Source organism: Gracilinanus agilis, chromosome 1 (genome assembly GCF_016433145.1).
Source record: "Gracilinanus agilis isolate LMUSP501 chromosome 1, AgileGrace, whole genome shotgun sequence".
NCBI classification, from domain to species: Eukaryota; Metazoa; Chordata; class Mammalia; order Didelphimorphia; family Didelphidae; genus Gracilinanus; species Gracilinanus agilis.
Genome location: NC_058130.1, coordinates 511,113,251 through 511,179,817, shown reverse-complemented (window position 1 = coordinate 511,179,817; position 66,567 = coordinate 511,113,251). Strand labels below are relative to the sequence as shown.

At 37.9% G+C, this 66,567-nt stretch overlaps 2 protein-coding genes across 4 annotated transcripts in view; one reads left to right on the top strand and one right to left on the bottom strand.

Annotated features, from left to right (window-relative positions):
• Window positions 1–7,338: 7,338 nt before the first annotated feature.
• LOC123238947 (syndecan binding protein) lies at window positions 7,339–40,835 on the top strand. 3 transcript variants are annotated; one of them, XM_044666214.1, is made up of 9 exons: window positions 7,339–7,422; window positions 15,106–15,171; window positions 16,487–16,565; window positions 22,203–22,309; window positions 24,246–24,404; window positions 27,028–27,203; window positions 32,171–32,342; window positions 33,503–33,594; window positions 39,509–40,835. In XM_044666214.1, exons 2-9 carry the CDS (start codon window positions 15,121–15,123, stop codon window positions 39,528–39,530), a joined length of 858 nt encoding a protein of 285 aa, XP_044522149.1. In that variant the 5' UTR covers window positions 7,339–7,422; window positions 15,106–15,120; the 3' UTR covers window positions 39,531–40,835. The 3 variants fall into 3 exon arrangements, with proteins under 3 accessions (XP_044522149.1, XP_044522141.1, XP_044522157.1); XM_044666206.1 differs by lacking the exon at window positions 39,509–40,835 and adding an exon at window positions 35,055–35,760; XM_044666222.1 differs by lacking the exons at window positions 7,339–7,422; window positions 39,509–40,835 and adding an exon at window positions 35,055–35,760 and having other exon boundaries at window positions 15,121–15,153.
• Window positions 40,836–42,057: 1,222 nt separating this feature from the next.
• NSMAF (neutral sphingomyelinase activation associated factor) overlaps window positions 42,058–66,567 on the bottom strand; it is a 90,689-nt gene continuing 66,179 nt past the window's right edge. Inside the window, exons 14-31 of the mRNA XM_044666196.1 lie at window positions 66,460–66,539; window positions 65,424–65,514; window positions 65,268–65,331; window positions 64,574–64,625; window positions 64,348–64,468; window positions 63,806–63,937; window positions 62,213–62,255; window positions 61,601–61,764; window positions 57,722–57,821; window positions 55,713–55,771; window positions 52,332–52,399; window positions 51,200–51,267; window positions 50,581–50,704; window positions 50,062–50,145; window positions 48,280–48,430; window positions 45,311–45,413; window positions 45,104–45,213; window positions 42,058–42,838 (exon numbers count right to left, since the gene is read on the bottom strand). Coding sequence (XP_044522131.1) covers window positions 42,744–42,838; window positions 45,104–45,213; window positions 45,311–45,413; window positions 48,280–48,430; window positions 50,062–50,145; window positions 50,581–50,704; window positions 51,200–51,267; window positions 52,332–52,399; window positions 55,713–55,771; window positions 57,722–57,821; window positions 61,601–61,764; window positions 62,213–62,255; window positions 63,806–63,937; window positions 64,348–64,468; window positions 64,574–64,625; window positions 65,268–65,331; window positions 65,424–65,514; window positions 66,460–66,539 — 1,709 coding nt within the window. The 3' untranslated portion in view covers window positions 42,058–42,743. The remainder of the gene's footprint in view (window positions 42,839–45,103; window positions 45,214–45,310; window positions 45,414–48,279; window positions 48,431–50,061; window positions 50,146–50,580; window positions 50,705–51,199; window positions 51,268–52,331; window positions 52,400–55,712; window positions 55,772–57,721; window positions 57,822–61,600; window positions 61,765–62,212; window positions 62,256–63,805; window positions 63,938–64,347; window positions 64,469–64,573; window positions 64,626–65,267; window positions 65,332–65,423; window positions 65,515–66,459; window positions 66,540–66,567) is intronic.

The following is a 66,567-nucleotide window of genomic DNA, read 5'->3' as shown; positions in this document are numbered from 1 at the left end:
TGGGGGAGGATTTGAAAATGTCAGCAAATGCACAACTGATGATTATAACTCTGAATGTGAATGGGATGAACTCGCTCATAAAACGGAAGCAAATAGCAGAGTGGATTAGAAACCAAAATCCCACCATATGTTGTCTACAAGAAACACATATGAGGCGGGTGGACATACACAAGTTTAAGGTTCAGGGTTTGAGCAAAATCTTTTGGGCGTCAAATAAAGTAGAAGCTGCTAAACCTTATGTTATACTGACTGTGGATCCACATTATTTGAATTGTTTCTTTTCGGCAGTTGCAACATTTTTTCTTTGATCTAGGAGTTCTGGAATTGGTTATAATATTCCTGGGTATTATTTGGGATATCTTTCAGGAGGTGATCAGTGAATTCTTTCAATTTCTATTTTACCCATGTGTTCTAGAATATCAGGGAAGTTTTCCTTGATAATTTCTTTAAAAATAGTATTTAAGCTCTCTTTTTGATTCTGACTTTCATGTAGTCCAATAATTCTTAGATTACCTCTCCTGGATTTATTTTCCAGGTCACTTGTTTTTCCAATGAGTTTACACATTCTCCCTTTTCCCCATTCTTATTTCATGGTGCAGCTTCTCGGTTTGGCTGGAGAGATTTCCTACCACCCTATCCACCTACCAATCACTCAATACTGAGTCCCTTGGCTTAGGGTTGCTCTCCTATTTATAGGAGTTGCTGCAACGGTCTTTTCCAGTCTCATGCCAGCTCATGCCAGCTCATGGAATTCCAAAATCTGAACTATCAACTGGCAACTGTTTGCCCAAGATGGCTTCCTGCCAAAACTATTTACATCTGTCAACACTGTCCCCCTTTCTTATCTCCTTCTTTTTTCATTCTTTTAACTTTGTATAATTATTTTTTGATGTCCCATGGAGTCATCAGCATCTACTTGCCCATTTCTAATTTTTAAGACATGATTTTCTTGAGCGAGCTTTTGTACGTTCTTTTCCATTTGACCAAATCTACTTTTTAAAGAGTTCTTTTCCTCAGTGTATTTTTATACATTTTTTCTCCACATGGCCAATTCTGCTTCCTAAGAAGTTTTCTTCAGTAGTTTTTTTGTTGCCTCTTTTACCAATTGGTCTATCCTGGTTTTAAGATATTAATTCCTTCAGCATTTGTTGTGTCTCCTTTACCATACTATGAACTCTTTTTTCACAATTTTCCTATATTACTCTCATTTCTTTTCTAATTTTCTCATTTTCTTCTACCTCTTTGATTTTTAAAATCCTTTTTGAACTCCCCCATTAATTCTTTTTGGGCTCAAGAACAATTCATATTTTTTCTTGGAGGCTTTGTCAGCAGTACTGACTTTGTTGTTTCCTTCTGCGTTTGTGTTTTGGCCTTCCTTCTCACCAAAATAACTTTCTTTGTTGAGTTTCTTTCTTTGCTGTTTGCTTATTTTCTAGCCTTTTTTCCTTTTAATGTAAAAAAGCCCTTAAAATTTGGCTCTATAACTGTGAAGGGGGTTCTTTGTGCAGCTGTTTTTGGAGTTAGTTGTGGGGATCTATACATTTTCAGTTCTTCCAAGGTGGTATGATCTAAGGACAAGTGTGTTTTGTACTCTTCCTGCCTATGCTCTGGTCTGTGAGTAACCACAGGCCTTGGAACCATGATCAAGTATTTCCTGCTCTCCTGTGGCCACAAGATCTGGTGTGTACTAATGTTCCTCTTCACCCTTAAACTGCAACCTAGGACTGTAATCTGGATCAGCACATGGGCAATTATTTAAGAGTTTTGCATCCAGAGTCAACAAAGGGACATTGGTAATTTTCTTCTGAGCAGATGTCCACTTACTGTGTCTGAGAGCTCTAGAAGCCTTTGCTGCTGATTCAGCTGCCCCCAAGGTCTGTTGCCATGGTGGGGTCTTCCTTGGCATGGTGCTTTGCACTCTACTTGTACCCTGGTACACAGTGCACTAGATCCTTCATGCCAATCTTCTAAGTTGTTTTGGACTGAAAAATTATATCATCCTGCCTTTTTGTGGCTTATGCTGCTGTCAAATTCATTTTAAGGTGTTATATCATAGTTTGTTGGAAGGTGATTTGGTAGATTAGATGGACCTATGTACCTTTTCTGACTTCTTGGTTTCACTCCCTTTGCAATTTATTTTTATAATGAATTTAACAAACATTAAATAAAATGGACATTTTCAGAGGTCTAACAGAAAAAGAAAATTATATAACTGCAGATTTCTGTAAGTCCAACTTGATTTTCTTCTTAAATATGATATAATGTTGGCTGCATGGTAGGAAGGAATATCTACTTCAAAGGGAGTACAGCCTAATATATTATTAAAATATAAATATATAATCTAGTATTTTACATTGTAATATGTATAAACACATAGGAATACATAATTGTGAGAGTATCTTCAGTAGGGATAATAATGTCACTTCAAAGGTAGCCAAACAATGGAAGGTAAAAGGATCATAAAAGTTACTTCTTTTTTTTTTTTTTAAACCCTTAACTTTTGTGTATTCCTTGGTGGAAGAGTGGTAAGGGTGGGCAATGGGGGTCAAGTGACTTGCCCAGGGTCACACAGCTGGGAAGTGTCTGAGTCTGGATTTGAATGAACCTAGGACCTAGGCCTGACTCTCAATCCACTGAGCTACCCAGCTGCCCCCTAATTCCTTTACTTTGGAATCAATATCTAAACAGAAAGTAAGGGTTTTAAAAAACGCTTTGTATACAACTTTTCAGGAAACTATTCATCATCTAAAGTGAGAAACAACTTGTATTCATGTAAGCAAATTTGTTGCATGCAAGTCAGCTGAGGAACAGCAGTTTCACTGTCCTACAGGAAATTGCTCACATCTCTTTAGCAATAAAATTGTACATGGAAAATAATAATCTTTTTAAGACGGATTGTCATCAAATGGAAAAACGGTGGTTTGTTGTCATATGACTGGGAGTAAAAGAAGAAAGCAGTTATAAAATCTAACAGATCAAGTGACCTGCAAATAATTACTTTTCTAGTAGTTGTCAGAAACCTATAGAATAATAACAATAATTGTGTTACAGTGTTATTGTTTCAGGTACTTTGCCAAAAAAAGATGGAAATCTTAATTCTCAAATCTTTGAATAAATGTGTATCTCACTGAAGCTTTTACAAGGAGGAATATTGACTTCATTAATATACATATTCCTTACTCCCTCCAATATCTGGGATGCATAATCTGCTCTGCACCACCTGCTCTGTACCACCTCAGTCTGGAAAGGGGAATGGGATTAGGTTTATAATTTAGATTGGATCTTTTAGAGTTCCAGGTCTGAGACCAAATGCTCCCTTTGGGTGGGTTCCATCCAGTTCCAGGTACTCTGCCTTACTAAGGGTTTCTCCTTGCTGGGTCGGGGGCAGGGGGTCTGGTTGCACAATCTCCCCTGGTATCCTGCCTCCTAGATTGTCATAGCTTGAACTCTTGGTCCTATAGAATCAATTCCAGAAACTGAAACTGAAGATAACAACACATAATGTAAACAAACACGCAGGCAGGCCTATTTGGGGGCCAGAGTAAAAGAGGAAGAACAGGGGCTGGAAGTAGCAGCTAGGAACATGATCAAAAGAAGGCAGAGAGTTAAGAGCTTGGTTTCAACAATTTTTAAGACTCAAGCAGTCAGTCAGAGGAGGCTATCCCATTCCTGTGGTAGGCAACTGTGTGAGCTCCATATTGGACAACTTAGACATGTTCAAAGGCTAGGTAGCAAATGTTAATGATAATTATTCATGAAATGAGTATGGATTCAATGGGGACATGACTGGGGATGTAGACTCTAAATGATCACTCTTTTGCAAATATTAATAATATGGAAATAGGTCTTGATCAATGATACATGTAAAACCCAGTGGAATTGTTCATTGGCTATAGGAGGTGGGGAGGGAGGAGGCGAGGTGAGAGAAAAATATGAATCATGTAACCATGGCAAAAAATTATTAATTTAAAAAATAAAAAAGAAATAAGTTTGGAGAGAAACCCTCTTATCTGTTAGACCAGACCAGGGTAACTCCTATGGAGCTAGGCAGACACTCTGGTTCCTTTCTGCAGAATATATGCTCTAATCTATTTCTGAAAGATATATGCTTTATTGAGATATTGTAGCCACAATGATGGAGATTGAGTCAAAGTTGATTAGTCAGAGTCATGAGGGGTTTTATACTTGGTAGACTTTAAGAGAAGCTGAGGAGAAATAATTTACCATCTTTTTTAGGACTCTTCCAGGGCTTGTTCTTTGTACTGCCAGCAAGGGGAAGGAGAGGAAGATATTTCTTTCTTCCTCCTCCCTAGTGGCAATGGTGACTACCATCATATGGCAACAAGAACATGGTGTTTGCCTAAGTGAGTCTGAGTCCTTGATCACCCTTCTGCTTTTTGTTTTCACCACTGAGTATGTAGAAATGGACATTTCTAGCCCTAGCTATAATCTCAAGGAATAAAAATGCTGAGTCATTGGGTTGAGTGATAGCTGCCCAGTGGGAGGTGTTTCCTGCAGCATCAATAAGTTTTAAAAGAGAAATAAAAGCAGCCCTTCTGAGAATATGCTGCTTCTGAAAGGACTAAGACTGCCTAAGTCATGCCTTGGTTTGCTGGGAGATTTGTTGTAAGCTGCTCAGGCAGTGCAAGTCTGGGATGCAAACAGAATATGTGTTTCAGCTATTCTATGAAGTTTTCTTTACCTTGGGAGAAAGAGTAATATGAGCTTTCGGTATAATTCTTTTTTATGTTTTATGCATTTTTAGTAATGATTGAAATAAAAAAGAATCTTCTCAATGGATTTCTGCAAATTCATAAGATAGCCAAAAAAGACCCTGGCTGAACCCCCATATTGTAACATTCCTTCTGGTCTATTCCCTCAAAAAGTACTCATAGACTGAGTTCACTGAGGAATAACTCTCTCAAGTTCAAAATATTCAATGGGTCCATGCTCCTAACTTTATACCTTGAGAGCCTCTTCTGATATTTGCTTCCCAGTAGCCAGCCAAAGGGATACAATTAGAACAGAAAGTGATTACCTCGAATAGTAGAGTTAAACAAGTAGCAACAAAATATATCCCCCATAAACCCATAAACCTGGGGGCACATTCCTGCACAAATATGTCAGTGTGTAAATTTTTCAGTAGAATGGAACACAAATAGGTACCCCAAATGGCCACAGCAGCCAGTATTTATGGCTTTACAGATTTCCCATGTCTTTATAGAATTTCCACGAGTTGTCTCTCAAGGAACACAGTATCAGATTTTGAATAAGTTGCTCTTCCAGGCCCCTTAAGCCTGGAGTGATACTCCATGTTTCTGATGTTTTGCAGTAGTCTTCACTATTTTTGCCTTTAGACTCAGCTTAAATCCTCCTACAGGTATGCAGTTTTGGATAGAATTGGAATCTATACTGGAGGATCCACAGAAGGCTTGGTTTTGGGGTCTACTATCTCCTGAGCAAGAACCTATCTCCAGATGCCAGAAAATTCCTCTTGTTTACACAGACAGACCCCATACCACCTGACATTGCTATGAGTTTTGGAAGCAAAAAGCCATTAGAATCCCATGGGGTAGAGTGGGCATGGAGGGGGTGGGATCCTTTCCTTTGCTGTGCTCTCTGAGATATACAAGGGAAAATTTGAAGAGTAAAGCTGAGTCCTTTCTCCATAACTGGCTCTCTTTAGGACATGACTCAAATGATTTTTAGCAGGGTTGGGTCTTTCACTTTAATCTCTCAGCCCTTCCTATAAATCAATCAGTAGTCTATGTGATCTTGAGCAAATTTTATCAGCCTGTCTCAGTCTCACTTTTCTCATCTGAAAAATGAGAATAATAATAGCACTTACCTCCATAGAGTTGTGAAAATTGAAGAGAGAACTTGTAAACTGCTTTGTAAATCTTAGAGTACATAAATGCTAACTCATTATTATTGTTGTTAAGTATAGAAAAGTGCACCATTGTCTTTTCCAAATTTTAACCTAGTTTTCTGACCTTTTCATATCTAAATAGGCTATTCAAAGCCTGAAGAGAGGGAACACCATTACAACCTGCAACTGGGACTGTCCATTGTCTGAAGAGGCTACAGTTTTTCATTGCTTCAAATCCATCACTTCTAAAATTGCATCCAGTAGATGGGGAGCAGGTAGGTGATCAATTGACCAAGGGGTTCATAAATCACCTCAGCTCAGTTCATATTTGATTTATAATTACAAAGGAATTATATAGATAGAAAATTCATTGATTAATCTGTAAGAACAATTTACATTTAACAACTGATTAATGATTAGTATTTGATAGGGAGGTACTTGCCCAGAAAGTCTTTTTTTTTTTTCAGATGGAGCTTTGAGGATCCCCGTGTTAAGTAGGTAGGAATGAATGGAGAAGGGGAGGGGGGAAATATGAGGATTTGATTAAATTAAAATTAGTAAACATTTATTAAGGCCTGCTATGTGGTCAGGCACCTCTGTGCTGAGGATACAAAAAGAGGCAAAAGAGTCTCCACCATCAAACAGCTTACAATCTAATAAGGGTAGACAATATGCAAATGATTGAATAAACATTTATTAAAGCCTAGGCACAGTGCTAAGCTTTAAAGGTACAAAAAGAGGCAAAAAGCAGCATCTGGGTAGCTCATCGGATTGAGAGCCAGGCCTAGAGACTGGAGATCCTGGTTCAAAAGTGGCCTTGGGCACTTCTTAGTATAGATTCCAAGACCGAAGGTAATGGTATAAAAAAGGCAAAATAGCTCTTGCCTTTAAGTAGCTTACAGTCTAATGGGGAGATAACACTGAAAGTTTATACAGGATAAATAGTAAATAATTAAAAGAGAGGGAAAGCTCTGAAATTAAACGGGTTAGGGAAGGCTTCCAGGGGAAGGTGAGATTTTAGCTGGGACTCCAAGGAAAACAGGATGGTCAAAAGCATGAAGCTGAGGAGAGCCCAGAGCCTGTAAGCACTTACTATGTGCCAAGCATTGTGCTAACCCAAGGATGGAGAGAGGTACGTGGGCATGACTGCAAGTGAAATCTGTGCCCTGTGCTCATTGTGGGTTGCCCATGGTTTCCTCTGTCCTGTGTGGGTGGAAGGATAAGAGCAGAAGGGTTGAACAGAAGGAGCTCCGGCTGAATCTCAAACCACATCCCCTTCTTCCTCTCTCTGTCTCTGAGCGCTGGGTAGCCCAGCCCCGCCGTTGTCTTGGCAACCTCTAGGGCGGGGGATGGGGGGAGCGAGAGCGGAGAGCGTCACCTGACCCGAATATGAATATCGGAGGGTCGTCTGCGCAGGCGGGGGGGCGGGACTTGGCGTGGGTGACGTAACTGATTGCTCCATTCCCTGACTTCTCCCTTCCCGGAGGATCGGAGAACCGTTGCTGGGAGGAAACCGTCGAGGCCCGTTGGAAGAAACCGCCAGCGAAACTCAGGTGAGCAGTGGCTTTTTGTGGGGTGGAAGGGTTGTACGTTCCCCCACCTCAGGCGTAGTGGGGAGAATGAGAACTTGAGGGACGCAGTTGGGCTCAGTGCGTGAACCACCAGAGCGGGGTAGGGAAGGCGGGGGCTACTCGTGGGCTCTCCCCTCTACTTCCAGGTGCCGCCAACAGCTGGTCGGAATGGGCCCCAGCACCTCGGAGCGCGCCCTAGGTTCGAGAAGCCCTACCGGGCTCGGGCCTTGGGAAACTGGACGCTGGGAGCCCCAGCGACCCCAGTCCGGTCAAAGTCGGGAAAGGAAGGTTTGGGGGCGCGTTCTCGCCTGCCTGGACGCTGGGGTTGCACTGACCGCATTCCCGGGATGGGGAGACCTTGGGGCGCCTTCTTCCGGATTCCCCGTTATGTGCAGGAGGCCTAGAGGGAATTCACATTCAAGAAAGACGAAAACTAAAAAAACCCCGAAAGGTTCGCGAGTTGTCGCGACTTGGCGTTTGCTCCTCCTGCTCTTAGGGGCGTCGCTGCGTTTGAGTTATCTGGGTGTCTCGAGTCTGGGGTGGGGGGAGTTGTTTGCTTACTCGGCTAAGCTTAGCTGGGGAGGCTTCCTCCTTGGAATGGAGATTGCACAAGCGTTCCGTCTCTGCGAAAACCTTTATTTCTGGAGGAGGATCCTATGGAAAACACTGTTGGGTGCGGGTAAAAAAAGCCAGGAACTCGAGGAGACCTGGTGGTGACTCAGAGCTTTCGTCTCATTTCCTTTCTAATAAAAGGGGAAAGTGACGACATTTTACTTATATGGGTAAAAATTGTTGTTTTCACTGGATAGTATAACACAATGCCAGTCCCATAGTAGGCGCTTAATAAATGTTTATTGTATTAAATTTATATAGGGGGCTTATTATAACGCGAACTTTTCACTTAAACTTAAGTTTTGACAGTAATTTACAGCATTATTTCAAAATTCTAAGTTTTGAGGGCATATTTTGTACCAAATTCTAATGTGTATTAATTTCTTCTGCTCGGCTCTACCTGAGGGAAAAGAATACTAGTGACTAAGAGAAAAAAAAAAATTTAAATGAATGGCCACCCATGACAGTTATTAGCGCAGTTCCTGGTGCATAGTTTAAGTTGACTTTTTAGAAGTTGCAGTTCTGCTTCAAGTGCACTTCAACTATTAGTTCAACTCAGTGATTTAGGGTTCCCTTTCACCCTATGTCCAGTTAGTTTTGACTAGTTATTTCACTTTTTCTTTGGAGCCTAGGAATATAAATGTAAAAATAGTGGCTTCATAATTCATGGGCTATTACCAGAACTTGGTAGTTATGCAAGATATTTGAGTTGAATATTACAAAGAAGGTAGTATAAAAATAAGAAAATTCATCAAACATTTCAAAAAGATTATTTAATAACCACAACATTGTAATCTAAACTAAATGTTGGCAGTTACTTTCTGGTCTTTTAGATATTGCTAGAAGAAATACAAAACTGGTGACCAGAATGGTAAGAACCTAATAATAATAGGTGGTTGCTTGTACTGTGTTAATAAACTTGTTAGCTTACCCATTAAGATTTTTGACTAAATTAGGTAGGTGAAATCTATATTCTTATGTGTGCTTCGTACTTTGTAACTATAAGGAAACCATTTAATTTTTCTGGGCCTCAGTTTCCTTATCTGTAAACATACCTGGCATTTCTCTTGTCCTCTAGGATTTACAAAGCTCTTGAACTTTCTCATTTGAGCTTCCCAACAATCCTTTGAAGCAGGTACAGGTATTGCCATTTTATAGATGAGCAAATTGAGGCTCACAAAGATTTAGGGTTTTGTCCATAATAAATGTTGACATTTATCTATGTAAGAAAAACACCAATAACTGTGCTAGGTTGAAGTGCCTGAAGGCATTAAGTTCTTAAAACAAGAGTCTGAAATGAATAGGATCAGATATCTTGAGCTTGAAAAGAAAATCATCCTAGTATAACCTCCTCATTTTGCCAATGAGACAGATACCGAGAGGTTAAGTATCTTGACTTAGACAAGATCACTAATGACCTGGAAGGGAATAAAGATAAGGAAATGGAGTTCCAAAGAGTTATGAAGTGTTTTGCCCTGATCATTCATATAATAAGTGCTTAGAGCTAGAATTTGAAGTTGGGACTTTTAATTCTAGCACTGTTTTTTTATGATACCATGCTGTCTTTCCACAATTTGGTTCAGATACATGGGACTTGCTGGTTTTAAGAAAAATTACTTTTGTGGATCATTAATTCAATTATGTACGTATGTTCATCGGTATGTAGTAGCTTTCTATTGCCCTTAAGGCAGTATTCATTTTTTCAGAGTAATAGACAAGTGAATAGGAAAATGTTTTTTGGTTACCGTCTGAGAACTCTTGGCTTTGTGGTCAGAAGACATGTTTTTTGATACTTCAAATACTTAGTACCTGTGTGACCAGGAACAAACTAATTAGCCTCCCTATACTTCACTTTCCTCAATTATAAAAGGGAAGGATTGATCTACAATAACGGAGGTTATTGTCAGCAACATGATCCTTTTCTTTTTAGGCTTTTGTTCTAAGAAGGAAGGTCATTCCTTCCCATCTTCCTTAATAGCTTGCTTTACTATTTTTCTTCCTGGTTCATATGCAGCTATCTTAACGATGTTTTTATTATGTGAACAAATGTTAACATTGAAGATTTGTTGGACATTTCTAGAAATATTTTTCCTGATGGCCACCTTTAATCATATGGATCACATGCTAGTTGTAGTTAAGTAGGAGAAGAACCCAAGAAAAGTGTTAGGTCCCTCTTCTGTGGTTAGCAATTTTGTAACAAGGTAAAATTTTGTAGAATGAGTGTCAAAGGAATCAAAACCTAGAACACAAATATTAAGAGTAGCAGTGGTTTGGGGTATTTAGGTGGCTCGGTGGAGAGAGAGCCAGGCTTGGAGACAAGGGATCCTGGGTTCAAATTTGGCCTCAGATTTCCTAGTTGTGTGACCCTGGACAATCCAGTTAAACCCAATTGCCTAGCCCTTACCACTTTTCTGCCTTGGAACTAATACTTAGTGTTGATTTAAGATTGTAAGGTAAGAGTTTTTTGTGGGGTAGGGTGAGGTATGGAATAGCATTTGTTCAGTTAAACATATTACAAAAGGAATGTTTCTGGGATTGGTAGGGAAATTAATTTAATTACTCTTAAAATGTTTTGAATTTTTAAAAATTGATTGTTTTTGCCCATTTTACCACATCTGCTTCCTGTCAGTTCTTCCATATAGATCCCTGTCTGGACATAACAAAAGAAAGTTAAGTGTAAAACAAAACAATACAGTGACTGGTAGCTTATGTAGCAATACTCAACATAGTCTATTACCTTTTTACCAAGAGGAGCGAATGCTTCATCATCAGTTTTTCAGAATTAAGACTAGACTTTGGTTTTCAGTTAATTTATTTCTTTCCTTTAAAAACAACAACAAGGGGCTGCTGGGTGGCTCAGTGGATTGAGAGCCAGGCCTAGAGATGGGAAGTCCTAGGTTCATTGACCTCAGACACTTCCCAGCTGTGTGACCCTGGGCAAGTCACTTCATCCCCATTGCCTATCCCTTACCACTCTTCTGCCTTTGAACCAATACATAGTATTGATTCCAAGACAGCAAGTAAGGGTTTAAAAAAAGAAAAACAACAAGCCCTTTTGCCTCAGAATTGACTCCAGACCTGGCTTTCCATCCACTGAGCCACCTAGTTGCCCTTTGTTTTCATTTAATTTCAAATTTCATTGTCTATTATATGAAAGACATTCAGATGAAGGAAAAAATATACATAAATATGAGAAAGGTCCTTCATAATATAATGGATATGTAGGGAAGAGAAAACTATGTAAAAAACATTCAAGGAAAATACATGGGAAAAGGCACAAAAGAAAAGGTTCAGGCAAAGTACTGAGAAATTTCTACAAGGGAGAATTGGAGAGTGAGGGGAATGGGGAACAGAGAAATCTTTATGGAGAAGACATCATCATGTTGAACCTTGAAGGAGAAGGAAGAAAGACAGATGAATAGACAAATGGAGGAGAGAAACCAAGATGTGGAAGGGTATCATGTTAAAAAAAAAATAAAACTAAAACCTAATACAGATTAAGGTTTTAGATTTGTACCATTTGCTGAAATAGAGAACACAAGAACAGATTGATTTAAGTTTTTATTTTGAATATTTTCCCATAGTTACATGTTTCATGTTCTTTCCCTCTCCCCCAAATCCCCTAACCCCCCTTAGCTGACACACAATTCCACTGGGTTTTACATGTATCATTGATTAAGACCTAATTCTATATTATTGATAGTTGGACTAGAGTTATCATTTAGTGTCTACATCCCCAATAATATCCCCATCAGTCCATGTTTTCAAGCAGTTGTTTTTCTTCTGTATTTCTCCTCCCACAGTTCTTCCTCTGAATGTGGCTAGTTTTCTTTCTCATAAGTCCCTCAGCCTTGCTCTGGATCCTTGCATTGCTGCTAGTAGAGAAGTCTGTTATGTTTGATTGTACCACAGTGTATCAGTCTCTGTACAATGTTCTCCTGGTTCTGCTCCTTTCACTCTGCATCAATTCCTGGAGGTCATTCCAGTTCACATGGAATTCCTCCAGTTCTTTTTTCCTTTGAGCACAATAGTATTCCATCACCAACAGATAGATACCACAATTTGTTCAGCCATTCACCAATCATTTTACAATTTTTTGCCACCACAAAGAGCACGGTTATAAATATTTTTGTACAAGTCTTTTTCCTTATCTCTTTCGGGTATAAACCAAGCAGTGCTATGGCTGGATCAAAAGGCGAACAGATTGAGATGTGAAGTAAGGCTGGAAAGGTTAGAACAAGAATCTGGAGGGCTTTGAATGCCAAAATCAATGGTTTATATTTTGTAGGCTCTATCGAGCCATTAAAGAGTTGAGTCACATGATGAGAGGGGTGTTTAAAAGATTACTTTGGCAGCATGAATGAAGTGAAAAAAAGGTAGAATAGAGGCAGGGAGGCTAGTTTAATACAAATATACTGATACGATAACATGGGCCTGAACTAGGGTGATTGCAGGGATAAATAGAAAGAAGAGGGTCCATGTGAGGTATTGTATAGGTGAATACATAAGTAGCATAGAAAATTGCAATTTTACTGAAAGCAATAGGGAAAAATAAGGGAATTCATCTGGAAACAAATAACAGAAGGGAGTGGGAAACAAGGGCACATGGCTTCTTTCCCAGCTTTGATTCTGCAGATGTTGTGATCTTCTAGTTTCCAGGAACAATGACAGGAAGTTCAGAATAGAGATTTGAGGAAAGTGCCCTCTTATAGTAGAAGCAAGAAATCTGAGCCTGTGTCTTTTCCATTACAGTTTTACTTACATAATGTCAGTAAGAAGCCCGAGCAAGAAATTTTCTTTTCACATTTGAATATTATAATTTTTATTTGCTTTGTATGATTTTTTGGGCTGCCTATTTTGTCCTTAAGGGCAGGTTCAGTTCAGTTCAGTTTTATAAACATTAAGCATATACTGTGTTCTAGGCACTGTGCTAAGCCCTGAGGATATAAATAAGAAAAAGACAGTTCCTGCCCTCAAGGAAGTTACAGTCTAATTGGAGGAGACAATAAAGAGGACCTGAAAAAGGGGATAGGGGTGTTCCCATTTTTTGGATCAAACCTAGCAGAGCTACTGGGAACATTTAATGTGACTCTGATCCTGTCCTTTAACCTCTCTGACCCTTGGGCAACTCTTAAGAGTAGTTGAAGCCCATGTGTTGATCTGCCTTGGTAGTAGAAGTGTCTCACCTGGGCTCCTTAAATCAATGAAATCAAAAGTTTGGGGTGTGGGGAAAAAAAGGAAAATCCTACATAGCAGGCACATAATTCATAAAGTTCATTGGTTGAGTGACAATAAATGGAAGGATTAGAGACAACAAATTATAACAGACTTTAATTCATAAAGCACTTGATGGTTCACAAATGCTTTCCTTAGAAGAACCAGATGTTATAGGTAGTATAAGTAACTATCTTCATTTTTATCTTTTTACAAATGAGAAAATTGAGACCTAAAGATATAGAGTATGACCAGTTTGGAGTTAGCACCCTTTTGAACTACCATGCTGCTTTTCATCTGAGCTGTATAAATCAGCCAATAAACATGAAGTGTTCTCTAGAGCAGGGGTTCTTTGCTGGAGACCATAGACTTAAAATTTTTTAAGCAGTTTTATTTCTATGTATAATTGGTTTCTTTTCTAAGTTTATGTATTTTATGCATTTAAAAACATCTTAAGAAAGAGTCCATGGGTTTCATCAGACTAACAAAAGGATCCATGTTACAAAAATGGTTAAGAACCCTTTACCTAGCGATAAATCACTTTGTGTTACATTCAGCAAAATAAGTTCAAAAGCAGATTGTCATATGTTAGTTATCTTTTTTATGGAGTTCAGATAGAAACAACCTTGGAACAAACTGCTACCCTGCTATTATTCTTTCCTTTTTAATGTTCTACATATTATTGGATAGGTTGGCAAATTAATGTTTTTCAGTTAAATAAAAGTGTTTGGATGTGACCTCATCTTATTTTCCCATTTCATATTGTATAGCCCTCATTCACCAGACTTTTTCTTTCCTTCATTTAATTCCCCTATAGTTAGTTCTAGTCTACATAAATGTAATGAGAACTCTTGAGTTACTTTTCAAATAGTTACCTGTCTTCATTGTATCCATATCAAATTTCAACCAAAAAAAAAAAAAAAAAGAGAGAAAAATATTGAGTTCTTTACTAGTTCCTAGATTAATATATGTTTACACAGGCATTTTGTGGCATGTTTACAATTTTATTTTGGATTAGAACATTAGTGATGACAGAAACATCATAGGCCACATACTCTAACCCTTTTACTTTACAGATGAGGAAACTAAGGCCCAGAGAGCTAAATAGACTTGCCCAAGGTCACAGATATGTTGGTGATGGTAAGCTAGAGACACCTTAGAGTATTCTCTTAATCTTTATGGGCTTTAGTTTCCTCACTTGGAAAATGAAGTAGTAAAACTATGAGCTTTTATGGCCAGTGGTAACAGTCTGTCATTCATTCTAAATCCAAAATGCTATGACAGAATTGTGTGATTTTAGGAGGGAACAGAAAAGTTGTTCCTGACCTTTGATTCCATTGGTATAGGAAATTCCCCTCCTCCCATGCAAATTAACAAACATAATGCAGTTTATTTTAGAGACTTCCTTAAGAAGATTTAGAAATTAATTGACTTTCCCAAGGTCAAATAGTCAGGATGTGATAAAGCAAGACTTGAATCCAGGTCTTTCTGATATTAGTGCTGTCTACTCATTTTACTGTACTGCCTTTTCCATATAAAAGGCCTAAAATAGTAATACAATATTAAAATATTTCATGCACTTAGTTATAGATAGCAACAGCAACCTGGGTTGTGTGTTGTATGTTCATATTCTTTCATCATTTGATCTACTTTTAAATGTAACTTAAATTATTAAATGTAACTATTAAATATTTTATTATGACCATGTTAGAAATATGTGGCTTCACTATTTCTATTTTTACAAGCAAGACTTAAAAAATAACCACAAATACAGCTTTTAAATTATTTTCCAAGTATTTGAATTGGAGGTGTTTAACATTTTTTTCCTTCTCTTTTTAGTAAAATCCTGCAAAAATGTCTCTGTATCCATCACTCGAAGACCTGAAAGTAGATAAAGTAATTCAGGTATATTTAAGTATATTATTCTTTTGCTTTCATATTTTTGTTGGAAGCATGGGGTATGGAGGATGAAGGGGATTACTATAAACTCTTTATAAATGGAGAATAAGAATATTAGATGAAAAATACTAAAGTAGTATTTTTACTCCCTCATCCTCCCTTACTCACCACTGGGCCAGTGCTGCAAAGCTGTTTATCTGATGCCTTGAGATACAAATTAAAATGTGCTTCTGTGAAACTGATTCTTCTCATACAGCTTTTGAAAGTTTGAATCCTCTATATAGAACATTAATTGTGGAATTGCCTGCATCTATTTATTCTGTTTTTAAAAGTCATTTACATTTACTCTGATTCAGTGAAGCTTTTTTTTTACTTTTGCTGGGTAGGGTAAGTAGAGGGTTCTTAATGATCCTCTTGTTCAACTCTTGGATCCCCAAATAATTCTCCGGATAACACACCTGACAAGTGGTTGTTTGCTTGTAGACCGTCATTGAGAAACAATGCTTTTCACTTTGGAATAGTTCTAATTGTTAGAAAGACTTTGTCCTTTGTAGCAGGGAAGTGCGAGCCAGGTCTCAGTTACATGTACAGAAGGAGGAGAAATATTTTTCCCATGGGCATGTCACAGAACTAATAGTAGTCATAAGAGTCAGATCTGGTGAGGTCTCTGAAATCTACTTTATTGCTCTGAGATATCTAAAATGGAGTTTTAAGGATCATTTCACTAGGTGTTTAATTTATAATGAAATAAATGGATGAGAAAATATAGAGTATATATACTTTTGATTGTGTCCTTAATCTTTTTTACATTAGACTATTCCCTTTACTCTTATTTAGTTTAAGATGTGAAAACTTGTTTTAGCTTCATTAAAATTTATAAGACTATTAGTTGAATACTTAATTTTTTCATGAACTTAGCCCCAAGGAAATTTTCTTTGAAAGATAATAGTAAGAAAGCAGCTGGGTGTAGCTCAATGGATTGAGAGCCAGGCCTAGAGACGGGAGGCCCTAGGTTCAAATCTGACCTCGGACACTTCCCAGCTGTGTGACCACCCTCATTGCCTAGCCCTTACCACTCTTCTGCCTTGGAGCCAATATACAGTATTGACTCCCAAGACGGAAGGTAAGGGTTTAAAAAAAGAAAGAAAGATAATAGTGAGTTTTGTGATAATTACTGCTTTTATGTGCTTAAAAGAAGCTATCCTGAAGCAGTTGTAAGGCTTTCAGTTTACTTTGAGGTAATGATTACTATGTAATAAGAACTGATATTCTTAATGTACAACAATTTATAATTTTGTGTATTTCTGTTTTTCCCTTTCAGGCTCAGGCAGCTTTTTCTGCAAACCCTACCAGTTCAGCAATTTTGCCAGATTCCTCTGCTCCCATTTCTCAAGATGGAAGTAAGTAGATATAGTTTTAAGATTTTTTTAGAAGTAGCATTGTAAAGTAGGAATTCAAGTTGGACTTTGAAAACTTGGGTTTATATCCTAGCTCTGAGACCCTAGAAAAATCACTTAATCTTTGAGCCTCTGTTTCTTCATTAGTAAAAAAGGTGATTTTATCATTTGAATTTTATACTTTCTAGAGCTGTTGAATGTTAATTGCTTTGTATGCATTCTGTAGTTTGCAGAACTATTGAAAAATAGAATCATGAAAAATCAGTTTTTAATTTCATTATTTTCAGGAGGTAAGTTTATTGGAAATAAAATGTTAGTCCTTGAAATATTGGTGATATTAAAAAGAAGTATTAATGTTTCAAAGACAACAAAGTTCTATTTTATTTAATAATGATGTGTGTGTGTGTGTGTGTGTGTGTGTGTGTGTGTGTGTGTGTGTGTGTGTGTGTGTNTGTGTGTGTGTGTGTGTGTGTGTGTGTGTGTGTGTGTGTGTGTGTGTAATAATGAGTATGAATGTTGTGATTTAATGAAAATTAGATCATAGCATATCATTTTGGTTACATCCTAGCCCATGGAAGCAGGAATCCTCCAGTATGACATCTCTGACCATAGTCTGTATCGCCATTTCATGATGGAAAATGAGTATATTTTGAGGCACCATGGTTTCTTTTCACCATCTTGTTCACTTTCCTATAGGCATGTTCTGGTTTATCATTGTCTCTCTTGTAATATCTGATTGCATTAGTTCCTTTGCTAGCCATGTCATAAACATTGCTGCCATATACTTAATTTACAGGTCACTAAAATCGTAGCATTTTTTCAAATGAATTTTTATCTTATAAATATTCTATCTTAAGAAAAACATATGACATAATTTGTTTATATGGGTATATGATTGGGGGTTTAGCTTTTAAATAGATTGCTCTACTGCAAAAATGAATAATTTGGAAATAGGTATGTGAGAACATTTGTATAACCCAGTGGAATTGCCTGTTGGCTCCAAGAAAGTGGGGGAGAACAGGGAGAAAATGAATCATGGAAAAATATTTTTTAAAAATTAAAAAATAAATATTCTATCTTATGGATATTTTTTTTGTTCAGATCTATGATTTCGTCAATATAAATAACTTTCAGTATGGAACATATCTCCATCAGTGCAGCTTTTCAACTCATCTATTATAGGTTTTTTGCTTGAGTAATTTAGAAGCTAATTGACTTTTCTATGATCACCTAGCTATCATAGGATGTATATGGAGCTTTGAAGTTAATATGTGTCCGTGGCTTGACATGAAATCTCAGTCTTTCTCTCTTCAGGGCCTAAGCAGAAGGGTAGTACAATATCCTGGCCGAATGGAGAACCTTGAAGTCAGGAAGATCATATCCTGACCCATGTTCTTTATATTTAATAGCTTTTTTAATCCAAGTATAAGATATATGTATGTGTGTGTGTGTGTGTGTGTGTGTGTGTGTGTGTGTGTGTGTGTGTGTATCCCTTTTAAATTTCAGTTTAATTTATTTGACTCATTGTTCAACTTGATATTTTGGGATCTGAAATTTCTGCATCTAATGTATTAACTTGCTCCTAGATTTCATGTAAGCCAAAAATTTAATAAGAATATGGTATCTATGCCTTGCTGTAAATTATTGATAGCAGAGTAGCAGGAAGCAGTGTATTCCTGTTTATACAACTACTCCAAGTCGACCTAGAAAATTCATTAGACTGAATCCTGACGGGGAAATTGAAAAGAAGTCAGTCCTTTGTTCTGGCCCAGGTTGGTATAGAGAGACCGAGAAATCTGCTGACACCGGAAACTGGATTGGGCAGGGGCATACCATGTGCAGAACATTCTAGTATCCAAGGAGAGAAGACTGTACACTAGGGTACGGGGAGGTCCCAGACCTTCTTGGGGCCTGTAATAGGTGCCATCTGGCAGTCTTGTTACCTAGTTCCGGGGTACAGATTCAGGATGGCCCAAGATGGAGATCTATGCACTGAAGTAGTGTTTCAGGGTAGGGAGGGTCTAGGTGACATACAGAGAAAGGAGGAAATTCAGAAGCATGTAGCAGTAGTTTAGCTCATACCTGAAGGAGCAGATTGGGATCTCAGTTCCAATATCTAGCCCAGAATACAGAGGGGCAGGAATTCCAGACCAAAGAGGAACCTATAGTTGTGTTGCTCTGAACCAGCCCAGTTTATAAGCTGGCTTAAAGGTCCTGGATATAACATCTGCTATTTATTCCCCAGACCAGAATCTAGTTCAAGAACTTAAAGAGCTCAGAGTAAAGGGTGAGGCAAGAAGACTTTGTTTTGGCTCATTTTACTTTGGGAATGTTGAAAGCTTATAGATTTCTAGATCATCCCTTAGATCCTAGAATGGCACAACACTCACTATTTCAAGAAAACAGTAACAAGGATTAGTCTAGACCAGTGACGGGCAAACTTTTTAAAGAGGGGACCAAAGGAAAGGAAATGCTCACCTGTCAGTCTGTTTCTAAAGCAACTCTTTCGAAGTTTCATTGTAGTGTATCCTACTCATTGTATTCATCAGATTAGGAATAATGTCGTGAGGCCAGATAGAACATTTCAGGGGCCTGCATCTAGCTCGCAGACCACAGTTTGCCCATCACTGGCCTAGACACTTTCTCTTCCAGAAGTATGGCAGAACCTATCCCTGACATGAAGTTTAGAATTTGGAAGTAGGTGGGAAGAATGAACAACCCTCCCAAAAAAGAATCCTACATTATATAGAACCATTATGGTGGTAAGGGGCGCTCAAGAATCAACAAAAGATAATAACTCCAACGTATCTATAATATTTAATAACAGTGCCTTAGAGCTTGGCCACAAGCTCAACTAAAATTCCTAGTAGAAGCGAAACGAGGTTTTTGTTATTTTTCACTTAAAAATGTTCTTGTAAATGAAATTAAGATTCTTAAGAAAAAATCAGGAAAGAAATGAGAGCTATGGAAGAAAGAAATTAGAAAATGAACAGCTTGGCACCAAAGAAGTGCAAAACCTAGCCCAAGCAAGCATACTCCTTGAAATTTAGAATGAACCAAATAAAAATCAATGACTTCATATGATAGCAAGAAATATTAAAAACAAAGTTAAAAGGCTGACTGGAAGAAATAGAAGAAAATATAAGTTATGTCATAACACAATCTGAAAAAGAGATCAAAGAGAAGAAATTTAAGAATAATTGGACTGTCTGAATGCCATGACCAAGAAAAAAAAGAAGCATAGATATCATATTTCAAAAAATCTTAAAAGATAACTGCCAAGGTTTCTTAGAACCAGAGGACAAAGTAGAAATAGTAAGAATCCACTGGTAATCTCTTGGAAAGAAACCTCAAAATAAAAGCTCCCAGAAACATCATAGTCAAAATTCAGTGTTTCCAGGTCAAATAAAAAATTCTACAAACAGCTACAAAGAAAGAGTTCAAGTGCTCAAGGAGCCATAGTCAGGATCTTACATGATTTAACCGCCACCACTATAAGGGCTGGAGAAGTGGAAGTTGATAACTCCAGAAGGCAAAAGATAAGGGCTCATATCTGAGAAAAACTACCATCAAACCCACCCTGTCTGACAATGATCACAGGGGGAACCTCAGGGAAGTGCATGGCAGCCTCAGGAAGGATGGAAACCCCTCACTTGGAGTACCCTGTGTGACTCTTCTCTTACTAACACTCCTTATTATTGGAATTACTGTGATCAATATCCCTACTCAGCCCCAGGGAAAATCAGAACAATAAAGGCTATTACTAGAACCCTCACAGGCCCCCTACAGACTCTTAGGAAATTCCCACCTTTACATGTAGTAAATATAGAAATTCCCCTAGAAATCACTTCACAACAAATCAGCAAATAGAGAGTTAATGTTAAAGATTTTAAAACCCTAACTTGGATCTCTCACTCCCATACACAGGTGCCTGCAAAAACAGGCCAGAACAGTCTCCAAGTTTCCCCCTCCCTGATCCCTGATTCAGTATGATATGTTAATATAAAAGAACAATGGATGATAAATGGAGAAATTGTCTCCCATGAAAAGTCCTGTACATTCTCACCACTGTAGCCCAAGAGATATGTCAAACACACCTTGAAAAATATTGAAAGTTACTCAAGAATGAAAAGTTGTAACAAAGTTAATGTATGACTTAATATGTTGTCTCTAAGAAAAAATGTATGATGAGAATGGATTTCTATGCCAACATTATGTGTGATCTCAAAGCATATAAAAATAAACCTTACTCAAGGCAGAGCAGTATTCATGAGATGCCTGCCTGGCTGAAGTTCATACTGCCTCTCTTTCATCTTAACACGATGACGCTGTCCCACCATTGAGATTTCCTGGACCTGTGGGAATTAGACTCCCACAAAAAACTTACCCTGCAAAACACTATAGTGCTACAGCAGAAAAAAATGGATCTTTAATGAAATAGAAGACTTCAAAGCATTCCTAATGTAAAGACCAGAACTGCATAGAAAACCTAAAAGATCAAACTTAGGAGTTAGGAGAAAAATAAGTAGATAAATAGTAATGATAATGAACAATAATATTTGATGAAATAAAGTCACAAACTAAATTTAAAATAAAGTAAAAACAACTTATATACCACTATAAGGAAATAACACATGACCTCTCTGAGGACATCATCAAGGGTCAGAGAGGCCAAAAAGGCCTGGGAGTGATACTGTTATGTCTTGTATAATCTTTTTTTTTTTTTTTTAAACCCTTACCTTCCGTCTTGGAGTCAATACTCTATTGGCTCCAAGGCAGAAGAGTGGTAAGGGTAGGCAATGGGGGTCAAGTGACTTGCCCAGGTTCACACGGCTGGGAAGTGTCTGAGGTCAGATTTAAACCTAGGACCTCCCGTCTCCAGGCCTGACTCTCAATCCACTGAGCTACCCAGCTGCCCCCTGTCTTGTATAATCTTAAAAGAAGAATGCAAAGAGAAGGGAAGAGGTAGCGAGGGATAGGAAGATTAGGGGGAAAAATCACCTCAATTAGGGTACATATGTAGACATCTATATAAACAAAGAGGATGGGATATAGGGGGGAGCAGCTTACACTTGAACATTATTTTCTTAAAAGAAGAATGTAATTGGGAACAGTGAATCTACTTCCCCCTCCCTGTGTAGTATGATAGAAAGACCACTGAAAATTGAATTGCAGATTTGCATGGTAAGGGAGAGTTTCCATACCAGTGAGTTCCTCACAAGAGTGGAAGTACAGATCTGGAACAAAGGATTGATTTATTTAAAGTAACTATAAATGCTGTTAACCCTAGGAAGTATACTTGTTACTTTGCTAAATATTAAGAAAAACCTTTTTTACTCCTAAATCTGGAGCAATAGAGCATTTTCATTTCCTATAGCAATTATCTTATTCCCCTTACCTTTTGTATTGTTTTTCTTTTTTTTTTCCCCTCCCCAAATTTAAGTTATTCCTATTAAAATCTACCCAGTCTGACACTTTAATACCTAGGAAGCAAAGGGAAGCTTTGATGATCCTATTTAAATCTTAATACTATTGAGTAAAGTAGAAGCAAGCTAATAATATTGATTTCAACTTAAACTGCAAGTTCTGTTTTAACTCTTGTAATTTTTCATTTTTAGTTACTTAGTTTCTTTTTCTTAGGTCTCTATCCTAAACTATATCCTGAACTCTCTCAGTACATGGGCCTTAATTTAAATGAAGAAGAAATACGTAAAAACTTGGGTGTGGTTCCTGGAACATCTCAGGGGGTATGTATAGTAGAAGTAACTTAGAATTTCATAAATTATATTTTTAGCTTATATTAATATTATACCTTTTTGTAACTAATGTATATACTTGTCTTTGATAGTTTTAAGAATCTATGGTATTATTAGAGCTAGACCATAGATAACATTTATTCTCAGTTAGGAGATAGAAAAACTGGGATTCAAAAAAAATTACTTCAGGTTTAGGATTGGAACCTATATTTCTTCATTCACAATTTAGCCAGTACACTAATATCCACTTTACATTCCAGTTCTAATTTATTACAGTTTAGTATATACGTGCACAAAAGCAAGGTAAAAACTTCTCTTTTGTAGGATTTGGAGGAAAAGTCCATTTGAATTATTACATTTAAGAAATTAAATTTTATTAATATAAAATACTGTATCTTAATTCATATGTTACATTTTCCTCATTTTGTATAACATCTCCTCCCAACCCTCTCCAGGTATTTCAATGTTTATGAGAATAATGACCATATACCTTACCTTGATTGAATTCATTATTCCCTTCTTATTAGACTGTCTGCCAAATCAGTACCAGAAGAATCCTGCCTAATTAAAATGCCAGTGAACATAGATGACATTTAAATAAATTAGAATTATTTAGTCAACTGTTTGGGGTCAGGGTGTGTATGTGTGAGATATTTAGTCTCCTACTATCTAATGTAGATTTCTAAGAGCTAAGAAAAATACAAGTTCCTTCCAACAAGTAGGCAACAAATTTGTTTCATCTTAAATCTTTTACTGTGCCATTCCTTTCATCTTTTGGCAATCACTGAAACCTGGCTGTTCACTTGATGACATAGCCTCACTGGCCACTTTGTCTAGCAGTGGCTATTTTTTTCATTCATCCCCTTTTCCTTACTGTTTTGAAGGAGAAATGGAATTGGGGCACTGGCAGGCTCGAGGTTCGGCAGGGAAGCAGCAGGAAGGGAGACCAGTTCAGGACCCAGGAGATCAGCAGCGAGACGATACTGGCTTGGCTCTGGCATTTGGGTTTAAAGCCAGAAGCCAGAATTGGCTGGCCTGACCTCCCAAGGTGGGTCGGGCTGGACTGGCTGGCTGAGTCCCACCTGAGGCAAAAACATGCTGTTGCTTTTAGCAAAAGCATGGCGAGCAAAGCCACTTTCCTTTTTTAAAAAAATTGCCCCAAAGCTGAGCAAGATGGCCAAAAAACAGGCATGGCTCTCTTTAGGCTATCTGGAAAATTGAGAATTCGAATTTCGACCTTGTGGTTGCCATTATTGTTACGATTAAAAATGATAAAGATTGCTATAATAATAGAAATTAGTAGTTTAATTAAAGCCATGGCCATGTTGGTAAAATATAAAGGAAATTGAGTAGCTGAGCTTTTGCCCTCCTCATAGAATCAATCATTTTTAATAACCAGTGTTTTATATAGAATGATTTTAGCATCCTTCTATGACAAAAATGACAAGAAATAACGTCTTCTGTAGGTGGAAGATTTGGGGGGTGGGGAGGTAGGCAAAGAGTCCACTTCCTTTTATACATGATTATGGGCCATAGAGTCTAATAATTTATAATAATAGATGGAAATATGAAAAGAGGATATTGGAAAAAATTGAAGATTCAGAAGCTTTTCTTGTACACAACTTTCTTTTTTTTTAACCTATGCATCTGGTTTGCATAATTCATCAGTTCTGATGAGATATTGGAGGTAGATTTGGCTACAAGCATAAAATACGATAATAAAATAACTAGTGATGAGGGGAGGAGAATTGTGGGAACAAATCCTGTTTGAGAAAGGTATAGTTAGTCACATTAAGAGACAAGATATTAGTAGAAAAATCTGTATTAAAATATTATACTTAAGAATGTATAAGACTATAAATTTTAGTCTTAAATATGTATTAAAAATCCTTCCTAAATATAATAACATCATATATGCTCTTGATAGATGGTGACCAGGCCTTCTGCCATGAGTTATATGGTGTCTCCTGTAACTGGTAGTGATGTTGGAATTCGAAGAGCAGAAATTAAACAAGGCATCCGTGAAGTTATTTTATGTAAAGATCAAGATGGAAAAATTGGCCTTCGACTTAAGTCAGTAGATAATGTAAGTATTTGATTTTTTTTTCCTCTAGGAAATAAGTTCTTACAATCTTACTTTTCTGTTTCATTGTGACATGAAGGTGGTACCCATGGTGCTCTTGAAGGTTGGGTGAACTCTGAATATAGTCTGAGTGACATACAGTATGTTCAGTTTCTGAGGGCCTGCCTAGTTAAGTATCAATAGGCTGGTCACTAGAGGATGAATTTGTTGGCTAGAGTAATCTGTCAACAAACCAACCAACCAATCAGTAAGCATTTATTATTGTAAAGTTTCTTTAGTCTTTTTCAATCATGTCTGACTTTTTGGGACCCTTTCTGGGGTATTCTTGGCAAAGATAATGGAGCGGTTTGCCATTTCCTTCTGCAGCTCATTTTTATAGATGAGGAAATAGGCAAATAGGATTAAATGACTTTTCCAGGATCACAAAGTTCATAAGTGTCTGAGGCAGAAGTCTTCTTGACTCTAGATCTGGCACTCCATCCACTGTGCCACCTAGTTAGCTGCCCTAGTATTTATAAACACCTATTATTTATCAGGCACTATGCTAGATACTAAGAATACAAAGCCAGAAATGAAAAACTCCCATGCCTTTAAGCTTACATTCTTTTGTGAGAGACAATAGACAATGTATGGCAATTATTTTTTTAATGCAAAAGACATACAATGTAGTTGATTTAGGTCATGGGACCGATTTTTTTTTTCCTGCTAATATCCAAAGGGGAATTATGCGTAAGAGATTATTTATAGCTATTTTCTCAAGATAAGAAAACAAGAAACCATTAAGTTTATATCTGAGATGACACTTAGGTTGTGAGCATGGGGGACTGTGAAAGTGGATGTCCCCTTGACAGTAAGAGGAGTTTAGAAGAGGGGAGGATTTGAGGGAAAGATAATAGATTCAGCTTTGAACATGTTGAATTTTAGATGTCTATGGGAAATGTTCAGGATATTCAAAAAGCAGTTGAAGATAAAAGAATAGAGTCAGCAGAGAAATGGCTTAGATAAGTAGTTTTGAGAATTATCAATACAGAGATAATTGAATCCAGGGGAGATGATGAGAACAATAAGGTAAAGAGTACAGACGGAGAAGAGAGGAAGGCCCAGGATAGAGCTGTGTTGGGACACCCATGGTAAGGAGGCATTATTTGGATGAAGGTCTAGCAAAGGATAATAAGCAAGGTGTATAGATAGGAGGAGAGCCAGGAGTGGGTAGTGTTCTGAAAACCATAAGGAAAGAGAGTATGAGATAAAAGGTGATTGACATGTCTACAAAGACAACTTTGAGAGAGATATTTTAGTTAAGTTGATAAGATCAAAAGCCAGACTGAAGTTAAGAGTGAGAGGAAAAGAAATGAAGGTACCTATTATAGATGGCCTTCTTTAGCCACAAAAGCCAGGAGGGGGATGTAAGATGATAGTTTTCAGGGATGGATGGATTAAGTGAGGATTTTTGGAGGATGGAGCACCAAGATATATTTATATGCATTAGGGAAGCAGTCAGGCGACAGAGATGGAAGAAAAATGAGAAAATGTGGGTGATAGAGGAGTCAAACTTGGAGAAAATCGGTTGGAGTGGAACAACTTGTGCATATAAAGGGGAGTTGCCTTTGCAAGGAAAAGGGACACCTTAGGTAAGACAGGTGAAGGTGGTGAATAGTGACTCAAGGCATCTGGATGATGTGAGATAAGGCAGAGGAGAGAATAGGGAGCTTTAACATTTAAAGTAAGGTTCTCAGCTGAAAGGATGATGGGAAGGAGAGCCATGATAGGTTTGAGGATGCATGATAAGTTTTAGAAGGGATACTGTGGTGAGTGTGATAGGTGTGATAGTGAGTTAATTTGGAAGGTATAAAAGGACTACCTAGTTATAATGAGGCCCCATTTGAGGTTATAGAACATAATTTAATAAATGATCCAGTTAAAGTGGTTACATGATTATCTGTACCTTTTGTTCAGTGGCTTGAACATAGGAACAAAACAATAGATGCTGGAAGTGTGATCCAAGGCTGAGATTTGGCAGGTGATACAGTAAGTAATATAAGGAGGCAAAGGACTTAAGAGAATAAGACAGTATAGAGTTGAACTGCTTCACCAAAGAATCCATCCGGGAAAGAAGGAAAGTGTACCTAGTTCAGGGGTGATAGCCTGGAAAAGAAATGAAGCATTGAGGGATTGGAGGTCAAGGTAGTGACAAAAATATATTAGAAAGCAGATGGAGAGGTGGAATGCCTAGATTTTGTTCAGGTGAGGGAATTTCAAAGTTCATGAAATTTGAATGTCCATCATTTGTTTTGAGAGGAGAAGGTCATGGAGAATGCTTAAGGAACTAGGAGGGGTTAATGTGTTTGAAGGTGCATCCATATGTGGGTTTTGAAGATCCCCTAGTATGACAGCAAAGAGAAATAAAAGATTCTAAGTTAAACTCAATAAGAAAGTTCATAGACAACTATGGGGAGAGTGGGTTCACTGAACTGTGTTCCACTAATATTTGATGGTGGTGGGCAGGGAGATCACCTTGCTCTCAGAATTCAACTTCATACTTTTATATCCTTGAATCACTTATAAATTTCTTTTTTCCTGAGAATAATTTGCCATGTTACTTGATGTTTATATTTCATGTATTTAGGGTATTTTCGTTCAGCTGGTCCAGGCCAATTCTCCAGCATCTTTGGTTGGACTGAGGTTTGGGGACCAAGTTCTGCAAATTAATGGTGAAAATTGTGCAGGGTGGGGCTCTGATAAAGCCCATAAAGTTCTCAAACAGGCTTTTGGAGAGAAGATAACTATGACTATCCGAGACAGGTAAGAAATTTAAAAATCAGTAAGCAAGAAATATGTTTTAAATGTGTATACATTATGTACTTATTGTAAGATATATGTACATAAATATACACTTAAAATGGCTAAATAGGTTTCCTATTCTTCCCCATATCACCTGATGTTTTTCTAAGCATAAGTCCTTTAAAGGATTAATGTCATTGACTTCAGATAGCTTAGGAATTTTTCTTTGCAAGATTTCCTCTAAGTTTTCAGTTTCGTTTGACTTCTTTTGATGGTATTTTTCTGCTAAATATGTGCTGCTACTTAATAAAAGAATACCAGTTATAACAATCCATTTTGAATTAATGGCATGTAGCAATTTTGAATAGTGTAATAATGGAAAGGAAGGGGAGGGATACAGAGTTAAGTATTAAGTGCCTACTATGTTTCAGATACTGTGCTAATTATGTCATACATACATACATTATCATGTTTTGATTCTCACAACAGCCTTGTGAGGTAGGTACTCTTATTCCCATTTAACAGTTGAGGTTAGTAAAGCAGACAGAGTTAGTTACATGATTTGCTCAGGATCACACAATTAGTAAATGTCTCTGAAGGTCACATTTGAACTCAGACCTTCTCACTTTAGGCCCATCACTGTATCTTAAGTGCCTCTACAATGCCCTGTTTACTTTTGACCTAGCGGTGATTTAAAGATGTGACTGTAGTTTAAAAAAAGCCAATTTGGGATTAGATGGGAGTTATGGTCAGTCCAGATTTCTTTCTTTCTTTCTTTTTTTTTTTTTTTAAGAATTGAAGGCTTATTACTTTGAGATACACAAAAAGAGTAGGATGTTGAAAGGGAAGGTAGAAGGAAAGGTGAATTTTAGACTTCTTTTGATGTTTGTGTGTACTCTGATAGACTCAAAACTCTCATAATTCTATTGAATTTTATTAGTATTTCTTGACTGGCATTATATAATGCTGTATAATTTGCAAACTGCTTTACATAATTTAATTTGAGCCTTAGAACAGGCCTATTAGATAAGGGATAGAGACACTGTCCATTTTATGAGGGTGTACAGTTAAAGTGTCTTTGCTGTAAAGATGTTGAAAGGCAGAATTTACCTAGAACTTCCTGACTCTTGAGGATTCTGTCCAATAGGTGGCTCCTTGGAAATCAACTTCTTTCCTGGCAGATGCAAATCCCTTAGCCTCTCCTAACCCTACTGAAACCACCCCATGTATTTAAATCTCTCTAGCTGAGACTCATAACTATGACACTTTGGTACTTTCTGCTTTAAAGCTCTTTTTTCTGTTATTCTGCCTCGCCCATGTTAACTCCTCAAGTCTCAGCCGCTATAGAATCAGAGAATTTGAGAGTTGGAAAAGAGACCTCAGCAGTCACATGGCTGAATTCATATATGAAAAAAAATTGGGTTTAAATTTGCCTTTTGGCAACTTCCATTTCTCATGGTTAAAAAAGTACAAATATGATCCCTCAAATACTTAAACCCAGCCATCAGGTCTCTTCCTCTTTTGTCTTCTTCAGGCTTACCATACTTGGTTCTTTTGGTTGATTCTCATATATCATGGATTCAAGGTCCTTTATCATTTTTGCTCATCTTTTTCTATATTGCTCCAGCTTATACTGATAAGTCTTTCTTAAACCAATAGCACAAACTGGGTACAGTGTTACATCAGTGTGTAGATGAGAACTAACAAGACAAAGTACAGTGGAACTGTGACTCCCTATTCCTGGAAGCTATACTCCACTCCCTTAGTGTATATATATAAAATATATAGTCTTAATAGTAGTTTAATAGCTTTTCTGGCTTCAACATCACTGTCTCATTGTTCTTGTTGTCCACTAAAAGGCCCAAATCTTTTAGAACAACTGCTAACTTCCATATCTTGTAATCTTCCATAGGATGTATTGTATTTTTTTCATTCCTGTTGCTTCTGAGTTGTTCCATAAAGAGGTTCACCTTTTATACAGCCATCCCTATCAGCTCTCTGGGATATTATTTCTTCATCTGTAAAGTGAGGAGGTTGGACTAGATTATATCTAAAATTTTCTCCCAACTGTGATATTCTGCATTCTTATGTTGAGATAAGCAAATATTCTTTCCCTGGGAATCTCAAAAGATGGTAGAGCCTTTGACTTGACAGAGAAGTTTAGAAGAGGGATGGATTTTGGGAGAGAAATATAAGTTCAGTTTGAGTAGTTAAACTTTTCTGAGCATCTATTATCTAGTAATATGATTTTACCATTTAAATTTACAAAGTGATTAAAAATTTTTTTTTTCTAAATAATCCTATGTTTAACTTTGCTTTGACAGTAAGTCATTGGTTTACTGCCTGGTCATAAGGTCCTTGAGAGCAGATAAGTATAATTTGAAAGTTTTTTTTTTGTTTGTTTTGTTTTGTTTTGTTTTGTTTTTAAACCCTTAACTTCTGTGTATTGTCTCATAGGTGGAAGATTGGTAAGGGTGGGCAATGGGGGTCAAGTGACTTGCCCAGGGTCACACAGCTGGGAAGTGTCTGAGGTCAGATTTGAACCTAGGACCTCCCGTCTCTAGGCCTGACTCTCAATCCACTGAGCTACCCAGCTGCCCCCTTGAAAGTTTATCTTATAATTGACAAATATTTATGGAACATCATGTACCGTGGCCTGTAAGATGCTTGTGTATATTTACTTAAAGCTAAGTACATAGCATATAGTTTTAAAAAGCTGATGGAATTAATTTTAGAATATCATTTATGAAAATAAAATTTTGCTTGCAATTTGCTTTTGGAATTAGGATTTTTGCTTGTCTCAATGTAAAAATGCAAAATATAGCTGGAAGGAACCTTAGATATAATCTAGTCCAACCTCTTGATTTTACAGATGAAGAAAAAGTGTCCCAGAAAGCTGACATGACTTTACCCAGTGTCAAAGAAGTTAAATATTAGAGCCAGGGTTCAAATCCAAATTTCAGTTATCAAATCCATTGCTTAAAATTGTGATATAGGGTAAACATAAAAGATACTTTGAGAACTGCCCTTATAAGTCACTTACATCAATATTTTTAAAAATTGTTAACTTTGGTTGCAGAAACATCTATCTCAGGATGTCTCTTCTGAGCAGATAAACAGAAGTTTTTATCCTTTACCTGTAGCACTTGACAGCTGTCTTTTTTTTTAAAGAAGCAGTTTTAAGTGCTGAGATTTTGTGGCTATAAAAAAGGAAATCTGTTTTTCCAAGAGGCTAGAAAAGAGAAAGGAACCAGGAAGTTAAAGTAGCATGACTGTAAAACACTTTTGAAGAATATTTTAATCTCTGATTAATAATAGATTAGAAAATATAAAATGGATAATTTTGATTAAATTAAAAAAGTTTACACAAACAAAACCAATGCATCCAAGAAAACAGAAAACTGGGTAGGAGAGATTTTCAGCAAGTTAGATTGGATAACATGACAGAAAAAGAAAGTGATAAATGTTGGAGGGAATGCAGGAAAATTGGGATACTAATGCACTGTTGGTGGAGTTGTAAACTGAGCCCAGCATTCTGGAGAGAAACTTGGAACTGCCCAAAGACCTATAAAATTGTTTATACCCTTTGATCTGGTAATTCCACTACCAGGTCTGTATCTCATAGATTTAAAAAATGGGAAAAGGACTGATTTGTACAAAAATATTTCTAGCAGTTCTTTTTGTGTTGGCAAAGAATTGGAAACTGAGGGGATGTCCATCAGATGGAGAATGGCTGAACAAAGTGTGGTATATGATTGTAATGGAATACTATTGTGCTATAAGAAATAAGCAGGAAGATTTCAGAAAAGCCTATATGAACTGATGCATAGTGAAGTGAGCAGAACCAGGAGAGGATGTGGGAAAACTGGGATAATAATTATACAGAGCAATAGCAAAGCTATACTATGAACAATTGTCAGTGACTTAGCTTTCTCAACAATACAATGATCTAAGACAATTGCAAATTACTTAGGATGAAAAGTGCTGTCCACTTCCATAGAAAGAATTGATGGAGTCTGAATGCAGATACAAGCATACCATTTTTCACTTTTTTTTGTTCATGATATTTTTATGTCTGCCACAAAATGGTGTATATGGGAAAGTTTTGTGTGATAGCACATGTATAACCAGTATCAAATTGCTTACTCTCTAAGGGAGAGGGGGAAGGGGGAGAGAGAATGTAGAACTCAAAATGTTAAAAAATGAATGCCAAAAATTGTTTTTATGGGAAATTGGGGGATGGGGGTGGACAGGGGAACAGGGAGCTTTATTGAAAAGCAAAAAGTTAAAAAAAAAATTGGTTAGAAAGAATAGTTAGCTACCCTGAGACAACTTGCTGACACAATGAATACAGTGCTGAACCTGGAGTTGGAATTACCTAAATTAAAATTCAGCCTCAGATACTTACTTAGTTGTGTGACCCTGGGAAAGTCATTTGACCTCTTTGTCTGCCTCAGTTTCCTCAATTGTAAAATGGGAATTCCAATAGCAAATAGCACCTACCTTCTTGGGTTGTTACAAAGATCAACTAATATTTGTAAAGTGCTTAGCATGATGCCTGATACATAGTAGGCACTTAATATTTCCTCCCCTTTATCTTTTTAAAGTAGCTACATCTAGTACTGGTTTTTTGGTTTTGTTTTTAAAGAAATACCAAAGTTAAAAAAAAAATTAAAAGGATCAACCTTTTTCATTAGAGCACAATCTTCATTCTGAGGGAGTAAAAGCATATTGACAAAGTACATCCTTCTTTTAAATTTTCTTGCTATTAGTTTCAAAAACAAAGTGCAGTGAGTGTGCTTCTTAAAATAAGTATTTGTTAGAGCCAGTGTTCTTAAAATATCAAAAGTAAATATCAGGTTGAACACATTTAAAGTGTTCAGAGTTGATTTTAGCAGATGACGATTGGGCAACGTTGTAGCCCAAAATTTTGCCTTGATTAAATACATCCTAACAAGATGTTTATCCCCCTGAAAATGTTTTCACAGACCATTTGAACGAACTGTTACCATGCATAAGGATAGCACAGGACATGTTGGATTCGTTTTTAAAAATGGAAAGATAAGCTCTATTGTGAAAGATAGTTCTGCAGCAAGAAATGGTCTTCTCACTGAGCACAACATTTGTGAAGTCAATGGTCAGAATATAATTGGCCTGAAGGTAATGTGACATATGGCTTTTCTTTACTAGTTTTTAATTTTATAGGTTTCTAAAATTTCTGATGTACTTCTGAATGGATAGCTTTTATTGGTTCTAGAGAACAGGTCAATGCTGGCAAAATTTTTTAATTAAGATTATAAACTCTTTTTGGATTCTTAGTCAGAAACCAAAGTAGCAGGTATCTATTTGGTTTTATAATTTTCACTGTTTAGGTTATATAGCAAGTTGACATAAGCAAAGATTGTTGAATGATTATTAATTAATAGAGATTATTAATTTTAAAAAACTAAGCTTGAATTTAGACCTTCACAATTCCTAATCTTTGGTATATGTTAAAATGTCTGACACAGTGATGGCTTACCTTTTAGAGATGGAGCGCCAGGCCCTGCCCCTACCCTACCTCTAGACTGAGTGCTGTGCCCCTCCCCCAACATATGCTGGGTTTGCACACACACACACACACACACACACACACACACACACACACACACACACACACACACACACACACACACACACACACACCCCTTACCCTACCCAAGGAAAAGGAGAAAGCACTCCCATTGAGCTGCTAGAGATGGGTGGATGATGTCAAAAAATGTCATCAGGCACAGTGGGGAGAGGGAGGGAAGCAGCTCTGCCCGAGTCCCTCTGCCTTTCTAGTAACGAATGGGGTGGGGTGGGAAGAGGGGGTGGAAGGGGGGGGAGGTGGCCACATGCCCACAGAGTGCTCTGTGTGCCATCTTTGGCACCCATGCCATAGGTTCACCATCATTGGTCTACCATGTCTAAATGTCTTAGGAGGTGCTTTGATAATAGTAATCTTTATAGTTTTGTCAAAAGAAACCAAATCATGATCTTTTTTAAAAAAGAAATTAAACTATTTTACTGTAATTCTGTATAAATCAGTTTGCTAAGAATGAAATTCAAAGGATCAAGTACCATATTAGCAAATTAATTCCATTTAGCAAATATTAAGCATATACATGTATGTAATGTCCTGTGCTAGGTGCTGGGAACAATGATGAATATTGACAATGGAAGTCTTGGATTTTAAAAAGATGCATCATTCCCATGTAGATGAGAAAGATAACTTGTAGCCAATTGTGATTTCAGTTCAGTTGAGCCTCAGTTCAACTTATTTCCTTTTGTGTTAATAGGACTCTCAGATTGCAGACATATTGTTGACATCTGGGACTGTAATTACCATTACAATCATGCCTGCTTTCATCTTTGAACACATAATGAAAAGGCAAGTAGAACATTTCACCAACTAAAAAGTATTTTTTAGTTTTTATAAATTAATTCAACTAATATACTATAATTTCATGCATTTTAAGGGTCAGAATTAAGATGTATAAGAATTTTTCATTCATATTGCCTTCTTTTCTCTTTTATTTGATCCTTCTCTTCACCCAAATCTGCTCTTAGAGAAAGATAACCTGTGGCCTTATTATTTATGATGTTGAAGAGCTAAGCAATTAAAAGCTAGGTTTGGCTTGGAGTTAATGGAAATATTCCCTGAAGGGAAAGGCTTATCTTCTTAACCTTTGTAGACAACCATCAAGGCAAAAATGTGGGCAGCATGAAGCTTGCTCATGTATTCTTGACTTAGTTGGTGATAAAAGAACCATTGGTCCTGATGCAGGGCCCTTACCTTCTTGTAGTAATTGCAGGGTATGTGGAATGCTCAGAGCTCCTTAGGAAACTGTGTAGAGCCATGTGAAAGGGGGATTATAGAGGGTGGGAAGAAACAAAGAGGAGATTATGTGAGCTCAGAGCCCTTTCAGCATCTCAAAGAATAACTTCAAAGCTTTGGTTGCCCTGTTTTTTTCCTTGACTGTTCTGTCTCTGATCCCAAAATTAAGGGTTATGTTACTTTTAAAATTATAGGTAGATATGTCAGGAATATTAAAAAGTACTTTTGAGGATGAAATTCTACGCAAAAAGCACTAACTGCTGGCAGCTAATGGCCAAAATTGGATACACACTTGCCCCTTCCCCCTTTGCCCCCCCTTTTGTACCAGGTATGGATCATGGAATAATTTAAGTCTTGTGGAAGAAAAAACCTTATTGTATTTAGGTCTGTATTGAGTTAGGGTCACATTTTATTGAGAAAGAAAAGTACTCAGTAGCAGACATAATTAGTAATATACATTCTCAAGAGTAATCTGAGGCATCTAGGTGGTTCCGTGGATCAAGTGCTGGGGACCTGATTTCAAATCCAGCCTCATTGTATCTGTACAATCCTTGGCAAGTCATTTAAACCTCTTGTTTTCCTTAATCTACTGGAGAAGGAAATAACAAACCACTCCAGTATCTTTGCCAAGAAAACCCCAAGGACAGCACAGTACACAACTGAACAGCAAAAGAGTATCCAGGCCTGGCAGTTGTGTGTGTGTACATCAGATGTTACAGATGAAGATGGAGTCGAATTCTAAGACTCTTCTCCCATAAACTAAGCATATTCCAAGGATATAGGAGACAAATATATATTTCTCAACAAATAGTTTTTGCTTTCTGGTTTACCAACTTCTTCCCACTGTAGGGAAAGTATACAATGGAGCTTGCTTGGTCAGAGCATGAGGCCTTAATTTCTTAGCTTCTACAGTAAAAACAATCCCTACATTTTGTGACTCAGTGGGTGTTAGGAATTAAATTGGTGCTTTGGAATGTATATATATATATAATATATAAATGTCACTCTTACAGGATGGCATCAAACATTGTGAAAAATCTAATGGATCACGCTATCCCAGAAGTTTAAAATTCAAGCAGTTGTATATTCTCTTTCACATAATGGAAACTCCGCTGAACTTGGGCAGTTTTACTCGGCATCTTCTGTATTAGACACATAAACCTTACTGGGAGCCAAGAAGCATATGCTGCATGAGAGCCTTTTGTATCATATCATGGCTGGGAATATTACTGTTTGACACACTTTTGTGTTCAAGCTGTAAATTGTCTTTGTAGCCTTATACTGGTTTTACAGATGTGAACCTTTCAAAAGTTTTGACTTTCATGGCATCAAGTTTCCAGTAGTTATACTACTCTTTCTTATATAAGCCATTATGGTTAAGATAACTAATACAGATTTTTTAAAAGTGTTATAATCAGGTACCTGTAATTCTAGATATTCTAGAAAGTAATACTGTTTCTCTTTTCTTCTTGTGTAGTGTTTTTAATGCTTTGCTATCGTACCTCTAGAATAGCTGTTTTCTGCTAGTTCTAATTTTGTTTACAAAAATGCAACCTTGGTCTCATCCCATATGAGCATTACAAATGGCAAAATGTAGAATTGCACAAAATTGTGGTGATCTTATCTTAATAATGTATAACTAATGCTTCAATTGTCGCCTTAACCATGTTAAAGGAAAGTTCTGAAATAAAAATTAAATAAATTAACTCTTAAACCATGCTTCATTTTCTGTCTTAAAGAGTCTGTTACATAGCTGTATATATTGTCATGCTTATGCCATTTCAATTTAATTATGTAAGAGTGCTGTTTATTGGGTCATCCATGTCTTAGGTGAATGAGTTCTTTCCTTTTATATACTTTTGCATTTGCTATGCCAAGTAATTTGATGGTATCATTGTAACTGAGTTTATCTGGGCGACTAACTTCAGTGAGGTCTCAATCTCAAATATTTATTTTCAAAATTTACTAGTTTTTACCTGGAAGTAAATTGATTTTGTACATCCTAATACAAATATTTCCCTTGTAGCATTGGGTTATTAAAAATCTGAGAATTGATTCTTTTTTCCAATGGTTAGGCTTCTAGAAATCATTTATTTTCACTTTAACCTCCAAGGAGCAAACAAAAAGCTCTTGAGTATTTGAGAAGACAGACCTCATCCATGCTTTCATGTTATGTTGAACTTAAAAGCTTCTTGAGAATTAATTACCAAGGAAACTTTACTGGGAATGCCTGGGAGCATTTCTTAAGAGAAGAATTTGGTTTTAATTTGGCTTCTAAACTTCTTAATGAAAATACTATCTTTTTGGGCATTTCCCTGCTTTCCCTATTTTTAAAAAAGAAAACACAAGTTAAAATGTGCGTACTTTTAATCTTTTCATAAAAAATTTTTACAGGATCTAATGAGGCTGTACAGTGCCTCCTGGTTTTTCATTAGAAAAAATGGTTCTTGGAACCAGCATTCAAACTAGTTCTGACTCTCTCTGCTTGCTACTTGTGGGCTGTAGGAAAGGCAAAAATCTCTCAGCTCATTTCCTCATCTGCAAGGGGGGCAAGTATTTGTACTACTTATGTCATGGAGGAAAATGCTTTGCAAACTTTAAAGAAATGTTCAATTTAAGCTGATTTTTTTTTTCATTTTCAATAGTGATCTCTACCTTATTTTTAAGCATTTTTTAACAGTTACATTTAAATACCCAATTAACTTCCTTTATCTCCTACCCCCATTAGAGAAGGCATCATTTGGTAAAAAGATTTAAGTACTTAAAACCATCTTATTTCTATTTATCATTTCTTTTACTGGAGAGATGGACATTGTTCTATGTATTTCTTTTGTACAGAATGTTCTCTTGGCTGTTCATTTCACTCTTCATAATGACATTTTTGATGGAAACTTCTACACATCTCAGACAATATTGTCTATGAGAAAAGCTCTCTTTAATACTTGAAAATGTGTACAGATGATAACTACGAGATTGTTGCTCTTGGTTTTCAAGCAGCGCATCACAATGCTAGTAGTAACTAATGTTTGCACACACTTTCCAAGATTTGCAAAGCACTGATCCTGAAAGTGACCTGGTGAGGTGGGGTACTAATATCCCCATTTTACAGATAAGAAATTGTGTGGTTTTTGCCCAGGGTCACAAAGCTTACCTGAGGTTGGTAAATTCAGAACTTTATTCATTAGAGGATACAAAGTACAAAAGTTAAGACCAAAGTTAAGAATAAGTAGAGATTTCATTCTTAAAGGTCATTTTCCTTTTGAAGGGGGTACCCCTCCAATGACATTATTATGAGGTGACTAAGGTTATTCTCAAGAGTTGGAGAGGACTTCTGGGCCAACCCATACTTGACAAAGAATCCTTTCTTCAAACCCCCTGACTACCTCAGACTAAGCTTTCTCAGTTCCTTCAAACAAACTTTCATAGCAAGACAACAAAAGGACTTTTTTTTAAAACCCTTACCTTCTGTCTTAGAATCAATATGTTGGTTCTAAGACAGAACAGTGGTAACAGCTAGACAGTGGGGATTATGTGACTTGCCCAGGGTCACAAAGCTGGGAAGTGTCTGTGGCCAGATTTGAACCCAGGAACTCCAGTCTCTAGGCCTGACTCTCAATTCACTGAGCCACCCAGCTGCCACCCAGCTGCCCTCCAGTACCTTTCTTAAAACATGCCCAGAAGTTAATTATCTCAATATGGCCTGAGTAGGCTAGAGTTCAGAAAGTCTGTTAAAGTCCCCTGTTCAACAAAGAGAGAAACTGTTAAAGGAGAGCCACTTTTCCCTTCCCCACCAGCAACATAAAAGAAATGCACATCAGAACACTGGGGTTTCAGGTCACACTGAAAACTGGCAACATTGGAAAAAGATCAGAAGAGCCAGTGCTAGAGGGAAGGGAAGAAAATGGGCACATTCGTTTTTGGTGACTGTGAATGAGTGGGCTGAACCCAAGATACAATGCTTCCAGTCCAGTGCCCTCAAGCGTAGGGCATGCTGGGAAGCAGCTCCAGGGAGACATTACACAGCCGCAGCTACTAAAGACCCAGAAGAGGAAGTCCTCTCAACCAAAGTCCTTGGCAGTGTCAAAAGCTCAACAGCAGAGCCTGACAGGATTTTATCAGCCAAAAAGACATTAAAGAAAGGCATTATTAATACTGGCTTGGCCGCTGCATGGGGTTTCTCTGCTGACTTACATAGCTAGTTTGAACTCCCTCTTCTTCCTTTCCCTCAGATAGCTTCTGTCTCCTTTTCCACCAAATGACATGGCCTTTCTCCTTACCAAGACTCATTCTGCCCCATCTCCAACAGATCACCCCTTTCATCCCATTTTCATTTAATTTTCTTTCTCTGTCAACTGGCTCATTCCTTCGTCTGGTTCCATCCATCCCACTAGCTATCACCCTCCCTCTCTCTCCTGCCCTTTGGACCAAAACTTGAAAAACTCTCACTCTCCTATCTCCTTACAATCTAGCTTTCTACCATATCATTCCCTGGAGGCTGGCCTCTCCAGAATCGAGGATGGTCTCTAATCACTCGTTATGTTCACATCCTGGGAAATGATAGATGCCACCCTTGAATGACAGCGGAGACAGTTGGAAGGCATAGAATGTTCCCAGATGCCGTGAGCCAGGGGCAAATATTAGTTGGCCTGGCAGTATAAATTCTCCTGACAGCCACTTGAAGGGGTCTTTGGTACTTTGGTCTTTGACCTTTGGTGTTTGGGTGTGGGCTCTTTAGGTCTCTGGGTCCTTGGTGGTGAAGGGAGGCTGGGAGGTCTACAAAGAAGAGGGTAGGAAAATCTGAATATTTCCTGAAGGCTGTGAGAGCTAGTACATCACCAAACACTGATATTGAAAAGCTGAGAGAATAACATCACCAACACAGCTACATCAATAACAGTTCCTATTCTCTGGCTTGGCTGTGGCCAGACTGGGTCAGAAGGGTAGTAGAGAACAAAGCTCCAGCTTTTACTAAATCAATAGCCTCCAGGCCTGATTGTCAACTAGTTATAGATATTAGTTTGACAGGGTCTCCAATCCCCATTCCTTATCCTGTTTATCCTTTCACTGATTATAGATTACAGAGTTTAACAAATACCTTCCTGAGTGTTCTTTCTATCACAATCCTTGGGAGTCTACGCAGTCAGATTTCAAATGTGATCCAAAGCAAATCAAAGCCCTATAATAATTTATCCAACCTCAGGTAGAACCTGAAAGGGTTACCCATCTACCTAACCTTTCGGGGTCCCCCCTGGGCAACTGTTAGAGGAAAGGGAAATTATAACAACCATCAAGGGTGGTGATCGGGGTTGGTGTTCCTCCATCATTTGCAACTAGGGAGAATACATAGATACACTTACATCACTGTATACTTTTTATCTCCCTAGGCCCTTTTTTGTTATAACACTCCTCATTTCTTGACCTGTCTGCAGCCTTTCACATTTCTGATCTTCTCCATACCCTTCTCTAGGTGTTTAAGGACATCATTCTGACCTGGCTCTGCTCCTATCTCCATCTCCTTTGCCGGATCCTCCTCCAGAGCCCGTCCTCTAAGCAGCCCTCTTCTCCTTCACTCGGTGATAACAGCTTCCATCTCTATGCTGATCATTCTCAAATGGACCTTTCCTGTCCCAGACTTTGCTGACCTCCAATCTCACATCCCCGACCTATAGCTTCAGAGAGCTTCAACTGGGCAACCATGGGACATCTGAAACTCAATACATCTAAAACAGAACTCTTTCTCCTAAACCTGCCCTTCCTCCAACCTTCCCTTTCACTATAGAGGGCTGCACTCACCTACCAGCCCCTCAAGCTCCCAACCTAGGGGTTATCCTGGACTCCCCACTACCACACCCCCAAATCCAATCGGTGGCCACGGGCTACTGATTCACCCTTGCAACATCTCTTCAATGTCCCCTTCTCTCTTCTGACTCTGCCACCACCAGGGCAGGCCCTCGGAGCTCTATGCCAGGACTACTGCCTCAAGTCTCCCTCTGCTCCAATCCATCCTCCATTCAGCCCCTAAAAGTGAATTTTCCTCAATTCCCCCTGCCTCCACTTAATAAACTCTTTAAGTGGCTTCCTATTGCCTCCAGGAGTTGTTTGTTTGCTCTGTTTGACACTCAAAATCCTTTCTAACCTGGCTTCCTCTGCCTTGCTGGTCTTCTTATTTCCCTGTAAGTACTCTGATCCAGGAAACACTAGCCTCCTTGCTATTTGACCAACCAGGCACTCCAGCTCTGCTGGAGGCATTTTCTCTGGCTGCCCCATGCCTGGGATGCTCCTCTCTCTCTGCTGCTCCTGACCTCCCAGGCTTCCATTAAGTTCCAAATCCTGCTTTCTACAGGAAGTCTTCCCCAACCCCTTTTAATTCTAGTATCTCCCTTTATCTTCTATGTATCCTGGATACAGCTTACTTTGTACATTATTTTTTTTTATAACTTTTTTGCCTCACTGTGGAATTGATTTTCAATTTTATCTCTGATGGATTCTCAATCCTCCTGGGATGTGATCACATAATAGCTAACATTTAAAGGTTTTACTTCACATGTATTATATGATTCTTACATTTGTGAAATAGATGCTATTATTACCTCTCTAAAATAAAATTAAATGACTTAACCAGTGCCACATAACTAATAAGCATCTAAGGGAGGATTTGAACTCAATGCTTCTCAATTCCAAGTCTGTCCACTCTGTACCTAACTTCCTTCTAGATAACCACTGTCAGGGGATACTTAATCCAATCTTCTCATTTTTAGAGAAGGAAACTTGCTCAGGTTTAGGACTTGGCCAGAAAGACTACTTTTTCTCTGAACCTTTGGAAGTCTTATTTTTCCCAGATCTAAGACACGCTGTGTCTGACTTTCTTTAGCTTCTCATTTCCATGATGGGAGTGTGGTGATTTCTTCCATTCTCCAAGGTTCCTATCATTTGTACTCCTGTGGCAGCATTTCCTCAACTACAATATTAGAGCAAAAAATGAGCTTAATGGTTCATTTTGTTGTCGAGGAAACTGAGGGAGGCAAAGCAAGGCCAGTGACTTAGGTGTGGGCATCTGGACGTTAAAATGTTGTTTATTGAAGTTTACTAGGGTATTTTGCTCTCCAACTTAACCATATACTTTCAAGTGGTCCTGGACAGGAAATGCTGTGGATAAGCATGTGCTACCTGCCCCTCCTACACCTTTCCTGGATGGGAAAGATAAAGGACAATGGCTCAAAGTGGGCAATCAGGGAGCACCATAGCCTGTACAACTAGTATACTTACCTGCCCAAGAGAGTCGTCCTTCAACAGAGTGCTAAATGTCAGGCGTACTGATGTAAAGTGGGAGGGGACCTTCGAGGTCATCTGTCTAAATGATATTACCTACAACCACTAAATTCATTGCCTCTTTGCATGCCACACAAGAAAACCATTCAACATCCACCAATGGTTTCTGACCAAAAATGGCACAATATAGTTTCATTTCCTACCTACCGTACTTTCAGTTATGACAATGAATGAATTTTGGCTGTTCCAGAAATTTATTTCCTTCTTGTTCATGTTCAGTCACTTCAATTGTGTCTTGACTAGTGATCCCATTTGGAATTTTCTTGGCAAAGATACTGCAGTGGTTTGCCATTTCCTTCTCCAGCTCATTTTACAGAAAAGAAAACTGAGGCAAAGAGAGCTAAGTGATTTGCTCAGTCATACAGCTAGTAATTGCCTGAAGCCAGATTTGAACTCAGGAAGATGAGTCTTCATAGCTCCAGGCCTGGCAATCTCTTCCACTGCACCAACCACCAAACTGCTCCTCCAGAAAATTATATTCCTCCTCAAAGGACAGTTTACTACCACTAAGAATATTTTTAAAAGAGCAAGAAGTACAGACCTCAAAGGCAGTTCCTACAGTGTTTTATGCAGCGGTAGTGCTGGAATAAAAATACAACCTTTTGTGTTTACAAATGACTCAGACTTCATACAAAAGACTGCATCAAGTTTAAATTTGTTTGCTAAATGACTGCAAACAAAAAAGTCTTTACAGAAAAATAACTTTAATGTCATAGAAAAGATAAGACAGGCATTTAGGCTGAGATGACAGGCATGATGAAATACAAACCATTCCTATAAATAGTAAATAAACTTGCTTTTTTTTTTTTTTAATTAATATTATGCTTATGTCTCTAGGTTCTTCCTCAAGAGTCTGGGTATAGCAGGTTACTTACATGAATAGCCACTCCTTTAAAACAAAAGTAGCAATGCCGGTAGGATAATGGGACTCAGACATCTAGCAGAGAAGAAGAAACGTATTTCATAGAAAACTCTAAACTGTGTAATGTTTCCTGGGCTCAGTTCCCTAAACCATTTTATCTTACAGCTACTGTCCTTGCCAGCTTTCAAGGTTGATAATAGCGCTGGGCCTTCTGACCACCAAGTAGATTATCATTCTTCCCTATAAATAAAGATTGTAACTTTTTCTCTCCAACAATACCATATGTAAATTAAATTGTGGCCTTTATCCACCTTAAAAGATGGTAATTAATGGCTTTTAATGAAGTCACCATGATTTAGAAAGTTATTTTAAAACCACATGAACTTTCTATTTGGTCAAACTTCTAATTGCTATCATTGCACATTCGCCAGTCCATTTAAAAAGTTTGGTTTAAAAATACATTAGCTCTGAAGAGAGTTCGGTTTGAAATTCAAATGAGGAAAAGGCACTTTTAATACTGGAGCTTCCAAAACATAATTTGTCTGTCTTCCCCTCCTGTGATGATGCTGCTGCACTGCTCATTCATCCATATGCTTGTCACAGCACCTAGGAAAAGAGGAAGATATTTTGTCTTTTCTTCATATGGAAATAGTTAATTCCTGAGATTCCAGAGAAAAGGTGATCAAGTCGAGCATAGTTCATAGAGCTCATCCCTTATTTAACATGCTTCACACAGCCTCATCCACTAGGTACATTCCTTTTACAGATTTAAAAAACTGAACATCTTCTATTCAAACTTTAAAAGTTTTCAATTTTTTAAGTTTTTTTTTTTTTCTACCCCTATACCATAGTAAAATAAACAAAAACAGTGTGACAACTATGGGCCAATATATATCAGCCTACAACAGGCACTAATTCAGAGGCTCTAGGCAAGTCCCTTAACTTCAGCTGCCCAGGGCAACTCTCAAACTGTCAGTACTGCCCTTCCCTACTAGGAGTTTCCTTATCTGGGAGTTACTACAAGTTCGACAACCCCATCCGTCCCCAAATGGGCCTAAAAGTTGCTTGGGCACCTACATCTTCTGATATCTACCTCATGTTTCTCTCCAATGAATATTGTAGGAATACAGCTAGTAGTCAGGTCCCCATACACATTCTGGAAGTTTAGTAGGGAACAGAAAATGAGTTTTGTTTTTTTTTTTTCCACTCTCCTATAATTTTCCTTCTATAATCACTGAGTTATAAAGAATATTTTTAAAAAGTGTTTAGGAAGTCTCTGTTGCAACTTTTACCAAGAGTCTGATTGTTAGATTTCTTTCATTTTCTTTAAGCTACTTAAATATAAGGGATCTTTATAGAATCGGACACTGACCACACATAAAGCATAAATGTACTCTTAAAACATCCAGACATCTCTTCTGGGCCAAATGGGAGAAGGAGCGGGGATCCCTTTCTCTCTCACCCTTCCCCTTTATAAAGCAGAACCCAACTGCTGTCCCTGGGGCTGAAGTAATGAAAGCTGTGCAAAACTGTCCAGTTTTGACTCATCCAAGCAGGTTCTTCCCTTTAATTCTGTCAGAAAAAAAGTGTTCGTACATCATAATCCAATTTTTGCAGCTAGCTTATACTTTGTTATGACCTTGTGTTTAATTCTGGTGGGGATGGGCTGATTAGAGGTCGGCTCCTTTTTATTCTCTTTTTTAGTTGCTCCAGAATAATAATAATTATTCTACATACAATTTTAGAGTGCTTTCAGGTTTTTAAAGTGATTTATAAATATCTTCATCACCCCAGGAAGCAGGTGCAATTATTACCTCCATTTTAGAGAAGCAGAGGGAGGGGAAGTGACTTGCCTGGCCCGACCCAGGTATTTACAGTGCTAGAGGCCAGCTCTGTAGCTGGGTCTTTCTCAGTCCAGGCCCAACAATCCAGTGTGTCACTCTGTTGTTTTATCACTAACCCCCATCCCTTCCCCTGAGATAAAAATACAAGGTGTTAAACTAACTCTAAAGAGAGTTATATATAAGGGGAACAACATGGCCAGAAGTAGCTAGGCCTGCCCCCAGGGGTCTTACCTAAGAGCCGGCTGGGGAGTTCCAGGACTCAAGAACCACAAGTAGAGGAAGAAATAGACTCGGAAGGGAACTCTCTACAGGAGTTCTAAAGGCTGCAGACACTGCGTCCAGGGGAGAACACAGAAATGTACTCCAGAGAGACACAGGACACAAGAGAGGTCTCCTGGGGGGGGACGAGGGACTCAGGAACAAGTCTCCCATCGAGTAGAGAAGAGAGCAGGCCCTGGAAGAGGTCCAGACTGGGAACCCAGCCAAGTAAACTGCCTCAAAGGGAGCCCCAGGATAGGGCCTGCAGGATCAGCTGTGAGCAACCTCTTGCTGTCTCTCTCCCCTCTTACATGCATTTGAGCCTATTCTTTAAGCATTTATCTGGGAGAGAGCCCCGAGGTAAATGGGCAGGAAACATGTTTCATAGCCCCTCTCTGACTAGATCAAATAGTAAAGGGCTCTGCTAAGAACTATCTGTGTCACTGGCTGGATGACTGCTCCTGAGAAACACACTAGTGGGGGCTTGTGAGTTCAAAGGACAGATGTTATCGGTCCAGATCCACAGGTTTAGTTCTGGGAACCCAAGAAGAACAGCTGCCATAGGTGGAGGACGCGCAGGTTAAACAGAGTTACTTTTAACACAGTAGTTAGTTCAGTGGGGACATTGGTAACATGCCACTTCAAATGATCATAAAAACAAAGCGGGCTTTTCACACCTGTCAAGAATACACCTTTCTGTTCTTGAGAGGAGGTGAGACCCGAGTATCTCTAGAGGACAAACACACAGAAGACTTGCGATGGAACATACCTGTATGGCCCTGGATTCTTTCGCTAACTCTTGCTTCAATTAGGTCCCAAACTAGTAATTCACCAGACTGACTTCCAGCCAATACACAATTTCCATCCCAAAGAAAGCACCTGGAAAAGTAATTTGAAAACAATTCATTTTGAAATATAGAAGAGTAAATGCAGAAATGAGATGCAGCTTCATGAGCAGGCTGCCAGGGAGCCATACCTCTGTGGGTGCTCCGAAGTCATAGAAGAGATAAGCATTCCCGTCTGAACATCAATTACTTTAAGACAACCATCTTCTCCAGTGCTGAGGACGTGGCGGCTATCTACAGAGACATTTTTAATCAGCAACATGGTTAGAGGATGTTTTTTTAAATCCACTTTAAGTGATTATAAAGACTTTACGGTCCAATCCAGCTGCCTTTTCTCTCCTCACCCTTGTGGGTGCACTCTCTGGGTTACACTTGATAACCCACCCAGCCTGCTCTCCTGCCTGCCCCTTGGGCATGCACTCTTCCTTGGAGGATTCGCCTCCTCCCAGTCATTTTTTAGGTTCCCATATAGCCTTTCTTCTTCGCAAATTCTAAATATAAGCATGAAGACTTAGCCTTTTATCTTCTGTTCTCTTTCTCCCTCATCTCATAGCTTCATAATCTCATCTCCTAGCTTCAGCTCCTGTTTATACATTAATGACTATTAATTCCTTATCTTCAGGCCTGTCTTCTAGCCCTAATTCCAGTTTCACTGCTCCAATTGCTTATGGCATTTCCACTCTGAGAGGATGGTATAACAACTCAGTATGTCTGAGAAGGAACTCACGTCCCCCCAAAGTGGGGACCCCCTCCCATTCCTCTGTTCTGGGCAATGGTATTATCATTCCCTTGAAATTGATTCCTTCTCTTTCATCTGCTCCATTCAGTTAAACATCAAGGCCTTTGAGATCTTTAAAACATTCCCTGTTTTAGCAACAGTCCACTGGCTGCCACTAGTTTCTCCTACTTCTAGGTAGCCTGCATGACGCTTTCTTATTCAACTCTTGACAACAAATCTCTTATGCCAGTCCCTCTGCACCAACCCTTCCATGGGTGCCCTTTCCCTCCACATCTCATCTAAATTCTTTTGCCTAACTTTTGGAAGTCATGCCCTAGCTCCTCACTTGATCATACCAGTCTCCTCTTTAGGGGGGGGGGGACCTCTAATCGATGCCAGCTTACAGCCTCCTCCTCGTTTATTCTGCAGTCAACCAACCAAATTCCTAAGTGTTTCTGAAGTACCCACGACAAGGCAAAGACTGGGTTAGTTTCTGAGAACGTAAAGACAAATTTGGCACAGTCCTTGGCCTCGCCAACGTTACATTCCATGCCTCTCTCGATGCATATAAAGAATAAACACAGGGGAGCAAGGGAAGGCAGGTGCCAGAGGTGGGCAGACTAGCATTAGGAAAGGAATAGGAAAGGGCTTGTGGAGGAAGTGATCTTCCTGCTAAGCCCTCCAGAGAAACAAGAAGGCACACAGGTGAGAGGCAGCAGTCTAGTAAGGGCACAGTTTGTGAAAAGGCAGGGAGACAGGAAACACTGTGAGAAACAAGACTGTCTGGGCCCAAGAATAGGTGCTGTAAAGTATCTCTAGAGAGCCTGGAATTCGGCACGGCAGGAGGAAGCCATATTGGGAAGGGCTTTAAATGCCAAATGGAGGGGTCCTTATATGATCCCCAAGGTAATGTGGAGCCATAACAAGCAGGGGAATGGCATGATCGCTGTGATTTAGAAATATCATTTTGGTAGCTGCTTAGAAAAGATTGGAGGGAGCAGCTGGGTGGCTCAGTGGATTGAGAGCCAGGCCTGGGCAAGGAAGCTCCTGGGTTCACATTTAGTTTCAGATCCTTCCTCACTGCATGACCCTGGACAAGTCACCTAACCCCCATTGCCCATCCCTTACTGCTCTTCTGCCTTAGAATCCATACTATGTATTGGTAAGACAGGAGGTGAGAGTTTTAAAAAAGATGGGTTGAAGAAGCAAGAAACTTGAGCAAGGAGGTGGGAGATGTGTGAGTTGAGAAGCGGCATGGTGAGGGCGGGTGATGATTGTGTAAGTGGACAAAGGAAAAGGACATGAGAGATGCAGTGCCAACAAGACTGGGCTGGGTGAAGAGTAGGGAAAATGAAAGCCCAGCTGGCAGGGGAATGGCAGAGCTCCAGGAGGAAGAGGGCTTCGTTTTGGGTAAAAGAGGTTTGTGGGGCAGAGGTCAAGGCCGAGGAGCCTCTGGGACAAAGAGCTGCCTGGCAGGCAGAGTGGCAGTGTGGGCCATGGCTGGGGGGGCCTATGCCAGGGTCCCTGAGAGAGAAGCTGCCCTCCACTGACCTGGAACCATTTTCCCTCCAGCCGTCCCACTGCCTCAGTAACACCTTCCCTGACCACAGTCTTCTCCTCTATGGAGATGGCATCTGTGTGGCTACACGCTATGAACTGCCTTGGATGTGCGTGAGTTACTGCCGATGGAGTGGTCCTCTCTTCCAAATGAGACTTTAAGCTCCTCAAGAGTCACACATCCCCTTTCAGATGCATACTAGCTGTGTGACCCTAGATGAGTCACTTGACCCTTTGGAGCCCCTGTTTTCTCCATTATAAAATGGGTATATAAGAATATAGTGAGAGGGTGGTTGTAAGGATTGGCTAAGATAATGTAGGTAAATCTCTGTGTAAACTTTAACAACTATATAAATGTCAGCTATTATTATTAACCTCATCTAGATAGATTCACCAGTGTCCAGTACTCTGCTGAGTACACTGAAGCCACTCAACAAATATTTATGGGGAGAATTTTCCCTTGGCTTGGCATGAAGGACAGGAATCAAAACATAGTTATGTAAAAAAACAGTGCTCAGGATTAAGGAACAAAAAACTGAATTGATCAAACTTCCTATTCTATTTGTTAAGGTAAGTCCCCAGGTAGCTGAAGAAGGACTGCAAAAAGGGCCAAGGTGACAGGCTGTTTGTACATATCTTACAAAGTATTCTTGCAATGTGAAAAGTGAAGGCATAACATAGGCCACATCTGTCTCCCATGTGGAATAATATCTAACCCTATTGTGGTACCAAAGTAAGTGGGTGTGTGATGCGGCGGGGGCAGGAGATGGGGGAAAGGGGTGTCTGATCTGCACGCTGGCATCCAAAGAAGGAAAGGATACGTACCAGGACTAAAAGCAGCACTGTACACAGTTCCTGAGTGACACGCTATCTGATGTAACATAGTGGCAGTAGAAAGGTCCCAAATATTAACGCTGCCTTCTTTAGTACCCGACACGAGGAGCGTGCTGGCAGCATTTAAACTGATTGTATCTACCTAGGAAAGGAAGTACACTGATGAGCATCCTGGACAGAAGTGAACAGGCACAGCGACATGTCACTATGGAGCTGGTTCTCACATTTAGTTCTAATGTTATTCATTCAACTTTGTGCTATGTCCACATTTTCTTTCCTTTGGTGTGGCTAGGACAGATATTTCCTAAGACTGTACACTTCTAGGAGGAAATGATTATTCCTATTTCTTAAGAGATTAAACTTTTTCTAGGCTGCCAGAAATGAAGTGTTGCTGGAGTGATATTTTCTTTTTTTTTTCTTTTTTCAAAATTTAAAACCCTTATCTTCTGTCTTGGAATCAATACTGTGTATTGGTTCCAAGGTAGAAAGTGGTAAGGGTAGGCAATGGGGGTCAAGTGACTTGCCCAGAGTCACACAGCTGGGAAGTGTCTGAGGCCATATTTGAACCTAGGACCTCCCATCTCTAGGCCTGGTTCTCAATCCACTGAGCTACCCAGCTGCCCCCTGGAGTGATATTTTCTTGAAAACAAAATAAATCTGTGAGTAAAAACAACATAGGCAGCTGACAAATTGTTTGAAATATGATTTAGAGCAGTGGTTCCCAAACTTTTTTGGCCTACCACCCCCCTTTCCAGAAAAAATATTACTTAGCCCCCTGGAAATTAATTTTTTTTAAATTTTAATAGCAATTAATAGGAAAGATAAATGCATCTATGGCCATCACTGCCCTCCTGGATCGCTCCATCACCCACGGGGGGGCGGTAGCGCCCACTTTGGGAATCACTGATTTAGAGTAATAGAAATGGGTTATGCAAAACACCAACCACTTGACAGAACAGGCAAATGATTAGTAATCAAGTTTATAACCTTTGAACAATGTTAACCATTTAAAAGCTGCAGCATACATTTGTTGACATACATATAAAAACAGGGATGAAAATAGAGATCAAATTACATATAGGAGGCAATAAAACATGGCAAAAAGAATACCAGCTTAGAAGCTAGGAGGCCTGAGTTCAAGTCCTGGTTCCCTCTTACTTCTCTCCTATATACAATCTCCTTCCCCCACAGACACAAACATATAGACACAGAGAAGACAGACAGACACAGACACATACTTATTTGCTATGTGACTCTGGGAATGTCACTTAACCCTATTTGCCTCAATTTCCTTATCTGTAAAATGAGCTAGAAAAGAAACTGGAAAACTATTCCTGTATCTTTGCCCAGAAAACCCCAAATGGGGTCACAGAATTGGACATGACTGAAATGACTGAACAATAACAACTGAGATTCCTCATCTGAAAAAAGAGTGTTGGATGAAATGATTCCTGTAGTCTCTTCTAGCTTTAACATTTTACAGGTAACTATCATAGGCAGATAAAATATTTGTCCAAAAGCTCAATAATGACTCAAGAATCCACATATTGAATTTCTCCTCTATGGTCTGTTGGACAGATGATAGAAAGCAATGAAATATGCAAGTATGGGAAGCAGAAGGGAGACAAAGAAATCATGGTTCCTGGGCATTTTTATAAGGCTGTCACCTGAAACAGCATTAATAGTAGAATTTTTTTAAAAATATGTGTGCATACACACACATGTATGCATGGGACAAGCTATCTCCTCAATTTTATTCTTGTCCATACTCACACTGACATCATGTTCCAACTCAGCCAGCAGTTCAAAATGATGTCTTTTGGTCCCTGTCATCTCCAAAGGAACACAGGACCACACCTAAGATGAAAGCAGACTATGAAATATTTACTAATGGCACTATTACCATTTCTACCTCTAGCTGGACCAGACAATCTTGGAGCTCCTTCTAGCTCTAAAAGCATACACACCCTACAACTTACTGCTGAGGCTAGATGTCATAATTAAATATAGATATCATGGTAACTTTCCTATGATTACATACTACAAAAAACCCAAGGAGACAATATCATATTAGCTGTGTTGAAATATCACTGAATAGTTAGTGAAAAGCCAAGAGCAAATAAACACTTTAATAAATATTAAGATGACAATCAGTTGTATAATAATGTGTTATTCATAATACTTTAAAGTTTTCATTTTTGGAAAATTTATATTTAGAAAAATTTTAGAAAATTTAGAAAAATTATATAGAAAAATGTGTATATATACATATATATATATGTATATACCAACCTTCACTGTAGAGTCCCAAGACGCAGAATAAAGCCTATTGTTATGCCAAGAGATTTTACTAACAGCATCATCATGTCCCATTAATGTATCTTGCCGTCTTCCAAATGCTATGGAATAAAAATAGCTTAAGAAAAAAGATAATGAGTTATTAAAATATCATTTGAAACTGATTTTATTGCTCTTTTAAATACATACTCAAGAATGTTCAATTGCAATGTTCAATTTTGAATCTACTAAGTGGTTAACACTTTGTCATATATCATGTATTCCTGATCTCATAGACCCTATGACTTTAAAATATGAAATTAAGACATAAAGATAAAGTGGCTTTTTCTTTGGGGCTTAAGCTTCAATGTAAGAGACTCTACACTTGATAGGATTTAGATTTAATTTGTATATTGCTTAGTTTTTCCTAATATGAATTTTTTCATGGTGTTTTAATAGATCCTATTTGTACATTTTTAAAAAGTCACCCAATATTGGTTTTCTAAAATGGGGTAGAGTGTGGGGAGGGTGTGAAGTCTCCTCAATTTCAATCTGCATCTTTCTAAGCCCTCATAATATATCTTCAGTGCAGTTGGCAATATCACATATAAAAGCAAAATGTAATGATACTCACACATTATTATCCCATGAAGAACTTATGACAGTGTTATCTCCTGGTAAAACTAAACAAGATGATAAAGCCTGAAATATGTTTTAAAAAAACAAAGATTTAACTTGAATGATTTACAGATGATTCATAATGCTTTAACACATGGAAGTACAATATTATTATATGGCTTTGTTTCTTTTTCTTTTTGAAAAAAATTGACTACCCAAATTCTGTATTCTATTTCATTTGCAATGATTAGTTAATCCTTAATTAGCTTCCAAATTACCCATCTTTATTAGCTAATCCTATTACTCTCTATTGCCCTTTCCTTATATCTACCCGTCCCCTTATCACTAGGCAAAATATGAAAACATGCTCAAGCATAACAGATAGATATCTAAGTATAACATCAGCTTCTAAAGACATTCGCACATAAGAATCTACTTTATGGAAAAGCCATTTAGTCTGATGGGTTATAGATGTACAAATCACCAGAGCTCCAGTGAAGTAGAGAAATTATTTCCATAGAACCAACCTAGCTAGAAGTCTGAATGAGATGGGAATCAGTAACTCCATTTTCTTCTGATGAGAGGGCTACCCAGCTTTATCATCTGTACTGTTACTCCCTTCTAAGAGACTCATACTGCCTGTCTCTATGCCCCCAAATCCCTTAGTATTATCATTTTAACTACACATGTAACCTCTGGGTCTTCCTATTAACCCCTCTGTGATGACTCCTCAATTCTTGGTCTTGCCATATGCCCTAGAGCTGAACTTCATTTCATGTGTTGTCTCCCCCAAATTAGGATGTGAGTTCCTTAAGAATAGATACTTTTCAGCTTCTCCCATTTAAACACTTCAAAATATAGCCCAGTACATGGCACACAGTTAAGTGCTTAGCTCTTATTCATACATTCATTAATTCACTTCTAGGTTATATCTAAATATATAATAGCATTAGAAAGGAAAAAAAACATGATAGAACTTCAAAATGGACTACTTTAATAATTTAGCCCAACACATAATAATTCACTGTTGGGACAAATGAAAGAGAAATGAAATCTAGCATCAAACCACTATAGACTATGAAACTGCTAATTGCTAACATGGATACCCATCAAAATCCAATTCAAAATCAGACTTAAAATTAACTCACCATATTTGAAAATGATATACTTCTTTGCAGTGTTCTAGATTCTTTAGAAAACATCTTCAAAGTAGAATCTAATGCAATTATTGAGAAAAGAAATATATTAGAGAACTATCTATCAATTAAAGTTACATAATAATGGAATGGGCTGCCTCTTGAAAGAAGTAATGATTTCTGTCCACTGAGATGTTTGTTCAAGCAGACGGGGTGATTATATATCAAAGATATTGTATTAATTTCTTGTACTAGAAAAAGCAGTGTGGCCTAATTGGCAAGTGAGGTCCTCATCAACTCTATAATTCTAAGATTTATTGTTCTATGCCAAGAAAAGTATTTACAGAACCAAATCAAGATATTGTATAATTTTCCTCACATTTCAACATGATCTAATAAAAAATCTGAAAGTAAAGCTAATAATAGAAGGGAGCTTAGAGGAAAAAAGTGAACTTTTAAAACAGGTTTAACTTGTACTGTGTTAAAATATTCCATCTAAAACATAAAAAAAAATGAAAAATAGCTTAATATTTACAGACCCTATAATTATGTTTGATAATGATGGGAAAGGAAGCCTAATTAAAGGTATCACCAATTTTCTTAAAGAGAATAATTCAGAGGCCCTTTACTCTAGCTTTTAATTTATTTGCTCATTGCAAACTTTTAAATGTTCCTCAAATCAATTTAAATCATTATTTCTATGCCACCATCTCTGACCTTTTGGCGCATATAGTATGTGAGATTTACACATAAATTTTAATGTCAAAACATGCAACAACGAAAGTTGTTAGAAATGTTAGTCTTAATTACTGGACTGTGTTCCGTATGCTACAACTTAAAGGGAACTGTAAAGAAAATAATCATACTGGTATTTATGGAAAGCAATTACATATTCTGCATAATGTAGAAAGTTCTCTGACACTAACTTAGAAAACAAAAATATGAAATACATTGCAAACACACTGACAGTGAATTCTTTCTGTGAAGTTACAGTCAACCTATTTATGTTCCACCTCAGATGCCTCATTATGTTCCTGAGGTGACTCTAATGGAGCACAAGGGCCTACCAGGCTTCAAAGATGGATTTGGCAATGGACCAAATACTTGCTGTCTATAGAGAAGTATACTGACTTTCAGAAAAGCTCAGCACCAAAGTTGGCTAACAGCTGAGTAATTTTTCATTCATGGCAACTCTTAAAGGTCATTAGTTAAAAAAAGTAGTTGCAACCTGTCTTGGTGGAAGAAGTATCTTCATAAGTGAAATTACAGATCACGAAAGTATTAAAAGAAATAGAAATTCTTACCATGATTTACAACCACTTTGGGATGGCTAAGAGTTAAGGAAATGAACTGTAAATTCACTGTTCTCCATCAGTGGGTCTAGATCCCATTCCAAGAAGCACTCCAACCATGCTTTAACATGATTTACTTTTAGAATTCAAACCATGGTCATTTGGTCCTTTTCAGGAATATGCCATGTTATATTTCTTTTTTAAAATCCCTCACCCTTCCGCCTTAGAATCCATACTGTGTATTGGTTCCAAGGCAGAAGAGTGGTAAGGACTAGGCAATGGGGGGTTAAGTGATTTGCCCAAGGTCACACAGCTGGGAAGTGTCTGAGGCCAGATTTGAACCTAGGACCTCCTGTCTCTAGGCCTGGTTCACAATCCACTGAGCCACCTAGCTGGCCCCATGTTATTTTTTTTTAATGAAATTTAATGAGGCAGAGAGGGATGAGGGCAAACTAAACTATAATTTATTTTCTATAAGTATCAGGAAGATAATTTTCATAGGATCAAAAATGTCTACTATATAATAGAAATGATAATGTTAAATTTGAATGCAGGAATTAACCTCATATGTAATTTGTTTTCTTGGGCTTTCCCCTAAGGTGAAAAGAATATTTATCAGGATTCCCTGCTGTGTGGATTTGGTCAGCTTTTCTTCAAGTCCTATCCTACCCAAGGTAAGCTAGTTTTTAAGGGCACTGAAAATGTCTGAGATGTGCTATTCTCCGAGCCTTCTGAGCAGAATTTCAGCAGTATACCAACACTAGCATAAGACAGCTCTGTCCTCACTAATTATCCTGGCCCTGTGATATCAAAGAAACCCTCTTTTGCTTAGTGATAGATGGACAAGTATTTTATTTTTTGTTTCAATCTTCAATCTAAGCTATCAGACTGACCCATGACCAACCCTCAGCTATTACCTCCCCATATCCAAACACATTTAACAATGAAAATAATAGAATGTTCAGGTTGTATTAGGAATGAACATATCACTAACAGGGATTCTTAAAAAAAAAGATGAAATAGTAAAAACAAAAGTTTTTAAAATATTGTACATTTTATGAATAAATAAAAAACAATAATACTCAGTTAAAAACTTCAAGATTAAGAGCTTAGAGCTAGGAATGTTAAGATTTACCAGGCTATAAAAAGATTAATGAAGGATCTTAAACCAACTGTTTCAGACTAGCCCAGCTAAGAATACAAGGCCCTATTTAGAGATGCATTTAACTCTGGGCATAAAGACTAGGGTTATGGCAAATCACAAATGAATGAATGTTCTGGCAAAAGATCATTGCTTACTTCTTTCATAAGGAAAGCCTTTGTATAATTTGGGAAACTAAAGGAGTCCAATGAAGAATCAGTGTTAACTTCTTTTGATTGGCTTTATAATCATGTCTGTCCTTTGTGGGAATTTGTTTTGGAACAGCTGAAGTAAGCATTTTTTGTGCATGTAAAAGAGATGAAGAATCATGAATGATAAAATATGCTACAAAAAAAGTATCTAATAGCAGTGCATAGGCTTATTTGATAGTGTTTGGTAAAAAAAAAAAGTATGTTTCTGGACTAATGGGACAGAAAAAAACATTTAACAAGATTGGGAGCTAATGGGCTGCTTAATTAAAAGTAGATTTCTTAAAATGAACTTTCCAGGAATCTTTCGAATATGGGAATAGATAAAATACCAACAAATCAAGTGAGTCACACAGTTAGAAAGTGTCTGAGGTGAGATTTGAATCCAGGTCCTCCCAACTCCAGGTCTGGCTCTCTATCCACTGAGATACCTAGCCGCCCCTTACTGCCCATTGTTTAAAATGCTCCTACCTACTAGATACTTCAGAGTATTTCATTAATCTTGTTAAGATATAACGATACAAATTATGATGATGATAGATAGACAACAATATCTTGGGCAATACCCCCCTCTCTTTTTGGTCAGAATTTCCTTTGAGTCTTCAAAATTTTGTGACTCATCAGTTCTCTGAGAATTTCTGCTTTCTGGTTTCTTCCTGGTGTAAAGGGGAATCAAAGTTAGGGAAACTGAATTTTAGGTTTAGTTGTATTGTTGGGATTCACCTCTCACTTTTTACATTGTAAGACAAACCTTGTGATGTTGTGAAGACTGAAGACCCATTATAAGAGACTGCTATTCCAGTAACTGCCCTGTTTTAAAAACAAGGTTACAGATCAGTTATCGATCCTACTTGTAAGCAATTTAGCCTATCCCTCAAGACCCATGACCCTCTTTCCTTCTTATGCCTCCCTTATGGATTCCTAATTCTTTTGTCCTAGGCAAATTTACTCATTGTTACTCAATTGCCCCACATCAGCTTACATCCTTTGGCTCTAAAAGTATTTTAAGGCTAGGAAACATTCCTCTTCCAAGTCACCACAGCTGGCTTCATTAAAACAACAATTCACACAATATCTTCCTCAAGTGGGAAGTGGCAGATTTCCCCCTACTCCACTGAAATGAAATGAAATATTATGAATAAGCAGATGAATCTGCCACCAGTCTTGCTCCCCTGGGATCTGGGATGTTAAAGATATTTGTGCAATTGTCTGTTTTCCTGGGTGTTCTTTAAAGGGTTTCATCACATTTATGTCACCATCTCCTTGAAGCTCCAAAAGGGCAAAAGGATAGTTTGGAAAAAAATAGTACCGAGCTGCTGGGCTTAAGATGACACTGTTTAACCATGGCCATCAGAACTTGTCCTTGTAATCATTTCTCCATAGCAATGGAAACATTTGTGCACTCAGATAAATGGCATCCATTTGAGACAGGGAAGAGAGCCACAGGTTTATGGTCTTTGGTCATGGAATATCTGGTTATTCATACATTTCCAAACTTTGTAAAATCTTAGTAAAATCCATGCTCTGTAGCTACTGGCTACAAGCATATTCAATAAATGAGTTCAGATGAAATCTATCCGAAAACTGAAATTTCTCATTCCCTAAAATGCCTCTCCCCCTGACCACACCAACTTTCCAAAGAAAATGAATCTCAAAGTATCCCTGATAAAACTCATGAACAGAATAATATGGCTCAAGAGTATAAAATATGCCAACCCACAAAATCACTCTTCAGTAGAAGTCAAACACTGTAGCTTCCTTCTCCTACATTCTTTCTCCCCTGAAAGGTGAAAATAATAATTTCAAAACCTGCCCAAAGGGACTAAGGGAGTTTCTGAAAAACTTGTTTTAAGGCTTAAAATTATTTGTGGAGAAGAAACTTCTGGTAAGAGTATATAGGGAAGAAGGATAGTGAAGTGGAAAAGGATTTTAAGCCAGGACATCTGGGTTAAAATCCTGGACATGCCACTTACTGTAACCTGTATGACCTTGGGCAAATCATTTAACTCCTGGATTTCAGTTTCCTTATCTGTAAAATGAGGGAGTTGCATTTGATTATTTCTAAGATCCTTTCCAATCCTACATCTACAATTCATCATAATATAGAATTACCATAAATGGGTAAAGGTGGAAGCCTTTGACATCTAGGAGTGGGATCTAAAACATAACAACACAATTTAATTCCCTTTTCCACACCCCCTCTCACACACAATAGGAAAGTACTTGGAAACCTAAATATCAGAAGATTAAAGTTGGAATAGTTCTGAAAGGTAATCTGGTTTAAACTGTGCTTTGTAAAAGTAAGAAAACTGAGGCCCCTGGGGTTTAAGTGACTTGCCCAAAGTCACCCAGCTAGGTAGTGAAAGTGTAGGACCAAGTCTCCTGATACTGTCCTGCTTCTTTCCTAAGAACCCTAAGTTCTGATATTAATTTTTTTACTCATTTACCTGTGCAAGAAGTCACTTAATATCTCTGGGTCTAAGTTTGTTCAATTATAAAATGAGGAGGTTGAACTAAGTTTTAAAATCCTAAGATGCTACAAAGGAATCAAGCGGTGGATGTTTCCACATGGTGATCCAAAAACCAGACTCAGGGTCACATTGTAAGACCTCTAGCCTAGATCACTACACACATCTTTGGAGATAGAATAATATCTTTTCCTAGTTCAGATAAACACACGAATAGGTTATAACATAGGTTGCAAAATCTTAACTTTTGCAAAATCTACCAGGTGGCCAAAGTTCAAGTTAAGACTCTTACTCTTTGTGAATTTTATAGGTCTCGTATAGCTTCAATTTGGTGATATTATTCCAGGCAAGTGTTCTGCTTTCTTCAGTCAAGTCTTCAAATGACTCTTCACCTGGTGAGACTAAAATCATTGCTAAATTAGTTATAACTAAAGGAAAAAAAACTACTCCCCTCTACCTTCCAAGTCCTTAATGGCTCTAAATGCACATATATCACACAATGATTTATTACAATATCCAAGGAAAATATTAGCAACAATGTGACTACTTCTTGTTATCAAGAAAGTGTGGTTTGATCTTCTGAATCTTTAGGTTAAAGGAAGGAATGAAGGTGATTGAGGTGGTAGGAAAGGAATGGAAGGGATAGCTAAGTTTAGGGAGGAATGAACAAGGCGGTATTAGGATGGTAAGGGTACAGGTGAGGTATTCAGGAGAGGCAGCTAGCATAGACTAGACACTCAGGCTAGAGACAGAGGATACTGGGGGAAATAGGCTGAACCCTTCCAGGCAGGAAAAGTACTTCTTTAGACAAAAGGAATAGGGCCAGACAGAAATGATTGAAATCTGACTTGAGGGCTTTCTTGTCAGTTTCCCAAGTCCTCAAAGGAGGAACCACAAGGCTCCTCCCTGTCAGTGAAACTGAAGGGATTCTGGAGGAAGCTTTGGGCAACTACTTCCTCCCAAGATGGATGCCTCCAGTTCCCTCAAGAAATAGAGAATAATTCCTTCCGCTTCAACCCTTGCCTAATTTTCAACACAATGATTCACCAGAGGGTTTGATTAGGTAACAAAGAGGTTTATTAATGTTCAGGGTTAGTCAGAGGGAGAGAAGGGTTTGGGGTTTCTGACAGCTGCTAGGGAGAAACTCAAGATGGGGGAGGGTCACAGGAATGGGTTAGACTGAGAGAGAACCTACTCTCTCAGCCAGGGAAGATTTGGCTACTTTTAAAATAGAGGGTATACTAAATCAATAAAGCAAGGGAAGGTTTGATTCAAGGATGTCCTACTTGCCTAATGGGAAACTAATCTCACAAAGTCTATTCACTAAAAACCCAAAAGCCTCCCTTCCTCCCAGAACCCACAGGAAAACAGGAAAGGTAACTGGGGAATAGTATGGAGAAGGTCAGGGAGAGGTCTAGAGAAAATTAGCTAAGTTCAAATTGTCCAGAGACAAGGCACAGGCCAAAAGCAAAGCTGAAAGCCAAAGGCAGAGCTCCAGTTGGTCCTTCCACTCTCCTCAAGCCTCAGGAACCAACTGAACTTTCTCACAGGATTCTAAGGCTTAACTGCCAGAAGTTTTCAGTTAACTTTTGCAAGGGCAAAAGCCTTTATTGCATCTTTGCATTACACTCAATTTCAGGCACATATCCTGTGAAGACGAATTTTTTTCAATGCTTATCACTGGATTTTTAATGTTGTTCCTTAGATGTACTAACCTTTTTTCCTCTGATATTCATTCTTCTAGACCTGTCTGAAACATCTGGCACTATTAGCTATCCTTCTCCTTTAGTTTTTCTTCCTTCCCCTCTAACTTCTGCTTGTCTTCCTCCTAACTTCTTTAGTTGGCTGATCACTAAAGTTCTGCACCCTCAGCTGCTTTTTATCTCTCCTCTAGCAATCTCATTCCTTCCTATAGACAGATTCAACTATAATCTTTAGATGGATGATTCTAAAATCTTTATCTGTAGCCTGACCTCTCTCTCCTAAGAGGAAAATTTATATTTGAAGTTGCTTATAGGACATCTCTGAGGACCAATGTGATATTTAATCATAAACTCATCATGTCCCGAAATGACCTTATTATATACTTTGCTCAATACCTATTTGTCCTTTTCTGACATCTCTATTTCTGTTAGGGTGCTCATTTTTTCATATTCCAAAAATGTATGTTATCTTTGATTCTTCCCTGTCCTCACAATCCAATTAGTTAAAAAAAAACCTTCTCAATTATATGTTCACAGTATCTCATAACCATCCCTTCCCTTTTGGCCCCACTGTTACCATCCTAGTATAGAACATCATCATAGTATACCTGAACTACTACAACAGTCTCCTACAATTTACCCTGCCATCTCTCACCTCCCAGGACTCTTCCTCCTCCAATCTATCCAATCTATTCTCCAAGCCAGACTATTCTTTGTTTGGTCATGTTTTGCTTAAAGCCCTTTGGTGACTCCTGATTCCCCTGCTATCTCAGCATCCAAGGGTAACTCCAATCTGACTATTTTATCTCATACAGCTTTCACATAGTCTCTGTCTCTGTCTCTGTCTCTCTCTCTATATATATATATATTCAAGCAAAACTTCACTAGTCACCATTTCATAAGTCTCTCATTGCTTCAGTGCCTTTGTATATGCTATTCTCTCCATAAAAAACAACCTTCCCTCCCCCTTTATTAGTTGAATTCCTAGCCAGTCTTTAGAGAAGAACTCAAGTTTATCACCTCTTCCATGAAAGCTTTCCTGTTCCTTCCATTCCATAATGACCTTTCCCACTCCTCAAAATTCATATAGTACAACCCTTCCAAGACACTTACACAAATAACTATGATATAACACAATATGTAATCCATGAGGACAGAGATTATTTTTCCTAAATGTTCTATCTTCTCCAATACCTAATATGGAGCATCATCACAGTAGGTAATTGAGAATATGATTTGAATTGAAATTTAAAATAAGGAAAATTTCAAGGATCAATTTCCTAGCCAATAGGATTTCTTTGCACACACTCCATGCCTACTGAATTTTGAGATAGCATAGTTTATTGGATAATACACTGAATTTTGAAGTTAGATCTGATTTTCAAATTCTACCTTAGGCACCAAGAAACTATGCAACTCTAGGAAAATCACTTAACCTTTCTCAATATACTCATCTCTAAAGTAAGGAAGCTGAATTCAATGACTCTAGGCCCTTTTTGTTCTAATCCTATGATCCTAGGAAATAACTTTATAAATCAAAGGTCTTTAAGTGTTTTTTGAACACTAGCTGCTTTTGTTTACTTATTCATTTCTCCTCTGGGTCTCGGTTATATTAAGTTGGCAGTCCTTTATTTTTGCTTTCCTGTTGGGCCAGAGGCACTTGACTTTCTAAAATAATCAGTAGTTTTATAAGTAGTATGATCACATGACTGGTTCCTGAGAAGATGACTTAGCATCAACAGTATAAATATTACCATTAAGTAATCCTATGGCCTTTATAACTTGGCATTTTTAAAGATTTGTAGCCTCACAAAGAGCAACAAGATTCACTGGATATTACTGAATCAAATATTAAAAAAAATTTGTTTATCTATGAAAGAGCACAGTGTGATATTTGCAACCTATCTACCTTGAAAATGCCTGAAAAATATTCTAGGAAATGAGAAAGAAGTAATGTAAAAAGGTTATTTCTATAATACCTATGACAGTGCTGGGCGCACTTAATAATTATTTGTGCAGTCTCTCGGCCTACAAGAATGAATGGAATGTGAATTGTTGCTGATTTCATTTCTGGGTAGGACTGATTAGGTTGCTTGGGGGTGGGGGAAAGGGTTCCTAGCAGCAAAAAATGTCATAAGTGGGGGCTAATAAACATGGGGAAGTGAGGAATCTGAACTGGGACTAAAAACAAGGTATGCTGGACAAGGGAATTAAGGGGAAAAAAGAAGGAACGACATTCACAAAGCAAAAGAACAATACCAAAAATAGCAGTATTTGGATTTCCTATGGTCCCTGACTTAAACCAACAGCTGTTCATGATTTATAAAACCAACATTAAAGTGGAAGAGCCAAAAAAAATCTACTCTAAGCAACACAAAAGGTAATTTCTTTATCCAATCCTCATTTCTAAGAATATAGACTATAAAAGGAAGCCAAAAGGAAGTACATGAGTTCTCTATAAAATTTACCTGGAGAATCTGCTAAGGAAGCACTCTGACTGGAGGGCTGTGACAAGCTTTTAGTCTTTGGGGTGATTCTTCGAGGATGAGGTATCACAAAGAGTTGTTTTGGTGTCTGCCCGAATTCCAAGATTTGGGTCAGCATAGCTACTTTCTCATCAGGATCCTCTATACTTTTAGGTGAAACATAAATTTGGGAGCTGTTAGGTTTTAAGTTTCTTAAAAACATCCAACTCAGATAATATACAGTGGCCGCAAGATAGGTTAGCTCCATTATCTCCTACAGGATAGTGATTCCTTTGTCAATCGACATCATAGCACTTTGTATTTATTATAATTTGCATTCCATTTATTTGTATCTTATCACCCCTATTGCATATTAAGCTCTAAGCACACTGAAGGCCCCAGGGACCCAGCTGTATTACATTTGGATCTGCTGCAGTATATAGTATAGCACACCATACAGAGTAGATATTTAACAAACATCATGCAGAATGAGTCAGCAAACATGACTCACTAAAGTTCTTTAACTTTAGTAATACATTTAAAAAATTAACATGTAAGTACACTGCATTCTTTGTGCCAGTCGAGACATTTAAAAAACCTCAGTCATTTCAGTACCTGTTCAAGTCTACACCTCCTTCATAGGTGAGGGGATGAAATACTGAAAGAAGAAACATAATGTTTAATTGAAAATGTATTAAATTCCCATTGCATATATAACATATACTCTGATCCTAAGAGATCAAGAGGTTAAAGACTTCAAAACCTAATTATCAGAGAACATAAGATTTCAGATTTTTATTTTAACAAACTATACTCATACTAGACCCCAATAAATAGCAAGTGTCTTTAGAACAATAAATAAATCAATAGCCTGGATGACCTGTTGTTTAAGTGCTATTTTTTTCAGTGAGCAAGAACCCATTATTTTTTCATTAAGGGATCTGACTCAATAACCTGAAGCAGTATTGGTAATAGCATCACCCTGTATAATCATGTCAGCAATCTGAACTGTGAGGAAATGGAATTTATACAAGGAAGCCATGAAGGCAAAAGGACAATGGCTTTCATTTCTTATACCCTCTCCCATCTCCCATAAAAGTTTTATGGAGACAAAAAAGTAAATCTAAAGAGAACACAAATGGCCACTTTCGGTTCAACTACAAGTAGACCCTAATGGGTCTCTAAAGTAAACAAAATCCTTTTCTATCATATTTGACTGGATTATATGTGGAGAGGTTGAACAGCTGGGGAGGTGAGAACACAAACAAGATAAAAGACAAATTATATGCAGCCTCTTAGGGTTATAAAGCTAAGGTTCCTTAATTATATCCAAATTTCACTGAAAACTGTATTCTCTCCCTGTTAATTAACACCTAGTTTAGTTCCACTAGTATTTCCCTTGAAGAAATAAAAATTTTTTATTGAATCTACTTTATTGCTAGAGATTTATATTTTAGTCCCTTTTCCTAAAAAGTTGATTGACTCTCTTATTGCCTCCAAGATAAAATACAAACTTTACAGTCTGCCATTTAGAGGCTTTCACAATTTGGCTCCAATTTACCTTTCCACTCATCTCACATTATTTCCTTTCATACACTTGACATTCTACTCAAATTGGACTACTGGCTATTTCATAAACTTGACATCTATCTCCTATCCCTAAACATGTGCACAAACCACCTTCCATCCCTGAAATGCACTCTTTCCTCGCCTCTTCCTCTCATAATTTTATTCTTTCAAGAATCAGCTCAGGGGGCAGCTGGATGGCTCAGCCAAGCCAAGAGACAGGGAGTTCTTAGGTCCAAATCTGGCCTCAGACACTTCCCAGCTGTGTAACCCTGGGAAATTCACCTAACCCTGCCACTGCCTAGCCCTTACCACTCTTCTGCCTTGGAACCAATACAAAGTATTGATTCTAAGATGGAAGGTAAGGGTTAAAAAAAATCAGTTCAGGTACTATCATTTCTAAGAAGTCTTCCCTGATCTCTCCCTCCAGCCACATCTTAAAGTACTTTGTATTTACTTGTTTGTGTCCATTTTGTATCCCCAAAGTAGAACATAAGCTCCTTAAGGGCAAGGACTATTAGATTTTTGTCTTTGTATCCTTAACACCTGGCACTATGTTCTGCAAAAAAAGGGGTATTTAATCAGTGTTGGATTGTTTTCACCAAATAATATAAATGACATTTAGATGGATTTGTTACATACTATTATGGGCTCCAATGGCTTCATTTCCTTTTTGCTTGTAGCCAAATATTAAATCAATCCATTCATGAAGATGTTCTGATACATAATTGCTTTCTAATGCTTCTTTACTTTTCTGAAGAAAGTCTTTAGGATCTATTAGAACAAAATTAATAGGACAATTGATTCTGGAGTTCCATTCTTTTTTTCTTGTACTTCATTTCTTTCTCTTCCAATCAGATCTATCCTCTGTTTTATGTGGAGACAGAGCAGACAAACCCTTAACAAGATTCAATTTTTATTCATTTGTCCTAGTAAGACCACCTCTGACAGTCGAGAATTATTTTCACAAAATTCAACCTTCTCAAAATATAAAATTCCTTTTATTATCCTAGAAACATAAAAGACTTTAAGTTCTAAATAAGATTTACTTTTCCTCCTAATATTCTCATTAACAATTTTTTTATTTTCATTCAAGAACACTCTAAATAACAAAAGGATATATGGAAATATCTGCAATTATTCTGAACAGCAAAGGTTCCTAGGACTCTGTTGGTCCCATTTACCTGATGCCCATGGTGGGAGTTCTACATCATCAACCATTTTGCCTCCTTGCCTCTTCCCCAAATCCAACTTCAGACTATTGACTAAGAAGCTGAAATCATCACCATAAAATTCTGGAATCAGCTGAAAGTTTCATGGGATTAAAAAAAAAAAAACACCAAACACTGTTAAAAGTCATTATTCAGAAACCATGTGGATGGTGAATCATCAGCTTTCTTACTTACTGACCTCTTTAAAATCAGTTGCACCATCCAAGCAGTTTTTCCAGGTTTCTGCAATACTAAATAAAAATAACAAAACAATAAAACTTAGACTCATCAAGAGATTCAGAACTTTAATCTATTATATTTCACATTATTCAACACTGAAAAATGAAGTCTATTTTAATATTAATATATATGCATATATATGAGTGTGTGTATACATATATATATAGAGAGAGAGAGAGAGAAAGAGAGAGAGATTGAGAGAAAGAGAAAGAAAGAGGGATATTTATGACAAACCTATTGAACATTCTGTCTGCATGATCAAATCTTCCATTCTGAAGGCAAAGCATATGCTCTGGTGCTGAAAAGAAAAGTCAAAGAACCACGTTCAATCATTCAAGCATTTGGTATTCAAGTGCATCAAAACTTAATAGGTACAAAAATAGATCTTACCAATCCTAACAAGATAAAAGAGCACATAGCCTGGGGAAGAGTAATGACTTCCATACATAAATTTTGGGTCTGGCATTTCCTGATAGCGTATCTATAACATATGAAAGAAAACATTGTTCTAAGTCAGCAATGAAAAAAAGAGCAACTCCTGTGCACCTGAAGAAAATGAAATTNAGAGAGAGAGAGAGAGAGAGAGAGAGAGAGAGAGAGAAAGAGAGAGAGATTGAGAGAAAGAGAAAGAAAGAGGGATATTTATGACAAACCTATTGAACATTCTGTCTGCATGATCAAATCTTCCATTCTGAAGGCAAAGCATATGCTCTGGTGCTGAAAAGAAAAGTCAAAGAACCAAGTTCAATCATTCAAGCATTTGGTATTCAAGTGCATCAAAACTTAATAGGTACAAAAATAGATCTTACCAATCCTAACAAGATAAAAGAGCACATAGCCTGGGGAAGAGTAATGACTTCCATACATAAATTTTGGGTCTGGCATTTCCTGATAGCGTATCTATAACATATGAAAGAAAACATTGTTCTAAGTCAGCAATGAAAAAAAGAGCAACTCCTGTGCACCTGAAGAAAATGAAATTATGAAAATGTGCCTAAAAGGCATTTAATATCCTAGAAGGGGCTGAGGGCAGGAGGAAGTATAAAGCAAGAAAGAAAACATTTTTTCCTGATTTCTCAAAATATGAAGTGAAGTGTTTCTTCCTTCCAAAATTCTCTTTCACAAGTGAGGGGCAGGAATATTCAAGGACAACTATGCAAACACTACAAACAAATACTACTGGAAGCCAATATTTTTGTGTTTCTTATGTAGAATGCAACTTCAATTTAACAGCAAACAAACATTTGTAATTATTAAAGTGAGTTTTAACTCAAGAAGGTTATCAGACTGAGGGCAATGGAAAGGCACAGTAAGCTGACTGTGACTTAGCCCACTAGGAACTCTTAATTGAGGATTGGTATGACAGAAAAAAAAGATGGACTAGTCACATGGCAAATGAGGGATAGCAGGAAGATCCAGTAGTGCTCTCTACTTCTATCTTTGCAATGTTAGGAGAACTCTAGGAAGGCCTCAAGCATGCTGAGTGAACCCTCTTTGATTATTAACTTTCAGGAAGACATGGATGAAATTTACATACCATGGGTTGTAATCTGCATAATTGGAAAGTTTCGAAATCAATGAAATCACAAATTCATTTAAGTTTCTGAGTAAGATTATTTCCCTGTAAGACTGGACTACTGGCTCTTTTGTTGTCCATCTGATGGCAGAATGCACGGAAACGTTGGAGTGAGGTTATGGGAACGAAAAAAGACAGAAGGGAATATCCTGCTCCTTACATTTCTGGCTTCCTTATTTGAGACATAAAAATGCCTTAGTCACTGCAATAAAGAACAGAAATGGCTCAGGGAATCTCTGACTGAATAAAGACGTCATTGCTCAACTTACCAGTAATCTTTCTAGCCTTTCCTTATTCAGTGCACCTATTGGTTTACTAAGATCCCGGAAGGTTTCAGGATTTGACAAATCTAGAAAACACAACACACAAATTCTACT

Excerpts from the sequence above, each read along its gene's own strand:
- LOC123238947 (XM_044666206.1), top strand. The coding sequence starts at position 15,121 with ATGTCTCTGTATCCATCACTCGAAGACCTGAAAGTAGATAAAGTAATT. Across the intron at positions 15,172-16,486 it reads AAGTAGATAAAGTAATTCAG|GCTCAGGCAGCTTTTTCTGC; the intron begins GTATATTTAAGT and ends TTTCCCTTTCAG. Across the intron at positions 22,310-24,245 it reads TTCCTGGAACATCTCAGGGG|ATGGTGACCAGGCCTTCTGC; the intron begins GTATGTATAGTA and ends TGCTCTTGATAG.